The sequence below is a fragment of the Lactuca saligna genome, chromosome 5 (assembly GCF_052625555.1).
Source record: "Lactuca saligna cultivar CGN05327 chromosome 5, ASM5262555v1, whole genome shotgun sequence".
Lineage (NCBI taxonomy): Eukaryota > Viridiplantae > Streptophyta > Magnoliopsida > Asterales > Asteraceae > Lactuca > Lactuca saligna.
In genome coordinates, this window is record NC_136421.1 from 86,754,286 (window position 1) to 86,826,374 (window position 72,089).

At 35.6% G+C, this 72,089-nt stretch overlaps 2 non-coding genes across 2 annotated transcripts; both read left to right on the top strand.

Annotated features, from left to right (window-relative positions):
• The first annotated feature begins 31,694 nt into the window (after positions 1–31,694).
• Positions 31,695–31,801, top strand: LOC144999193 (small nucleolar RNA R71). The gene has a single exon (XR_013660713.1). It is a non-coding gene; the product is annotated as a small nucleolar RNA R71 (small nucleolar RNA).
• An 18,478-nt stretch (positions 31,802–50,279) lies between these two features.
• On the top strand, positions 50,280–50,386 carry LOC144999194 (small nucleolar RNA R71). Its single transcript, XR_013660714.1, has one exon. It is a non-coding gene; the product is annotated as a small nucleolar RNA R71 (small nucleolar RNA).
• The last annotated feature ends 21,703 nt before the right edge of the window (positions 50,387–72,089 follow it).

The window sequence follows — 72,089 nt, forward strand, 5'->3', positions numbered from 1 at the left end:
GCATCTTTGAAAATCATGGGCCAAAAGTATCCCACATCAAATACCTTTTTCATTAAGTATTGGTCCCCATGATGTTCTCCAGTAGGCCTACTATGACAATTTTTGAGAATATCTCTTGCTTGACTTCCGAATACATCACACTTTATCATCTCATCCGCATAACTTCTAAATAACTAAGGCTCATCCCAATAATATTATTTTCGTTATAAGAAGACTTTCTTCTTTTGTTTGTGAGATAAGCCTTTTGGTACATACTTGCTTGCAATGTAGTTGACAATGTCTGCATACCATGGATATTCACCCTTTATTCTCATCAAATACTCTTTGGGAAAGTTGTCATCAATTTCAACCTCATTCAATTCTTTGAGTCTTGGAATCTCCAATCGTGAAAGATAAGCGGCTGCCATACTTTCCTTTTCCTTTTTGTCATTTATCTCGATGTCAAATTCTTGAAATAAACGTACCCATCGAATCAATATTGGCTTCACATCCTGCTTGTTAAATAATACTTAAGAGCAGAATGGTCACTAAAAACAATAGTTTTGGACAAAATCAGATAGGATCAAAATTTGTCAAAGGAGTAAACTACGGCCAACAACTACTTTTCTATAGTTTTGTAATTTTCTTGTGCTAGATTTAGGGTCTTATTTGCGTAATAAATGGGTTGAAAGTGCTTGTCAACTCGTTTTCCAAAAACCGCTCCTAAAGAGAAATCACTAGCATCACACACAAGTTCGAAAGGTAAACTCCAATTGGATGCTACCATGATTGGGGCATGAGTCAATTTATCATTTAAACTTTCAAAGGCATCCAAACATTCTTTAGAAAAATTGAAATCCACGTCTTTTAAAATAAATTGGGTTGAGGGTCTTGCAATTTTTGAAAAATCCTTTATAAAACGGCGGTAAAATCCCGTATTACCCAAAAAATTCACACCCCTTTCACCCTATTTGGAGGTGGCAATGTAGAGTTAGTGTTGATCATTGCACGATCCACTTTGATCCCTGTTTTGGAAACCTTGTGACCTAGAACTATTCCTTCCTTCAACATAAAATGTCACTTTTCCAAATTCAAAACTAAGTTTCTCTTCTCACACCTAGAAAACATTAAGTCAAGGTTATTCAAGAAATCATTAAAAGATAACCCAAAAATGGAAAAATCGTCCATGAAAACTTCCATGAAAATTTCAGCCATGTCATGAAAAATTGTGGTCATGCATATTTGAATTGTGGCCAGCGTATTGCGTAGTCCAAATGGCATCCGATGATAGGCAAAGGTCCTGCTTGGACAAGTAAATATCGTTTTCTCTTCATCTCGTGGGTCGATGGCCAGATAAATGTACAAGCATTTGATTGATAAAAGGTAAGGGAAAGTGGTATTTTCAAGTGGCATCGTTTAACCTATGATAATCGGTACACACTCATACACCACTTACCGTTCGTGTCAAAATGACCTCGTCTTTTTTTTTTTTGGCCACAACCATTATGCCACCCTTCTTTGGTACCACGTTGATTGGGCTAACCCATGGGCCATTAGAAATGGAATAAATAATACTATCCTTTAACAATTTCACCACTTCTTTCTTTACCACTTCTTGCATCTTTAGGTTTAATCTTTTTGGTGCTTGCACTACTCGTTTGGCCCCTTCTTCCAGGTTGATCTTGTGTGATCAATATGAAGGTCTAATCCCCATTATGTCACAAATCTTCCAAGTTACAACATTATTTCATTTTCTCAATATCTCCACCAATATTTTCTTCTATTTGGGTTCAAGATTGGCTGAAATAATAACAAGGTTTTTCTCTAAAAAGGTGTATTCAAGATGTTCAAGCAAAGTTTTTATCTCATCTTTTAGGTTCTGAGAGGACATCACGTCATGGTCTTTCACCTTCCATGTCATGGTGTTTTCGAAATGCCCGACTGTTCGTAAATTTTCAGATGACCATGATATGGTTATGTTACCACGTCGTGGTTGTCCTTCAGATAGTAATTTGAGTTCCTTAATTTCACTTTCTTTCAATAGCTTCTCTAACTCTTCTATATCTTATTTAACAATGAAATTAATCTTTTCAAAAACCATATACCCCTCAAAATTATTATTCTTCCACCCATTTGATTATTTCTTTAACACCTCATCAAAAATATCTACCACGAAAGCCATATCATTGGTCGCTTTTGAACGGTTCTTAGCTCAATCCACTCCAAAAGTGATAGCATCTTCTCCAACTCTAAGGGTGAGTTTTGATTCACGAATGTCTACCAAGGCTTGTACAATGCATAGGAACGATCTTCTAAGAATGATTGGAACTTGGGTGTCTTCTTCCATATCAAGAACAACAAAATCTATGGAAAAAAAATAAATTTGACAAATTTAACCAATAAATCAACACATATAGCTCTCGAAAAGCTCACCGTCTTGTTAGTGAGGATGATTTCTATTCGAATTGGTCGTGGCTCGTGATTATCTATTTTCTTGAAAAACGAGTAAGGCATGAGATTGACACTGGCTTCCGAGTCAGCAAGAGTATAGTTGTGTTGGATTAATGTCTAAGTCCATAACTATAATTGGTAAGACTTGACCCGACCCAGTAAGGTCCATTTGGGTTTCATGGCAACGGAACACTTGGATAGACCATTTATGATTAGAAGATATATGTGACATATTAATATATTATAAGTTTTAATATATTAATATGATATCATGATATTTAATTAGTATTGATCAAGAATGAATTTGGACTTAATTTAGTGATCAAAAGAGAGTAATTAAATATATGGGGATTGATTGTTTAAATCATTCATTCTTATATAAGTAGTGTAACACCCCGAACCAGACGGTGGAAATGTCCGAGGGCTCTTGTGACTTAATTCGAATACCATCACAATGAATATACATGAATCATAACATAATTCATTACCATCCATTGAAATATTACAACTGATATTATTTACATCACGTACATTGTTTTAGGCATTACAATTTCATAACATAAACTGTCTGATACATAATCTAAACAAAACACCATGACATTACTTGGTACTTATTCTTCGACTTACCTGTTACCTAAGAATACAAGTTATTTTGAAAACCGTCAACATATGAAATGTTGGTGAGTTCATAAGTAATGTTGTGGTAAAATGATTTGGTGTAGTTTGTAAAACCCAGAAAATCCGATATTTTCTGAAAAGATAATTGTTTATAAAAAGTGTGAAGATCCGTGAATATATGCTTGTTGATTTTCAAAACATGTATAATTGTTGAATTTTTGTATACATCACGCAAGTGAAAATGTTGAACTTCCCAGGAAAACTTGATGTTTTCCCAATACATAAAATACAATGACTTGCCTATTGTTATACCGATACGTCGAATGATTTTGATTACCTGGGGTGGCGTTGGATTAATTAGAGTTTGTGAGTTGTTATAATCACACATTAAAGAAAATGACTAGTTTATATCTACAGATTACGAACGATCCTTAAAGGCGTCGGCCATTACTACTCACTTAATCCACCCACAATGATTACTCTTGTTTATCGTTCTGAATCTGTTTACTTTCATTTCTCATAAGCCCAACAACCAAGGAGATAGGAGAGTACGAAGTCCCTTTATTCCCATGTGTTATTCAAGGCTATCGGGAATGCGAATGACACTTGGCCCCACTCGCATTTGACTTCTCGGCCTCACTAGCAGTACTAATGCGCCACTAGGGCCCAATAGCACATTAGAGCTATTGAAAGTCCTTTTACATGGAATTGGGTCATAGAAGGCCCAATAACACGTAAGCATATTCCCTTTAGGCCCAAAGATCATGTTAATGGGCTAGCAAGGCGCAACAAGCATGATTTGAAACTTCCAAGCCCAAAGTTTGTATGTTAGCTCATCATAGTTATCACGTGTTTATTGAAATGCTTTGGTTTTACGATTTTGTTTTGTTATTGATTCGAGACCGAATCAATTCGTTTTGTAACGATATTTGTTGTTGAGAGTGTATTTGTTTTTTGTTTTGTCGGTAGTAGTGGATCTTGTATTTTGTATTAATGAATTAATTTGTTTGAAAGTGGAATTCGACCCTTTTCGCCACCCTTCTTTTATAAAAATAACACTTTTAGTCCTTTTTATATAAAAGAATTTCATTTTTAGTCCTTAAAACCCTTTTCTTGACACTTTTGTATTATTTATTTGATGCAAACACGATTTTGACCCAAAATTTACTTTTTTGATAGCTTTAGCCCCTCTAGAATTGTGATTCTCGGTTAGGAACCCATTTTTCACAACTTTTACAGTTTTGGCCCAAAATCTAAAAAAGTTTACATTTTTGGTCCTTTTTGTTAGTGAAAAGCATTTTTGACCCTTATAAACATTTTGTTATGGTGACTACCCCCTGTTTTACAGGAAGTTACATTTCCAGCCCCTCAACTTATCATTTTCGCATTTTTGAGGCTTATTGGGCCGAGAAGCCCATAAATAGCCCAATAGGCCAAAAATTTACATTTTAAGTCCCTTGAAATTCCTAATGTTCAGAAAAATAATTATAGGAGCTGTTTTGACCCTTTTAAACTTCAAGAAACCGTGACTTGTTGATTTGTACCCCTAGTTTTGTATTTTTTTTTTTTGACAATTTAAGCCCAAAAATGGGTTTTATGTTAGAACATGTTCATCATGACCTTGTAAACTATTTTTATTGGCATGTTTAGTGTAAGATAGCTTATATTATGCTTGTTTCCTTTCTCATGTCATAGATCTCGGGTTTACACCCCTTTTTGGCAACTTATTCATCACAAAACACATGATATCACACACACATGCATCAAATCACACATAGCATACATATACACATAGATCTACACATTTTCTTGTATTCTCCCCCATAAAACTCATAAAAACCGAAAAGAAAGGGGTATGAAACTCACCTTGTGATTTGGATTTGGTTTTGATGAAGATTGGAGAGAAGATTTCGACCCTAGAAACTTCTTGAGGAAGTTTTTGAACTTAGATGGTTCTAGGGAGTTAGATCATGAATTTGCATGAGTTAACATGAGATGTTTGATGAAATGTAGAAGTTAAGCCATGGATTCAAGTAATTACTTACCAATATGTTAGATGGTTTTAGGTTTGATCAAAATGAAAATGGTGGTGGTGTGGGGTGCTCTCGGCCATAGATAAGGAGAGAGGGGGGGGGGGGGGGGAAGAGATGAGCTTTCCTTGATACATGAAACTATGCATGGATACATGGAAGATATTACTTAGAGATATGTTGGATAATCATGACGTGTCAACCTAAAAGTCAACTCTCTTAATCTCCTTCTCTCTTTTTTTCGTTGTTTTCCCACTTGGGCCAAGAATTAGAGAAAAGAGAAGAAAGTTTTGGGCCTTTTTGCTTAAATCCATATCGTGGGCCCAATTTGATGATTTTTTTACCCATTGGGCTCCCATGATGGTTTACGGCCCTATTTGTAAAAAATAATGGGCTTTATAGTCCATTAAGGTTAATTAGGTTAGTTATGGCCCAATAAGGCCCATTAAAGTATTTTACTTCTTTATAGGTCCAATATGGCCCAAAATAGTAAAATAAATGAAATTCGGTCCAATTAGAGCTCATTTAAGAGTTTTAAGCCCAAAATAGTCAAATTGGAAGCTTATTGGCCTATTAGGCCCAATAAGGAAATCCTAGTCTATAATGGACTTAAACTGGGATTTCTAGGGTTTCTAATTATTTGTTGACTATTCGCAGTGTTTGCATAGAGCGTTTGATGGACAATTTGTTGTTATTGAATAAGCATCATATATGCTTTCACGTTGTTGGTTCACATTTGTTATCACTGTTAAATGTTTACAAGGAATCGAATTTCCTGGTTGTGACAAGTAGGCTTATGATCCATGATTCCTTATGTTGGGTTTAACCCATGTGGTAACCCATGGATACTCCATGAAGGTTAAAACCCATGGAGTATAAGGAATGGGTAAAGTCATGGGTTACATGGTTTAACCCTAATGTGCATACTATATAAAGACCCCATTGGTTGGAGAAATTGGCACTAGTGCATAATATTGAGGGCAAGCCGATTTCCAAGTCTCATGTCTTTTTCTCATGGTTATTCCAAGTGTTGATGATGTTGTGTGAACCATTTGAGGTATCACACTTGGGGCACTAGGCTCTCGAGCTTCATGGAATCAAACTACATCAACAAGGTATGTATTCTATCTATTTTATTACCCAAGTATCAAAGATTGTATGCTAGTTAGGGTAATACCTTGGAATATTCATAGGAGTGTTAGAGTGCTGAAAACCCAATAGTGGTATCAGAGCCTAGGCTGGTTTTCTTGATATACTAGCTTAATTTACTGAAAAATCGAAGTTTGTTGTTATCTGAACAACAGACTCACCAAGTCCATGAGTAAAATCATCCAACTTGTCGAGTTGGTTCATGCACTCGATGAGTTGGACCCCCAGATATCATATCTTTGAGCTTTTTTTGGTTGGAAATGAACTAGGAATATTACCATAAGTTGTTTTTGAACCTATAAACCTGTTTTGATGTGGTAATGTTCATGCTAATCCAATTTCAAAGATAATTGTCAGTAGATTCATGTTTTGTATTAGTTTAATGGTTAGGATAATTTCATGAGAATTTTTTATTTGAATTATCTTGTTCTTATGAGTAGCTTAGATTAATAGAAAAGTTATGTGAAATTGTTGTTTTCAATCCAAATAAATTTAAGATTTGATTCTAAAATGTGTTTTTGTAACTTGTCCTCAAGTTATATGAAAATTCACATTTAAGATTCAGAAAACTCATAAATCTTTCTAAAGGTTATGAATAAAGAAAAGTCATATTCTTTTAATAGTTTAAAGTTTTCCATAACTTATCGTCAAGTTATGGAACCTGAAGAGTTTTTTGAATTAAAACTACTTTAAACACATAATTTATGGAATTGAAAAGCTTTTGAATTGTTGAAAACTTGCCCTCAAGTTTTGGAATTTGAAAAGTTTTCTTTTATGAATACTTTAATTCAAAGTTAATCCCTTAGAATTTTAAAAGTTAAAATTCAACCCTTATACTTTATAATATTATAAGTTAATTATATATATATATATATATATATATATATATATATATATATATATATATATATATATATATATAAGAGAAAGTCATTCTTACCGTTAGTAGGCCTCACTCACGAAGTCGGTATATAAGGGGGATATAAGGTTACTGCCTATAAAATGACAGTTTAATGGGTGTCCACTCTCACCCACCGCTTCCTTGACTGGTGGAGGGTCGTTGGCCGAACAAGTAGGATAAGGACTATAATTCTCCCTTCATTAAAAGTATTAATGATAAATACTAAGTAACTAAACTCTTATTAATACCCAATCTTAGTTACTTAGCAAAATGTGAATTTGGTGCTAACCCATGAAATTACACTTTGAACTTTGCTTAAGTCAGTTAGTGGAGCGTGTGTGGTTAACCGGCACACTAGCTTGATTTAACAAGGTAGGCAAAGGGTAACTTAATGTTTATCATAGTATCGGTGGAGCGCGTGTGGTTAACCGACACATCAATTGAGGGGTAAATGTTAAGGGTACCTAGTATATTTGCATGGTTATTCACACCTTTTTTTGTGATCCTCGGCATCCCAGTCACAAAACTTGAGAGGGCACAGTCGAGATTGAAACATGCCATTGAAAAGTTCAATGAATTTCAAAAGATCTAGGAGTTTCAAATCCAATTAGAACCTAATAAATTATTTCGTTTTTCATGGTGTAAATTGGTGAATCGTCATTCGCCTACTTTCATATATTTTATAGCTTGGATTACGGCATCCCTTTTCCAAGTTATAAAAGTATTGCGTTGGGTGTTATATTAACGACTTTAGATCAACTATCTTGAATATCTTCCAAAAGATATCTACTTCAGACATCTATGGTCTGCCTAAATATCTTAGAACTTCACTTCCTCCACCTCCTCCAACTAGTAATTATTGTCCAAACCCACAAGTTCAAGGTCACTCAAGCCTTTTTGGCAAGCAAGGTCTATGTGTGATCGCATCATGGAGATGAAGTCACATATTGACAAGCTGGGAGATTTGGGTGTCAAAGTCTTAAGAAAGTTGGATGTACAATCACTTTCTAAGTCACATAGTGAGTTCCTTTGGGACTACTATGAAATATGACATGACCCTTAATGATCTTACCTATTTGCTTGGTGCTACTGAATCAACAATGATTTGAGGACTAGTAAAGAAAATTTTATTAGGAGATCAACATCCCAATGGACATTGATAAATGGTAACATTGGATATCTAGAAAAAGGCTTCCTCTTCCCAATGGAAAGGGATCACCACAGTCAACTCGGTTGACCAAATGGTAAAGATAAAGACTAAGTATGCGATAGTCCAATATACCATTCCCAAAGAGTCCATATGTTTCTTTTGCCAAAGGATGTGGCATTGATTGGGAAGCTTCCTATTTACCTCAAAGATCATAAGGTTGATCAAGTCAAGAAGTTTGACTCTATTTCAGGTAAAGTCCACTATCTAACTCCGTTAAGTTTCTATTTTGAGAATCCTATTACATGATGTGACTGGGTCACATGTTGATGTTTTAAGAATCAAAGAAAAGTGAAGAAACTTAAAGGAAGTATATGTTGATTCTGATCGCGAAGATGTATCTCTATCACATGGTTCGGTGATCAGAATTTTGAGTTGTTGCTTAGGAGTTATGATATATTGCTTAGGAATAGATAACAACAAGTTTTCAGATGCTTTTACATTGTAAGGATAAGTTTTTCCTCCAAGTTTTCAAATAAAAAAGAAAGTTTGAATTTTATTTATTCTAAGTTTCCTTACAATGGCATTTGTGAAAAATTGTTGCTTATATGATTCCATTGATAACAATATTAGGAAATAGATTTGTTTCTTTCATTTGTGGTAATGTCTAATTTACCAAATAAGGAAAGATTCTCATCACCCAAGTTTCTATTGGACCAAAACATGGAATCATGCAAGTGTATAGTATGATGAATGATATTTTTCATCTTTGGAGAATTAAGACTAATTCCTTGTTCACATGTATATGTGAGTCAAGTGAAGGACTAAGGGATCGAATACACATTCTTGTGCACTGATCAAGTCCACCAGAAAAGATCGCTAAGACTATTCGACATGATTTACTAATGTTAGTAAATATGGTTATACTTACAAGTTGAAGTATAATTCTGAAACATTGGAAAAGTTTTAATATATGGTAGAGCGGATGAGAAGAATCAAATTAGGCAGAATGATAAAAGTTTCTCAAATATGAAAAGATGAGAGAGTACTTTAGTATCATGTTTTGTGATCATCTTAATGATTAAAGAACCATATCACAATTGGTCTTCTAAAGACATCTTAGTGCATTCTTATGGCTAAGAAGAGGAGTCATGAATTGTCGATATGGTTAAATCAAGAAGATGAGTCATACTTCGTTCCAAAACAAGTCTTAGAGTAATACTCCAAGATTGTAACTTGAGTGATACATCTGAAAGAAGGTTAATAACACTTGTTAAATGTAAGAGTAAAATGTTTTCTACGCTTGTACATTTGAAATTCGTAAGTTGTGTTGTTTTTGATAAAACAAATACCAACTAAGGCCAATTGTGTGAAGTGTTTATCTTGATTAGAATCCACACTATCTCTTGAATATATTTTACAAGAGAGTGATATAGGTCAAGAGGACAGTGGGAGTCTGAAAAATCCTAAAATAGTTTCAACAACTAATCAAGAATAAAACCTGTATTTAATCACTAGCACACGACTAGAGGTTTATAACCTATCATGTTAACATTTATGTGCCCCATTCTAGTTAAAGATGGCTATACATTTCACTTCTACATGTTTTCATAACAACTTGGAAGCAATGATAGGCCCTTGTACTGCCCGATGGTAAGAAGATGGCACAACTTCAGTCCATACAAGTTTGGATTTGTCACTAACCTAGTCTTGTGATTATGGTTTTGACAACTTGACGTGGATAAGAACACATACAACATAAAATCTAAGGGTCATAATGTTTCTCTCAGATTCATGAAAATGATGGTGAGGAAACACTTTCACTAAGTAGATTTGAAGTAGATAGCAATCTTTAGATTCTCAAAGTCGTTAGTGGAGCGTGCGTGGTTAACCGGCACACTAACATGGACTTATGAGAAATAGAAAAGATCTAAACAATTGAGACTATGATTACGACATCCCTTTTATATTTTTAAAATCTTTTAGACACATCTGTGAGCCATATAAGATAAGGTGTATGAATTTTATAAAGTCTTATCAAGGCAATCTCGTCTCAGAAATCCAAACATTGGTAAGAAACTCAATAAAGTATTGACTTCTAGAAGTCCAGCTGATTTCTGAGTACGTGTCAAAGCTAGTGGGAGAGCAAGTGTTATGCTAATAATCATCATGTGTGTGGGAGCATGATAATTATTATTAGTATTGCAAGATAGCAATGTTAATTATAGAAAACAAAAGTTTCAATTCGTGAAGTTGTAGGGGTTGAAAAAGTTGTTTTGCTATAATTAAGGGAGAGGAAATTATACTTCATTTCAATTCTAAAAGGCTTAGATTGATATTTTAATCATCTTTAGTCAAGAATATATATATATATATATATATATATATATATATATATATATATATATATATATATGAATTTTATGTTGGTTTGGTTAAACTTAAGAAAATTCTATATATCACGTTCTCAAAATTCGATTATGATTATGACATCCCTCTTCATAGTCAAATTTTGAAAACATGGCAAATAAAAAATATTGTAACAAAATACTGGTCTAGAATCATGTCTTTATGTGAGACATCATGAATCATGTCCCATTTCCTTTGGGAACAGGAACGATTACATATTCTATAATATTTATCCTTTGTAAATTTTCCAAATGCCTAAGGCATTAAAAACGGGAAAAGTTCTAGAGTTGGATATGACTAAAATGATTAAGAAATTTTCGAGGACAATCTAAGGTTTACCAAAGATTGGTTGCTCAGGGACAGTTGGAAGTATAGTGTTAACTTTGGAAGGACCATATTGACATATTCTGAAAAGAGGCAACTCTTATTCAGAAATGATAGTCAAAATGGGAATATGGAGTTGTCTCCATAGATGGAAGCAATATGTGTAAGATTAGAAGAACTTAATGCAATAAGCATGTTCAAAGCAATGTACTTTGAATATGAGACTTTGTTTCCATGGAGTAGATCTTCATTGGAATACCCTGTAATGATTGTTGACAAGTCTTTGTGACTTTGTGCATATTCATTACAAGAGGCTAGTGCATACAAGTTTAAAATATAACAGATTTCGATAAATGATAAGAATTTGGAGTTGATAAAACCGAAACAATGAATCATGAGTAATCAGTATGGTGATAAATAAAAAGTGTTATACTTATATTAATAGGTTTTGATACCATATTGGATGCAAATTTTCTTGTGTTTCATTTTGCATGTTTTGACTTCAAAAATAAACTAGACCACTCTTCCCGAATGACTAAGTTATTCAAACTATTCATAGCCAGTCATATGTTGGAAGTAGATATAAATCAAGACCTTCATGAGTTGTCTTGTGGATGTCTATGATGTTGGACATAGCAAAGAGGTGCTACAACACTCATGAGTGCTCATAAGTTCTGAGTATTGGATTCAACCTGCACTCATTTGAATCACTTCATGGATTTTATCACAAGTGATCATGAGATGCTAATATAGTATATTCTTCAAACCTTAAGATATTAGTTTTGACTATGAGTTGGTTATACATTGATTGACGAAAACACATTGGTAAATCGATGTCATAAAACGTGCTTTTGTGTATGATTCAACAAGTAGTAGAAACAAGATATATAAGTCAAAGTTTATCCATTCCTTTTACCTTGGGGATAAAAGCGATATATGTGGGCCCCTCGATGATTTAATGATGACACAAGTGAGTGCTTGGCCAAGCCAAGAGGGATTTGATCTGTTCAATCACTCAGTCATCATTAATCAGAAATCCGGAAACAACAAATGGACAGAGAGAATATTTTGTAATCCATGTCTCAGTCTATATGATATCTACAATGGAGGAATATATGATCCCTTATCTAATGGACAAGTCATTGACGAGATCAGAGTTCAGTTACAACATCAGAGTTCGACATAAGCTTTTGAGAGCTACAATTTCTAGTCGAGTTATGAAGTCACTCTTGCAATAATAGTTTTAGACTTATCCAAGTGGGAGATTGTTGAATTAATGTCTAAGTCCATGACTATAATTGGTAAGACTTGACCCGACCCAACATGGTCCATTTGGGCTGCATGGCATCGAAAAGCTCTGATAGACCTTTTATGAGATAAAGATCTTTGTGACATATTATTATATTATAAGTTTTAATATATTAATATGAGATCATATTATTTAATTAGTACTAATCAAGAATTAATTTGGACTTAATTTAGTAATCAAAAGATACTAGATAAATATATGGGTATTGATTTTGTAAATCAGTAATTCTTATCAATGGGTTCCCTGATCACTTATCAATGCTTTAGGCATGCCAAAATGAGAAAATAATTTTTTAACAAATTTGACGACCACGCGTGTATCATTCATGGGTCAAGCTTGCGCTTCCGCCCACCTCGACCGTAATCAACTGCTACTAGTATGTACTTCATACCTCTCGATGCTAGAAAAGGTCCCTTGAAGTCAATTCCCCAAACGTCAAACACCTCACAGACTTGAATGATGTTTTTTGGCAACTCATTGCATGAAGATATATTACCTGAACGTTGGCAAGTGTCGCATTCCTATACAAAATTGTTAGCATCTTTGAAAATCATGGGCCAAAAGTATCCCACATCAAATACATCTTTCGTCGTGTATTGGGTCCCATGATATTCTCTAGTAGGCCTACTATGACAATGTTTGAGAATATCTCTTGCTTGACTTCCGAATACAACACACCTTCTCATCCCATCCGCATAACATCTAATTAAGTAAGGCTCATCCCAATACTAATATTTTAGTTATGAGAAGAGTTTCTTCTTTTGTGGGTGAGATAAGCCTTTTGGTAGATACTTGCTTGCAATGTAGTTAACAATGTCTGCATACCATGGATATTCACCCTTTATCGTTATAAAATACTCTTCGGGGAAGTTGTCATCAATTTCAACCTTGTTAATTCTTCGAGTCTTGGAATCTCCAATCGTGAAAGATGATCGGCTGCCATACTTTCCTTTTCCTTTTTGTCCTTGATCTCGATGTCAAATTCTTGAAGTAAACGTACCCATCGAATAAATATTGGCTTCACATCCTGGTAGTTAAACAATACTTAAAAGCATAATGGTCACTAAAAACAATAGTTTTGGACAAAATCAGATAGGATCGGAATTTATCAAAGGCATAAACTATGGCCAACAACTATTTTTCTGTAGTTTTGTAATTTTCGTGTGCCCGATTTAGGGTCTTATTTGCGTAATAAATGGGTTGAAAGTGCTTGTCAACTCGTTTTCCCAAAACTGCTCCTAAAGAGAAATCGCTAGCATCATACATAAGTTCGAAAACCATATACCCCTCAAAATTATTATTCTTCTACCCATTTAGTTATTTCTTTAACACCTCATCAAAATTATCTACCATGAAATACATATCATTGGTTGTCTTTGAACGCTTCTTAGCTCAATCCACTCCAAAACTGATAGCATCTTCTCCAACTCTAAGGGTGATTTTTGATTCACGAATGTCTACCAAGGCCTGTGTGATGCATAAGAAAGGTCTTCTAAGAATGATTGGAACTTGGTTGTCTTCTTCCATATCAAGAACAACAAAATCTGTGGAAAAAAATAAATTTGAAAAATTTAACCAATAAATCATCACATATACCTCTCGGAAAGCTCATCGTCTTTTTAGTGAGGTGGATTTCCATTCGAATTGGCCTAGTCAGCAAGAGCATAGCTGTGTTGGATTAATGTCTATCTCCATAACTATAATTGGTAAGACTTGACCCGACCCGACATGGTCCATTTGGGTTGCATGGCATCGAAACACTTGGATAGACCTTTTATGAGAAGAAGATTTTTGTGGCATATTAATATATTATAAGTTCTAATATATTAATATGAGATCATGTTATTTAATTAGTATTGATCAAGAATTAATTTGAACTTAATTTAGTGATCAAAAGAGACTAATTTAATATATGGGGATTGATTGTGTAAATCATTCATTCATATATAAGTGGGCTTATGATCCATGATTCCTTATGTTGGGTTTAACCCATGTGGTGACCCATGGATACTCCACGGAGGTTAAAACCCATGGAGCATAAGGAATGGGTGAAGTCATGGGTTTCATGGTGTAACCCTAATGTGCACACTATATAAAGACCCCATTGTTTGGATAAATTGGCATTAGTGCATAATATGGAGGGCAAGCCTATTTTTAAGTCTCATTTCTTCTTCTCATGGTTATTCCAAGTGTTGATGATGTTGTGTGAACCATTTGAGGTGTCACACTTGGGGCACTAGGATCTCGAGCTTCCTAGAGTCAAGCTAAATCAACAGCTATGTATTCTATCTATTTTGTTACCCAAGTATCAAGATTGTATGCTAGTAAGGGTAATACGTAGGAATATTCATATTTGCATGTATAATAGAGAAAACATAGATCCAAGGTATTTAGGTTGCATGTACACCATAGGAGTGTTAGAATGATCAAAACCCAACAAGTTGTTGCCGAATTTACGAATTGGCATAGGAGTGTCAAGCTTCCTAGGTCCTCCATCTTAGGTAACTTATTCAATATAGCGGCTGAGCAATTCTGGTTTAAGATCACCTTTACAATCTCTTCCATCTTCTTTCTATTGTGAGAAGAACCTTCAGAAATTTTTGCGTAGTTTGGTATTTGAGCTACTGCTTCGATGAAGGGAACATTTATTTGAAGGGCCTTTATGTGCTCCAGGAATTTCTTATAGTCTTCAGCTTGCTTATATTGCCTTTCACGGCTTGGAAATGGTAGTGGTGGCTGATATGGCTTGACTGGAGGATGTTTATTTGGTTTACTTGGAAACCACATCGTGATTAGATCTTCACCTTGTAGTGGTTTTGATTAAGTGGCCTTCTCTTGAATTGGAACTTTTGGTTCCTTAACAACTTCTGAATTAGCATTAGAATTGGGATGTAACAACCCGAAAATTCGTATCATTGCTTGTAACCCTTTCCGTAACTTATATCGATGATCCAAACGCCGTTTCCAATTTCGTTTCCGATTTTGTCATTTAATTAGGTCACAATTGTGGGACTTCTATTATGACTTAATGAGTGTCTAAGCATGTTTAGAACTCACATTAGCACTTCATATTAATAATTGGAAACATTTTAGAATTTACCATATTGGGTTACGGTAACTCAATCGGGTGCGACAAAAAGCACCGTATAACGCCGGTATCGGGTAGAATTCCACCATGTCCAAAACTTAAACACTATTTAAAAGTGTTTAAGCTTCCATTTGAAGCTTTTTCTCTCTCTTACTACTCTCTCTCTAACCTCTCTCCTCAACCAAAGATTCAAGGTCCAAAACACTGATTTAAGGCTCCAAATCATTGAGGTAACATCCCTAGCTTGTTGTATAACCTCTTAGACCTTCAAAATCGTGTTTAATCTATCATTTTGGACTTGGAACATGTGTTTACGACCAAGTAGTAAGATTGGGCCGTAAACACATAATATTGGGGTTTTTGAGCAATTTAACCCTTCCAAACCAACATTGGGACTTAGATAAGACCTTGAGGCTTACAAACCTGGACTTGAAGCACCTTAAACTTGGATTTTTAGGGATTTACATGAGTTTATAGCCAAGGCATATGCTTGGGCCGTAAACTCCTCAAACATGGGGAGTAAACTCTTTTAAACATGTTAGAATGCCTTGTAACTTCACCAATAGCCTTGGAATAAATCCTAGAACCATCTAAAAATAGTTTGGAGACCTTAAACACATCAAACACTCTCCATTTGAGAGTTTATGGCCATAGCACATGCTCTAGGGCCGTAAACTCCAAATTACATGTCATTTGATGCCCTAAAGTCATACCAAGCCTTGGAAAATTAACTAGAATCACATGTGATTGTTCTAAGTACCCCAAATTAATTATGGTATGATTTTGGGGGAGTTTACGGCCGTAAACTCCATGTTTATAGCCGTGAACTCCCATAAATGGTGTAAATGTTCTTACAATTTAATTGAAGGCATTTGATAAATCCATTCTAGCAACTCCCATGTCCATTCAAGCCATTAAACACTCAAAACCACCCAAACATGAGTTCACGGCCGTGAACTCATGTATGTAAGGGTATATGGCTGAAAACTCATTTAGGAGTTTACTCTTGAGGAGTAAACTCAAATTCCAAGTCCCTCGCATCATTACACGTCCGAAGATGTCACCCGGGTCACTCCAAACACTCGTTTTGAGGTGTTTTAGTTCATTGGAGTGTAATGTTCCATCTAATTAGTACTTGTAAATCTAATTAGATATATTTGGACATTATTACATTATACATAGGAACATCGAGAGTAATCAAGCCCCAAACCAACGTTTAGCCTCCGAAATCGTCACATTTCCTCGTCTGGTGAGTTCATACCCCTACCCTTTTTCACTGTTTTCACTGTTTTCAGGGGGGAATACAAGCAAAGTAAAAGGGATACTTGTACTCAAAAACTTGTTTTACATGTGTGTGTTTCATATTTCATATGCTTTTGACACTGATAAACACAACTGATAACCATTTGAACATGCAGATCACGTAATCATATATTTGTGAAATGGATTCTAAACTGTTATGTTTTATATATATATTTCACAAATGGTCTTCCATATTTTATCAGTTAAAAGCATAACATTAGAAACTTTGAACATAAAATTTTGTACACTGTTTTGTCCTCGGTAACACTCCACAGAGATGCGCGACTGGAGGATCATCGTATTATTAATAGTAAATTTGTTAGTCCTATATTATTGGAGACACGTCCTCGGTGAACACTCGATAGAGATACGCGAGTGGAGGACCGCAACCGTAACCAGAATATCTTAATTAATAGAGCGTGACTTGAGTGTATAGATCTATACATGGCTGACTACCCCACACCTTGCTGCTAGCTACATCCGAACCAAAATGGTTCAAGGGTAACGAAAGTCATAAGGTGATGTGGAGTACTTATTGCCATATTTAGTCTTATTGTATGGTTATAGGACTCGCAATTAGGATAAAAAAGATTTACTTAATAGTAATAATGAGTAAAGTAATTAATTTACTTTGTAAACATTAGTTTTATATACGTGTTAAAACTAATACATTTCACAAGATAACCTGGTTTTCAGTATACAGCTTTCACATTGGTAACCAACATTCAAGAAAGTATGGGACTTTCCTAGGGAAACATTGTACACAACCATGTTTTACAAGTATACATATTTTACATTTGATAGCCAACATTCAGGAAAGTATAGGACTTTCCTGGGAAAAACAGTACATAACTAGAAAAGTGATACAAACCGGATAACTTTACATGTTGAGAAACAATAACCAACCTTTTAAGAAAATATAGGATTTTTTTTCGTGTGTGAAACATTTTTAGAAAACAGAAAGGAAACTTCATACATTTTCACAAACAAACCGCTTATGAACTCACCAGCATTATGATGATTTTCAAACCTCTTGTATTCTCAGGTCAGCGTTAGACAGGTACCCGAAGATCCTTTTGATCGAAGACGGAGTGCTATGAAGACCCATTCCATTTTGTTTATATATACTATGTATCACAACTGTACAAATTTACTTTTGAAACAATTGTAAAAACTTTCTATATGTAATGTAATGGTTGTTTTACTTTACTTACTATGTGCATTGGATTTGATACTCAACGTGCAGTCAACCCCGGAAATGTTTCCTCCTTCGATTTTCGTGGTGTGACAGATTGGTATCAGAGCCCTTGTTTATAGTGAATAAAGTATACCAAACCTTCATGGTATAAAACTATAAACACTAAAGGCCCTAAGTGCTCTGAATTAAAAGTATCTTCAAACTATAAGTATTTTCAAAAGTATACAAGTATACCAAACCGTCGAGATCCATAACTACAAGTAGAACAAAACATAAGTAAATGGGTGTTGTGTACTGCGGTTAAACCTGGGCAGTTATGTAATCATGTCTAGGATCAATATAGCCTGGCCAACTATATTCATTCGAGACACGGCCAACATGTGCTTGGGAGTGACTATGGTGTGCAGCATGCCTAAAACTTACCCTAATACAGCAAACATCGAACCATTGTCGTAGCGAACCATGAAATACTATGGGAGTATTTCTGGAGCCAATCCTTTATAGAAATCCTTATTCAAGCAATGATGCCTAATCATTTCTTAGCGATAAATTATCTGTTTTGATAACTCTTTCATGCTTTATCGCTTATTCGGGATATATAATTGTCATATCTATCGATTCCATTTGGAGGACTTACCATCCTCTCTCTTTCTTGATCTTATTTGATCAAGATGCCTCCCAGAAAGAGACCCAGCTCAAAGAACAACAACAATCCTCCTCCGCCACCACCTCCTCCTTAGTTTGATCTTGCATCACTTCAGATAGTTCTGACCGGTGCAATGGTAGCAACTATGTCACAAATGAACCCCGATAGCTTAGGAGGTGGTCCTCAGCCCCAAAACCAAGAAAATTATCAAGGACATCAAAAGGAGGGTTCCTATAAGGACTTCATGAATGCGAAACCAACATCCTTCGATGGCACTGGAGGTGTCATTTCCTTATCCCGATGGTTCGAGAAAATCGAATCCATCTTTGAAATTTGTGCCTGTGCGGAATCTGATAAGGTCAAGTTCACAGCCTGTACCTTCATTGATAAAGCCTTGACTTGGTGGAATGGCCGAGTCAAATCTCTGACTCTACCCATAGCCAATGACATGGGATGGGAAGCCATGAAAGAAGTCCTGATAGCCGAATACTGCCCCGTGGCGAAATGCAGAAACTAGAACACGAGCTCTGGAACATGAAGATGAAGGGTTCTGATATTGCTGCATACACTTCCCGACTCGATGATCTCGCACTTCTCTGCCCGGGATTTGGTCACTCCTGAAAGTAAAAAGATAGAAAGGGTCATCTGGGGGCTGACCCAGCCGACAAAGGGAAATGTCTTAGTTGCACATCCGGATACCTATGAGAGTGCCAAGAGTTTAGCCCATACTTTGATTGATCATAGCGATGATGTTGAGGAAACCACTACCACTCCTGAGCCGACTAAAAGGAGTGGTGAGAAGAGAAAGTTCTGGAAGAAGAAGAAGTGTCAATCTTCCCAAGGATCTTCCAAGAAACAGCAGACTGTAGCAGTTCATGCTGCTACTACCCCAGTTGCTGATGCTTCTGTTGTGGGATCCACAACTCCAACTCCCACCAGCAGGTATGCTGGTAATCTCCCTCTATGTGACAAGTGCAAATATCACCACAACCCTGGCCCTTGCCAAGAACTATCTTGTACTAATTGTGGTAAGAAGGGGCACACGGTCTGATTCTGCAAGGTTCCTGCCCAATCGGCCAATCAATCATATGGAGTAAGCGTTGGTCAAACCTGTTATAACTGTGGAGAGGTTGGGCACTTTAAAAGGAACTTCCCCAAGAAGTCAACTGTTGACAACACTGGAAGAGTCCTAGCCATGGGACGAGAGGAAGCAGTTGTCGATCCTACTGTTGTCTTGGGTACGTTCCTTCTTGACAACTCATATGCTAGTATTCTTTTCGATTCGGGTGCTGAAAGGAGTTTTGTTAGTCATGCATTCAAATATAACCTAAAATATAATCCCCAACCTTTAACTGTAATGTTTACCGTCGAGATGGCTAACGGTGAGAAAGAAAGCGCCAGCGAGTTGTTCGTAGGTTGTACCCTTACCCTGAATGATGAATCATTTCCCATCGATCTAATGCCATTTTCCATTAATAGCTTTGATGTTATCATTGGCATGGATTGGTTGAGTCCTAATCATGCTGACATCCTTTGCTACGAAAAAGCCATCCATCTCAACCTTCCTTCGGGTCAGACTCTCGTAATCTATGGCGATAAACTTAGTTCAAGTCTTCGTATCATTTCCTGCATCAAAGCTCAAAAGCTCCTACGAAAGGAGTGCATTGGATTCTTAGCCCATGTAATTGTTGCTTATATGATTCCATTAATAGCAAGAGTGGAAGTATGAAATTGATTCTTTCATTTGTGGTAATGTCTAAATTTATCAAATAAAGGAAACATTCTCATCACCCAAGTCTCAATTGGACCGGGACTCGGAATCATGCAAGTTGTATAGCATGATGAATGAGAACTTTCAAGTATTGGAAAAATTAAGACTAATTACTTGTTCACATGGATGTGTGAGTCAAGTAATGGACTAAGGGATCGAGTACATAGTCATGTGCACTGATTTAGTCCACCACAAAAGATATAAGGCTATTCGTCATAGTTTACTAAAGCTTAGTAAATATGATTATACTTACAAGCGTAAGTGTAACTCCGAGACATTGGAAAAGGTTCCAATGCATAGCAGAGCGAATAAGAAGAATCAACCTAGGCAGAAGGATAAAAGTTTCTCAAATCTGAAAAGATGGGAGAGTACTTTAGTATCAGTTTTGTGATCATCTTAATGATTAAGAAACCATATCAAAATTAGTTCTCTAAGGAAGTCTTAGTTCATTCTTATGACTAAGAAGAAGGGATCTTGAATTGTTGAAATGGTTAAATCAAGAAGATGAGTCATACTTCGTTCCAATACAAGTCTTAGAGTCATACTCCAAGATTGTAACTTGAGTGACATGTCTTTAAGAAGGTTTAAAACACTTGACAAATGTAAGAGTAAAAGTTTTCTACTCTTGTACATTTGAAATTGGTAAGTTGTGATGTTTTGGATAAAACAAAGACCAACTTAGGCCAATTGTGTGAAGTGTTTGTCTTGATTAGAATCCACACTATCTCTTGGATGTTTGACAAGGAAGTCTTATAGGTCAAGAGGACAGTGGGAGTCTTAAAGGTCTTGAAATTCTCAAGAACTAATCAAGAATGAAACCTGAAGTTCTTCACTAGCACACGACTTGAGGTTTATAACCTATCGTGTTGACATATTCTGTGCCTATTCTAGTTAAAGGTGGCTTTGCATATGAGTTCTTAGAGTTCTCAATGTGTTGCACAACAACTTGGAAGCAATGGTAGGCCCTTGAGCTGCCAGGTGGCAAGAAATTAAGATTGAGTTCAATCCATATGGTTTTGGATTTGTCATTATCCTTGTCTTGTGATTATGGTTTTGACAAATTCATATGGGTAGGAACTCATACACCAATAAATATAAGTGTCATAAGGTTTCTCTCTGATTCATGAAAATGATGGTGAGGAAACACTTCCACTAAGTAGATTTTAGCTAGATAGCAATTGGGATATTTGCATTCTCAAAGTCGTTAGTGGAGCGTGTGTGGTTTACCGGCACACTAACTTGGACTTGTGAGAAATGGAAAAGGTCAAAACGATCAAGACTATGATTACGGCATCCCTTTTCATAGTTCTTAAAATTGTTTTGACACACCCATGAGCTATCTAAGGGAAGGTGTATGTTTTTGATAAAGTCTTATCAAAACAATCTAGTATCAGAAATCTGAACTTTGGTAAGAAAGTCAATAAAGTATTGATTTCTAGAAGTCCAGCTGTTTTTTGAGTACATGTCAAAGCTAGTGGGAGCATAAGTGTTATGCTAATAATCATCATGTTAGTGGGAGCATGATAATTATGATAAGTATTGCAAGCTAGCAATGTTAATTATAGAAAACAAAAGGTTTCAATTGGGAAAAAGTTGTTTTGCTATAATTAAGAGAGAGGAAATTATACTTCATCTCAAATCTATAAGCTTAGATCGTGAGGTTTTAATCATTTAGTCAAGAATCAAATCTATAAGCTTAGATCGTGAGGTTTTAATCATTTAGTCTAGAATATATATGAATTTCATGTTGGAATGGCTCAACATAAGGAAATTCTGTATATGGGTCCATTATTTGCGTTCTAAAATTCGTTTATGATTACGGCATCCCTTTTCATAATCTAAATTATGAGAACTTGGCAAATAGAAATGGAAATGTTATAGCAAAAGACTGGTTTAGTCTTTATGTGAGACATCATGAATCGTGTCCCATATGCTTCGGATATAGGACCGATTACATGTGCTATATTCATCCTTTCTAAAATTTTCCAAATGCCTAGGGCATTAAGAAGGGAAAAGGTTTAGAATTGGATATGACTAAAAGGATTAAACAATTGTCGAGGACAATCTAAGGTTTACCAAAGATTGGTTGATCAAGGACAGTTGGAAGTATAGTGATAATTCTGGAAGGACCATATTGACATAATCTGTAAGGAGGCAACTCTTGTTCAGAAGTGATAGTCAAAATGGAATCTGGAAATGTTTCAAAGTTAGAATTTTTCCAATCTGTTTAAGATTAGGAAACTTAATGCAAGAAGGATGTTTCTAAGGAGCTGATCTCCTTTGGAATACTCTGTAATGATTGTTGCCAAGTCTTTCTGACTTTGTGCATAATCATTACAAGAGGATCAATGCATATAAGTTTAGAATCTAATACATTTTAGTAAATGACATGAATTTGGAATTCTTGTATTTACAGTAAAGATTTGAAAGTGTGAAAAGAGAATCATTGGAGTTATATTCAATTGATCTAGTTCACAAAGTAAAGATCATAGACAAACATAGTATGCATACTTGGTGTATGGCATGACTAGTGTTTAGAAAAACATAGTGTCCATGCTTGGAGCATGGGACAACTATTGTTTTAAATTCAAGAATAATGTTGATAGCTGAAACAGTATACAATGAATAATGTGTAATCATATGGTGATAAATAAAAGGTGTTTTATTTATATTCATAAGTTCTGAGACCATATTGGATTCAATTATTATTGTGTTGCACTTTGCATGTTTTGACTTCCCGAATAAACTAGGTTATTCTTCCGGAATGACTACGTTATTCAAACCATCCACAATCAGTCATATGTTGGAAGTAGATATGAATTAAGACTGTCATGGGTTGGCTTGTAGAGGTCTAAGTTGTTGGACAAAGGGCTACAACACTCATGAGTGCTCATAAGTTCTGAGTATTGGATTCAACCCGCGCTCATTGGAATCACTTCATGGATTTTATCACGAGTGATCATGAGACGATAATATCTTATATTCTTCAAACCTAGAGATATGAGTTGTTACTATGAGTTGGTTGTACATTGATTGCACGAAATGCATTGGTAACTCGATGTTATAAAACGTGTCTTTGTGTATGATTCAACAAGTAGTAGAACAAGCCATATGAGTCGAAGTTTATCCATTCCTTTTACCTTCAGGATGAAAGCGATATCTGTGGGCCCCTCGATGATTTGATGATGACAAATGGAAGTGCTCGGCTGGGCCAGGACTGATTTGATTTGTTCAATTAGTCAGTCGTCATAAATCGGAAATCGGGAAACAACAAATGGACAGAGAGAATGATTATAATCCACGTCTCAGTCCATATGATATCTAGAATGGAGGAATATATGATCCCTTATCTAATGGACAAGTCATTGACAAGATCAGAGTTCATCTACAAGGTCAAAGTTCGACAAAAGCTTTTGAGAGCTACGATTGCCAGTTGGTTCCTGAAGTCATACGCAATAATAGTTTTAGACTTATCCAAGTGGGAGACTGTTGGATTAATGTCTAAGTCCATAACTATAATTGGTAAGACTTGACCCAACCCGGCATGGTCCATTTGGGTTGCATGGCATCATGCACTTGGATAGACTATAATGAGAGAAATAAGACACTTATGGTTATTAATATATTATAAGTTCTAGTATATTAATAATAAGAATAATAAGATTATTTAATTAGTATTGATCAAGAATTAATCTAGGATTAATTAAGTGATCAAAAGAAGACTAATTAAATATATGGGTTGATTGTGTAAATCATCCATACTTATATAGTGGGCTAATGCTCCATGGATTATCTAGTTAGGCCAAAACCCATATGATGCTCCATGGATGCTCCATGGTGTATTTGAACCCATGGATCCAAGGAAATGGAAAGTCATGACAATTAGGGTTTGCCCTAATTGTAACACTATATAAAGATATTATTCTTGACAAAATCGGCCACTAGATTATTCTAGAGAGGGCTAGCCGATTTCATGAAGTGTAGAATTCTCTCTAAGTTACTCCAAGTGTTTATGGTGTTGTGTGAACCATTTGAGGTGTCACACTTGGGGCACTAGGCACTCAAGCTTCATGAAGATATTCTACATCAAAGAGGTATGTATTCTATCTTGCTTTATTGATTGTTTTGTATGCTAGATTAGGATAATACCTTGGACGTTCACAATGCATGTATAATAGAGAAAACATAGATCCAAGGTATTTAGGGTTGCATGTACACTTAGGAGTGCTAGAATGCTCATAACCCAACATATATAAGTGTATTTGGCTTAGTAAGATATGAGTCTTAGGAAGGGGTTACAATGTGTGTAGCATCGCAAAATCGAGCCAAACACACCAAGCAAGGTGTGTGCGGTCGTACACCCGAGTGTGTGGCCAGCCAGCCGCACACAGCCGACCGCACACCCCCTAGCCTCAAACTCCAGCCTATATAAAGGACCCTAAGTCAACCTTACACCCTTTCCCCACTCCTTCAAAGCTGGAACAGTCTCTCTCAAGTGTCCTTCAAGTTTTCCTCTCGGATCGGCAATACAAGTAACTAAACATCCTTCGATCATTACTACAATGCATTAGAAATCCTTTTCCTCGAGTTTGATCCATGAAATCATCCTTCTAGATGATCTTCATGTGTGTACGGCCGCACACACATCATGTGTGACCGCACATACATCTTTTAGTCCTAAAATGGACTTAAAAGTTCATCTAAGCATAACATTGACCAAAACACCTTCTTAGGGTCATAACAAAGCCTTGGATAATCGATTTGGATATGTTTGTATGCAAGTGTATGGCTGCACACAGGCTTGGCCGCACACACACCCTGGTCGCACACCCTGGCCGCACACACACCAATATGGTGTATTTTGACCATATACTCCCTTGTATAGCCATACACCCCTTATAAACTATCATATATGATTGTAATCAACGAGAAACAGGAAGTTAAAGACCTCGCGAGCATCCCCGAAGTCTGTAACTTTCCTGATGTATTTCCCGAAGAGCTTCCAGGAATTCCTCCCGAGCGTCAGGTCGAGTTCCGTATTAACCTAATTCCTGGAGCTACTCTAGTAGCGAAGTCTCCGTATCGCTTAGCTCTAGCAGAAATGCAGGGGTTCTCCAGCCAACTCAATGAGTTTCTCAGTAAAGGATTCATTAGACCAATTTGCTCAGCCTGGGGAGCTCCGGTATTGTTTGTCAAGAAGAAAGATGGATCCTTCCGGATGTGTATCGACTACCGTGAGTTGAACAAGTTGACCATTAAGAACCGATATCCCCTTCCGCGAATAGATGACTTCTTCGATCAACTCCGGGGAGCCAGCTACTTCTCGAAGATAGACCTTCGGTCAGGGTACCATCAGTTACGAGTTCAGGAGAGTGATGTTTCCAAAACAGCTTTCAGGACTCGGTATGGACACTACAAGTTCGTGATGATGCCCTTCCATCTAACCAATGCACCGGCTGTGTTCATGGACATGATGAACTGGGTGTGTCGTCCTTTCCTAGACAAGTTCGTCATCGTATTCATTGACGACATCCTCGTCTACTCTAGGAGCGAAGAAGACCACCAGCAACACTTGAGGCTAGTGTTGGAAACCCTTAGATTCAAGAATTTGTACGCAAAATTTTCCAAGTGTGAGTTCTGGATACAGAAGGTAACTTTCCTCGGTCACGTGGTAAGCGAGGAGGGCATTCATGTGGATCCTTCCAAGATTAAAGCGATAGAGAATTGGTCGGCACCAAAAACACCCACAGAAATCCATCAATTTTTGGGTCTCGCTGGCTATTATCGAAGATTCATCCAGAATTTTTCCAAAATTTCCAAACCCCTAACCACTCTAACACAGAAAGTTGTACCCTTTTGTTGGAGTGAAAAGCAAGAATCAGCGTTCCAGACGTTAAAGCAAGCCTTGTGTAGCGCACCTGTTCTGTCCTTACCCGAAGGGACAGAAGACTTCATTGTCTACTGTGATGCGTCTAATCAGGGCTTAGGCTATGTGCTTATGCAAAGAGGAAAAGTGATTGCTTATGCCTCAAGACAATTGAAAGCACATGAGGTCAACTATACCCCGCATGACTTGGAATTAGGAGCCGTAGTCTTCGCATTGAAGATTTGGAGACATTATCTCTACGGAACTAAGTGTACGATCTTCACTGATCACAAGAGCCTGCAGCACATCTTTGATCAGAAAGACTTGAACATGAGGCAACGGCGATGGGTAGAACTACTCAGTGATTATGAGTGTGAAATCCGTTACCATCCTGCAAAGGCCAATGTGGTGGCCGATGCCCTTAGCCGAAAGGAAAGTTCAAGCCGAAAAGTGAAGACCTTGACAATGACTATCCATTCCCATTTATCCATGCAAATCCGAGATGCCCAGATAGAAGCTCTCAAGCCTAAGAACATTTCGATCGAAGCCTTGAAGGGAATGGATAAGAAACTTGAGATCAGATGTGACGGAGTCTACTGTTTCATGGACTGAATCTGGATTCCAAAGTCCGGAGGATTCAAGGAAATTGTCATGGAGAAAGCACACAAGACTAAATACCCCGTTCACCTAGGTCGTACAAGATGTACTTAGATCTCAAGAAACAATATCGGTGGCCGAACATGAAATCCGAGGTCGCTATGTTTGTGGGCAAGTTTCTGACTTCCGCCAAGGTGAAAGTCGAGTACTAGAAACCCTCGGGTCTGCTCCAGCAACCCGAGATACCCGAATGGAAATGGGAGATGATTACCATGGACTTCATCACCAAACTACACAAGTGTCCGAGTGGGTACGATACCATTTGGGTAATTGTTGATCGTTTGGCAAAATCCGCTCACTTCATCCCGATCAAAGAATCATTCAAAATGGAACGACTCGCGCGAATCTACATCCAGGAGGTAGTTCGATCGCACGGTGTACCTGCGTCCATTATCTCTGATCGAGATAACAGGTTTACCTCCAGATTCTGGTAGTCTTTCCAGAAAGCTCTTGGAACCAAACTAGACATGAGCACGGTGTATCATCCTCGGACCGACAGATAGAGTGAGAGGACTATCCAAACCCTGGAAGACATGCTTAGGGCGTGTGTCATCAATTACGGAAAATCGTGGGACACACATTTTCCATTGATCGTGTTCTCGTACAACAACAGCTACCACACCAGTATCAAGGCTGGCCCGTTCGAAGCCCTCTACGGTCGTAAGTGCAGATCCCCTCTGTGTTGGGCCGAGGTAGGGGACACGCAGCTAGCCAGGAGTTGATTTCCCGATAGTGCTCTCACTGGTCCTGAAATCTTCCGTGAAACCACCGAAAAGATCATCCGAATCCGAGAACGAATGAAAGCTTCACGCGATAGAGAGAAAAGTTATGCTGATAACTGACGGAAACCTCTGGAGTTCCAGGTTGGAGACCGTGTCTTGTTGAAGGTCTCGCCCTAGAAAGGCATCGTACGCTTTGGAAAGCGTGGTAAACTTAATCCAAGGTACATTGGACCTTTCGAGATCCTCGCCAGGATCGGTCCTGTAGCCTATAAACTTCGATTACCTCACAAACTCAGTAACATCCATCCTATCTTCCATGTCTCAAATCTCAAGAAGTGCTTATCCGATGAAACCCTAGTGATCCCCATAGACGAGATCGAGATCAATGAAAACATCAACTTTGTGGAGGAGCCGATCGAAATCATGGATCGAGAAGTCAAACGCACGAAACAAAGTTGCATCCCGATAGTGAAGGTTTGCTGGAATGCCAAGCGGGGACCGGAGTTCACTTGGGAGCGTGAAGATTCAATGAAACTGAAGTATCCACACCTCTTTCCTGATCCATGATTTGTACCTTAATTCTGAATTTCAGAACGAAATTCTCTCTAACGGGGGGATAATGTAACAACCCGAAAATTCGTATCATTGCTTGTAACCCTTTCCGTAACTTATATCGATGATCCAAACGCCGTTTCCAATTTCGTTTCCGATTTCGTCATTTAATTAGGACATAATTGTGGGACTTCTATTATGACTTAATGAGTATCTAAGCATGTTTAGAACTCACATTAGCACTTCATATTAATAATTGGAAACATTTTTGAATTTACCATATCAGGTTACGGTAACTCAATCGGGTGCGGCCAAAAGCACCGTATAACGCCGGTATCGGGTAGAATTCCACCATGTCCAAAACTTAGACACTATTTAAAAGTGTTTAAGCTTCCATTTGAAGCTTTTTCTCTGTCTCACTACTCTCTCTCTCTAACCTCTCTCCTCAACAAAAGATTCAAGGTCCAAAACATTGATTTAAGGCTCCAAATCTTTGAGGTAACATCCCTAGCTTGTTGTATAACCTCTTAGACCTTCAAATTCGTGTTTAATCTATCATTTTGGACCTAGAACATGTGTTTACGTCCAAGGAGTAAGCTTGGGCCGTAAACACATAATATTGAGGTTTTTGAGCAATTTAACCCTTCCAAACCAACATTGGGACTTAGATACGACCTTGAGGCTTACAAACCTGGACTTAGAACACCTGAAACTTGGATTTTGAGGGATTTAGATGAGTTTATGACCAACGCATATGCTTGGGCCGTAAACTCCTCAAACATGGGGAGTAAACTCTTTTAAACATCTTAGAATGCCTTGTAGCTTCACCAATAGCCTTGGAATAAATCCTAGAACCATATAAAAATATTTTGGAGACCTTAAACACATCAAACACTCTCCATTTGAGAGTTTACGGCCATAGCACATGCTCCAGGGCGGTAAACTTCAAATTACATGTCCTTTGATGCCCTAAAGTCACACCAAGCCTTGGAAAATTAACTAGAATCACATGTGATTGTTCTAAGTACCCCAAATTAATTATGGTATGATCTTGGGGGAGTTTACGGCCGTAAACTCCATGTTTACAGCCATGAACTCCCATAAATGGTGTAAATGTTCTTACAATTTAATTCAAGGCATTTGATAAATCCATTCTAGCAACTCCCATGTCCATACAAGCCATTAAACACTCAAAACTACCCAAACATGAGTTCACGGCCGTGAACTCATGTATGTAACGGTAAATGGCCGAAACTTATTTAGGAGTTTACTCTTGAGGAGTAAACTCAAATTCCAAGTCCCTTGCATCATTACACGTCCGAAGATGTCACCCAGGTCACTCCAAACACTCGTTTTGAGGTGTTTTAGTTCATTGGAGTGTAATGTTCCATCTAATTAGTACATGTAAATCTAATTGGATATATTCGGACATTATTGAATTATACATTGGAACATTGAGAGTAATCAAGCCCCAAACCAACGTTTAGCCTCCGAAATCGTCACATTTCCTCGCCTGGTGAGTTCATACCCCTACCCTTTTTCACTGTTTTCACTGTTTTCAGGGGGAATACAAGCAAAGTACAAGGGATACTTGTACTCAAAAACTTGTTTTACATGTGAGTGTTTCATATTTTATATGCTTTTGATACTGATAAACATAACTGATAACCGTTTGAACATGCAAATCACATAATCATATATTTGTGAAATGGATTCTAAAATGTTATGTTTTATATATATTTCACAAATAATCTTCCATATTTTATCAGTTAAAAGCATAACATTAGAACATTTGAACATAAAACTGTGTACACTATTTTGTCCTCGGTAACTCTCCACCTAGATACGCGAGTGGAGGATCATCGTATTATTAATAGTAAATTTGTTAGTCCTATATAATTGGAGACACGTCCTCGGTGAACACTCGATAGAGATATGCGAGTGGAGGACCGCAACCGTAACCAGAATATCTTAATTAAGGGAGCGTGACTTGAGTGTTAGATCTATACGGGGCTGACTATCCCACACCTTGCTGCTAGCTAGAGCCGAACCGAAATGGTTCAAGGGTGACGAAAGTCATAAGGTGATGTGGACTACTTTTTTCCATATTTAGTCTTATTGTATGGTTATGGGACTCGCAATTAGGATAACAGAGATTTACTTAATAGTAATTATGAGTAAAGTAATTAATTTACTTTGTAAACATTAGTTTTATATACGTGTTAAAACTAATACATTTCACAAGATAACCTGGTTTTCAGTATACATCTTTCACATTGGTAACCAACATTCAGGAAAGTATGGGACTTTCCTAGGGAAACATTATACACAACCATGTTTTACAAGTATACATCTTTTACATTTGATAACCAACATTCAGGAATGTATGGGACTTTCCTGGGAAAAACAGTACATAACTAGCAAAGTGAAACAAACCGAATAACTTTGCATGTTGAGAAACAATAACCAACCTTTTAAGAAAATATAGGATTTTTTTTCGTGTGTGAAAAATTTTCAGAAAATGGAAAGGAAACTTTGTACATTTTCACAAACAAACCGCTTATGAACTCACCAGCGTTATGCTGATTTTCAAATCGCTTGTATTCTCAGGTCAGCGTTAGACAGGTACCCGAAGATCCTTTTGATCGAAGACGGAGTGCTCTGAAGACCCATTCCATTTTTGTTATATATACTATGTATCACAACTGTACAACTTTACTTTTGAAACAAATGTAAAAACTTTCTATATGTAATGTAATGGTTGTTTTACTTTACTTACTATGTGCATTGGATTTGATACTCAATGTGCAGTCAACCCCGGAAATGTTTTCGCCTTCGATTTTCGGGGTGTGACATGGGAGCCATGGAATGAATAATTTTACGACTCCTTGTGGTGATGGCCTTGACATATGCCTTTAGATTTTGCTCTATACTGCTTGGAAGACGTTCAGGTAACCACTCGTTAAACTACCTCGAGATTTCATTGATCTGTGACTCAATATTACAAATTGAGATTTGCTAACTTTGAATTACAACATCTGTTGCACTGTGCCTCATATCTGATGCGGCTGTAAATCGGGCTAGCATGTCCTCAAAATTATTTTTATTTTCAGGAACGGTTGCTCCTTCAGGTAAGATCAGTGGTTTTGTTACCTATACTTTTCATCATTAGGAAGACATTCCTTCTTTAGGTAAGACATTCCATTAGAGTAGCAAGCTTGAAGTTTATGATTTCGTCCTTGTTACATTTTTTGTTAAATGAGGACCACTATAATTATCACGTCCAACGTAAGTTGCATGGATGGATTGATCCATCTTTTTCATCCTTTGGTCTATTGATTCTAATTTTTCTAAAACCGCCACCATATTGTCATTTCCTCTATCAAAGTCTCCTTTTCCTCTTGTAAAATATTCTTGTGGAGTATGATATTAACGCGAATGTTTTGAGACTTCTTCAATCAATTTTTTAATAGTATTTGTTTCTTTTTTTCGTCATTGGTCCTTGAGAATCAAGGAGTTATCTTGTGGTAACACTCACCCCATCGTAGAAAATAGCTATTTTTTATAGTACATTTAGATCGTGTTGGGGGAAATTTCTTAGCATGCTTTTATACCTTTCTCACGCTTCAAGTAAGGACTCACCATCATATTGCTGGAAATTTGCTATATTTTTCCTAAGCTTGGATACTTTCGATGGTGGACTATATTGCTCAATGAAAGCTTCCCGTAGATTCGTCGAAGTAGTGATTGTTCTGGGTGCAAGGGAATTTAGCCAAAGTTTTGCATCTCCCGATAAGGTTACTAGAAGAATTCTTAGTAATACTAATTCTCATGAAACATTAGGGACATTAAAATAATTTGCAATTTTCTTGACCTCGTCGAGGTGATTAAATGCATCTTCATAATCTTTTCCGAAAAACGGAATGTCTTTGAGCATCCCTATTGTATAACGTTTGAGCTCATATTTGTTTCTAGCTGGAAATTCTGGCGGAGTCGGTCCTGATCCTTGATTGTTGCGCCCTAGCTTCTTGTATGCATCCATCGTCATGCATGCGATATCAGTCATCTTGAAATATAACTGCAATAAACAGAAAACCAACGCATAAAACGGAACAAAAAAATAATAAAAGAAAATTCAAAAAACTGTCAAGTCGTCAACCACATTGTGGTTACGTAATAAAAACAAAAAAAAAACTAAATTTTTTTTAACTTTATGTGAAATAAATATCAAACAAAGGATCGAAAACAAATATCATATAATAATTAACTAAAATTTGAATTATTCCATGATAATGGCGCCACAAAACTTGATATGTATTTTATGTACTAAGTAATAAACTAGCTAATCTAGACTAACTAATACGTGATAGGCATTGTACCTAATCGAATAATAGGATACTTCTTGTAAGTAGGGTATCGAATAAAGAAAACAAAAATACCAACTAAACACTACTATATGTTAACTAATTCAAACAAATTATAAAAAGGGGTTTTTCTAGTTTTGCAAGTCTAGAGGCTCAAAACTATTATTATTAAGAGCACTTAAACTAACAAGCAATTCAAATTAAAAATTAAAACTAGATATTAAATAGACCTCTGTGTTGATTTGATTCACAATACTCTTGTGGTTGGCTTCTTGGATTAGTACAATATATTATGTTGATTATTGCTTACCGATTTCTAAGTTAACTAAATCTTATGATCAAAAGAATAATCCTTTAGTAAAACTAATTTATTAATGCATTGATCAGGTCAACAAACAAATAAAATTACTAGTGTTTAATTCGAGTTATGCTAGACATAAACGACGACTGACATTAATGGCTAATAACATTAGTGTAATATATGAATGGTCATCATGTATTTGCTTCCACATTAACTTACTTATTCTTCTATTTAACCCAAGTTTTATGGTCAAAATACTAGACTTACAACTTTGATGGTCATAAATTATAAGATTTAAGTTTACTAAACACGAATGTACATCCAAGTCAGAAAAACTGAGCAATAAACAGAAGAGATAGTTATCATTTACACAAAAGGATTCTTAACAAGGTATCACAACAAATAAGCAACTAGCAACAATACAAAATCAAACAAATACACACATAGTCATAATGATCGTCTACTTTAAACAAAAGTTAGGGTTTTTAGCCCAGGATTTCTGGAAACAAACTCTTAAAAATGAAGTTCACAATGTAAATCATAATCAATACCAAAGTAAATAAGTTTTGAGAAGTAAATTTGCCTAAAATCTTTTCATAAGATAAACGTTAATCGAAATCTGATCTTCCTCTGTATTCCAACAGCTTTATGATCTTCAATAGTCGACTAAAACTCCTGATCTTCCATAGGTTTGAGAGACTAAGCGTAGTATTTATCATTCCTCAAATCTGGCCCATGGCGTCGAAGTTGACCGCCACCACGTTGTGGTCTTCATTAAAAATATGTAATCGACAATTGACTATTCCATTGGGATTTCCCACATCACCACATCATGCTGAGGCAACAATTACATGATCTCCCAATTTTAAGACGTCTTTGAATCTTATTCATTTTTCCTGCTTCAAGCACCGCAATACCTTCCTTTTGATCCCAAGCTTGTCTTTGTTATTATAAAACATATTTATAAACAAGTTAAATACCTTTTTATTATATAATAGGCATAAATGTAGTAAAAAGTATTGAAATAATGCATGAACTATATAACTAAATACGCATATATGAGCATACATATGCATATGGATATGTATGTATATGTATATGTATGAATATGCATACTTATGTAAATACATATGAGTGTATAAATATTTGTGCATATACGTACCTATAGATATCAATATGTATTTATATGCATATATATATATACATATATATATATATATATATATATATATGCATAGACATATTTATGTATATTCACATGTATGCATATGTATATGTACACATATTCATATATATATATATATATATATATATATATATATATATATATGTATATATATATATATATATGCATATGCGTACATATGGCTATGCATACGTATGTATGTATATGCATATTTATGTATGTATGTGCATATGTGTGTATATATATCCACATATGTATGTATATGGATGTGTATGTATGTATATGCATATTTATTTGTTTACATGCAATGTAGATGTATACATATTCCTTTGTTTACTGTGTAATCATGTCTGTTTATTTTTATTAAAAAGAAAATTCAAACATATTATACTAAAAAAATAACAAAGATTAAAATTCATTTAATACCATAAAATCAGAGAACAATAGAAAAATATAAGAAATTGTTATTTCACTGTTTATTAAATAGTCATTCGTTATATATATATATATATATATATATATATATATATATATATATATATATATATATATATATATATATATATATATATATATAAGTATATTTCCCTACTTCTAATACAAAAGTTCTAGAATTATGTGTAGCCGTCTTTTGAAAAGTTTTACACATTATTGAAGATTTTGTAGTAGCCGCTATAGCTTTTTCTCTACTCAATATTCTTATGATACTGAATATAAACTTCATCATGTATGATTACACCATATCACTTTTCTGCAATTGATTTTTTTGTTCTTCCTTATTTGATTAGGTATGAAGATTGAAGATCTTTTTGTTCTTCCTTCTCTGATTGGGTATAAAGATTGAGCATCTTCCTTTTTTTGTTTTCATCTATCCAAACCTGCTAAAAAATAAAATAAATAAAGCTAAGTACATCTAAATATATAATAATACACATACATATTAATAAGTATAAGAATATAGATGTACCTTATATTCATTCTTGTTGTTTATAGTTTCAGTAACAAAACCAAGTTATTTTGCTTTTCTTTATATCAACCATGTTAAAGACTTCTAACCCATTATCAACATATACAGATTCATCAATCTCTTTTTGCAACAACAAAACAATTGCTTTAATATTAACCTTTGATGAATGTTCTTCAATTGGTAAAGAGTCTTCAACTTGTTAGTTGTTTCTACTAATTCCAAATCATTTTCCATTTGAATAAATCTTTGTTTTTCTATTGCATTATCTAATTTTGAGATGAAAACAATCATAGAGTTCTTTGGAGCTAGGAAATTAGAGAAAAACTATGGCAACCCGAAATTTCTAACTTATACATCCTTCATCTTATCAAAATTAGCCTCATTTTGCTATTTTACAATGTAGTTTTGGGTCTATATTGTTGGATTAATGTCTAAGTCCATAACTATAATTGGTAAGACTTGACCCGACCCGGCATGGTCCATTTGGGTTGCATGGCATCATGCACTTGGATAGACTATAATGAGAGAAATAAGACACTTATGGTTATTAATATATTATAAGTTCTAGTATATTAATAATTAGAATAATAAGATTATTTAATTAGTATTGATCAAGAATTAATCTAGGATTAATTAAGTGATCAAAAGAAGACTAATTAAATATATGGGTTGATTGTGTAAATCATCCATACTTATATAGTGGGCTAATGCTCCATGGATTATCTAGTTGGGCCAAAACCCATATGATGCTCCATGGTGTATTTGAACCCATGGATCCAAGGAAATGGAAAGTCATGACAATTAGGGTTTGCCCTAATTGTAACACTATATAAAGATATTATTCTTGACAAAATCGGCCACTAGATTATTCTAGAGAGGGCTAGCCGATTTCATGAAGTGTAGAATTCTCTCTAAGTTACTCCAAGTGTTTATGGTGTTGTGTGAACCATTTGAGGTGTCACACTTGGGGCACTAGGCACTCAAGCTTCATGAAGACATTCTACATCAAAGAGGTATGTATTCTATCTTGCTTTATTGATTGTTTTGTATGCTAGATTAGGATAATACCTTGGACGTTCACAATGCATATATAATAGAGAAAACATAGATCCAAGGTATTTAGGGTTGCATGTACACTTAGGAGTGTTAGAATGCTCACAACCCAACAGTGGTATCAGAGCCTAGGCTTGTTTTCTTGTTATACCTGCAATAGAAGCTGAAAAATCGAGTTTTGATGTTGTCAGCCCAGCTGACTCGCCGAGTCCATTAAGGGACTCGACGAGTCCAAGGCAAAATGCATCCAACTCGCCGAGTTGTGTTCATGCACTCGACGAGTTGGACCCCAGACAGCATATCTTCGAGGTTTTTGGCTAGAAATGGACTAGGAACATTACCCTAAGTTGTTTTGAACTTATAAACTTGTTTTTTAATGTGGTAATGTTCATGCTAATCCATTTTCAAAGATAATTGTCAATAGATTCATGTTTTGTATTAGTTTAAAGGTTAGACTAATTACATGAAAAAGTTTGATTTGAATTATCTTGTTCTTATGAGTTGCTTAGATTAATAGAAAAGTTGAGTGAAAAAAGTTGTTTTCAATCCAAATTAATCTAAGAGTTGAGTATAAAATGTGTTTGTGTAACTTATCCTTAAGTTACATGAAGAGTCACATTAAAGACTCATAAAACTCATAAAGTTGGCAAAGGTTACAAAAAAGATGAAGAGTCTTGTCCTTAAGTTATGGAGGTTCAAGAGTCACTTCATTAATAAATAAATAAATAAAATATGTAACCTTAATTAATTCCATAAGTTATAAAATAAAGAAAAGATTAATTCTTTATTAGTTTAAAGTCTTCCATAATTTGTCCACAAGTTATGGAACTTGAAGAGTTTTTGGATTAAAACTACTTTAAATACATAAGTTATGGAATTAATTAGTTTTGAATAGTTTCAAAACTTGCTCTCAAGTTTTGGAATTTGTAAAGTTTTCTCATATGAATACTTTAATTCCAAGTTAGCCCTTAGAATTTTAAAAGTTAAAATTCAACCCTTATACTTTATAATATTATAAGTTAATAATATATATATATATATATATATATATATATATATATATATATATATATATATATATATATATATATGTATAAGAGTAAAGTCGGTCTTACCGCTAGTACGCCTCATTCACGAAGTCGGTCTATAAGGTGGGTATAAGGTTGTTGCCTATAAAATGGCAACTTAATGGGTGTCCACTCTCACCCACCGCTTGCTTGACTGGTGGAGGGTCGTTAGCCGAACGGGTTTGACAGGACTATAATTCTCCTTTCATTAAAAGTATTAATGATAAATACTAAGTAACTAAACTCTTAAAAATACCCAATCTTAGTTACTTAGGAAAAATGTGAAGAAGGTGCTAATCCATGAAATTACACTTTGCACTTTGTTTAAGTCGGTTAGTGGAGTGTGTGTGGTTAACCGGCACACTAACTCGTATTTAACAAGGTAGGCAAAGGGTAACTTAATGTTTATCATAGTATCGATGGAGCGTGTGTGGTTAACCGGCACATCGATTGAGGGGTAAACACTTAAGGGTACCAAGTAATTTGCATGGTTACTTCACACCTTGTTTTGTGATCCTCGGCATCCCAGTCACAAAACCTGAAGGGCACACTCGAGATTGAAACATGCCATTGAACAGTTCAATGAATCTCAAAAGATCTAGGAGTTTCAAAACCAATTAAAACCTAATAATACATTTCGTTTATCTTGGTGGAAATTGGTGAATCGTCATTCACCTACCTTTAAATTGTTTTATAGCTTGGATTACGGCATACCTCTTCTAAGTTATAAAATAGTTTGTTGGGTCCTAGCCTTAATATTTCATATTGGGTGTCATATTAAGGACTTTAAGATCAACTATCTTGAATATCTCCCATAACATGTCTGGTTTAGACATTTATGATCTTCCTAAATCTCTTGAAACAAGCATTCCTAATGAAGATGATGTCCCATGGATATCATACTTCTTTCTCCTCCTCCAATTATTCTCCCTACCCCACAAGTTCTTAAAAAGTTTAAGGTCACTCAAGCCCTATTGGCAAGGCAAGGTCTAGGTGTGATTACATCTTGGAGATGTAGTCACATATTGACAAGCCGGGAGAGAAGGGTGTCAAAGTCTTGAGAAAGTTGGTGCTTCAATCACTTTCTAAGTCACATAGTGAGTTCCTTTGGGACACCTATGAAATAGACTATGACAAGACCCTTAATGATCTTATCTATTGTTAAGATCAACTTCCTGAAACTTTATGGACACTGACAATGGTGACACTGGAAATACAGAAAAAACATTCTCTTCCTAATGGAAAGGGATCGGCCATAGTCAACTCGGTTGACCAAATGGTAAAGAGAAAAGTCTAAGTCTGTGATAGTCTCGTGTACCATTATCAAAGGGTCCATATGTTTATATTGCCAAAGAAAGGGTCATTATTTGCGAAGCTTCCAAATTTACCTAAGGGTGTTAAAGTCAATAAGGTTGACTCTACTTCAGGTAAAGTCCACTACTCTAACTCTGTTAAGTTTCTATTCTGAGATTCTTGATGCATGGTGTGACTGGGTCACATGGTAATGTTTTAAGAATCAAAGAAAAGTAAAGGAACTTAAAGAAAGAATATGTTGAATCTGATCGCATAGATGGATTTCTATCGCGTAGTTTGAAAATCGGATTCTTGAGCTACTTCTTAAGAGTTATGAGGTATTGCTTAGGAATAGATAGCAACAAGTTTTCATATGGATTGTAAGGATAAGTTTTCCGCATAGTTTTAAAATAAAAGAAAATTTTTGATTTTATTTATTTTAAAATATCCTTACAATGGCATTTGAGGAAAAATTGTTGCTTATATGATTCCATTAATAGCAAGAGTGGAAGTATGAAATTGATTCTTTCATTTGTGGTAATGTCTAAATTTATCAAATAAAGGAAACATTCTCATCACCCAAGTCTCAATTGGACCGGGACTCGGAATCATGCAAGTTGTATAGCATGATGAATGAGAACTTTCAAGTATTGGAAAAATTAAGACTAATTACTTGTTCACATGGATGTGTGAGTCAAGTAATGGACTAAGGGATCGAGTACATAGTCATGTGCACTGATTTAGTCCACCACAAAAGATATAAGGCTATTCGTCATAGTTTACTAAAGCTTAGTAAATATGATTATACTTACAAGCGTAAGTGTAACTCTGAGACATTGGAAAAGGTTCCAATGCATAGCAGAGCGAATAAGAAGAATCAACTTAGGCAGAAGGATAAAAGTTTCTCAAATCTGAAAAGATGGGAGAGTACTTTAGTATCAGTTTTGTGATCATCTTAATGATTAAGAAACCATATCAAAATTAGTTCTCTAAGGAAGTCTTAGTTCATTCTTATGACTAAGAAGAAGGGATCTTGAATTGTTGAAATGGTTAAATCAAGAAGATGAGTCATACTTCGTTCCAATACAAGTCTTAGAGTCATACTCCAAGATTGTAACTTGAGTGACATGTCTTTAAGAAGGTTTAAAACACTTGACAAATGTAAGAGTAAAAGTTTTCTACTCTTGTACATTTGAAATTGGTAAGTTGTGATGTTTTGGATAAAACAAAGACCAACTTAGGCCAATTGTGTGAAGTGTTTGTCTTGATTAGAATCCACACTATCTCTTGGATGTTTGACAAGGAAGTCTTATAGGTCAAGAGGACAGTGGGAGTCTTAAAGGTCTTGAAATTCTCAAGAACTAATCAAGAATGAAACCTGAAGTTCTTCACTAGCACACGACTTGAGGTTTATAACCTATCGTGTTGACATATTCTGTGCCTATTCTAGTTAAAGGTGGCTTTGCATATGAGTTCTTAGAGTTCTCAATGTGTTGCACAACAACTTGGAAGCAATGGTAGGCCCTTGAGCTGCCAGGTGGCAAGAAATTAAGATTGAGTTCAATCCATATGGTTTTGGATTTGTCATTATCCTTGTCTTGTGATTATGGTTTTGACAAATTCATATGGGTAGGAACTCATACACCAATAAATATAAGTGTCATAAGGTTTCTCTCTGATTCATGAAAATGATGGTGAGGAAACACTTCCACTAAGTAGATTTTAGCTAGATAGCAATTGGGATATTTGCATTCTCAAAGTCGTTAGTGGAGCGTGTGTGGTTTACCGGCACACTAACTTGGACTTGTGAGAAATGGCAAAGGTCAAAACGATCAAGACTATGATTACGGCATCCCTTTTCATAGTTCTTAAAATTGTTTTGACACACCCATGAGCTATCTAAGGGAAGGTGTATGTTTTTGATAAAGTCTTATCAAAACAATCTAGTATCAGAAATCTGAACTTTGGTAAGAAAGTCAATAAAGTATTGATTTCTAGAAGTCCAGCTGTTTTTTGAGTACATGTCAAAGCTAGTGGGAGCATAAGTGTTATGCTAATAATCATCATGTTAGTGGGAGCATGATAATTATGATAAGTATTGCAAGCTAGCAATGTTAATTATAGAAAACAAAAGGTTTCAATTGGGAAAAAGTTGTTTTGCTATAATTAAGGGAGAGGAAATTATACTTCATCTCAAATCTATAAGCTTAGATCGTGAGGTTTTAATCATTTAGTCAAGAATCAAATCTATAAGCTTAGATCGTGAGGTTTTAATCATTTAGTCTAGAATATATATGAATTTCATGTTGGAATGGCTCAACATAAGGAAATTCTGTATATGGGTCCATTATTTGCGTTCTAAAATTCGTTTATGATTACGGCATCCCTTTTCATAATCTAAATTATGAGAACTTGGCAAATAGAAATGGAAATGTTATAGCAAAAGACTGGTTTAGTCTTTATGTGAGACATCATGAATCGTGTCCCATATGCTTCGGATATAGGACCGATTACATGTGCTATATTCATCCTTTCTAAAATTTTCCAAATGCCTAGGGCATTAAGAAGGGAAAAGGTTTAGAATTGGATATGACTAAAAGGATTAAACAATTGTCGAGGACAATCTAAGGTTTACCAAAGATTGGTTGCTCAAGGACAGTTGGAAGTATAGTGATAATTCTGGAAGGACCATATTGACATAATCTGTAAGGAGGCAACTCTTGTTCAGAAGTGATAGTCAAAATGGAATCTGGAAATGTTTCAAAGTTAGAATTTTTCCAATCTGTTTAAGATTAGGAAACTTAATGCAAGAAGGATGTTTCTAAGGAGCTGATCTCCTTTGGAATACTCTGTAATGATTGTTGCCAAGTCTTTCTGACTTTGTGCATAATCATTACAAGAGGATCAATGCTATAAGTTTAGAATCTAATAGATTTTAGTAAATGACATGAATTTGGAATTCTTGTATTTACAGTAAGGATTTGAAAGTGTGAAAAGAGAATCATTGGAGTTATATTCAATTGATCTAGTTCACAAAGTAAAGATCATAGACAAACATAGTATGCATACTTGGTGTATGGCATGACTAGTGTTTAGAAAAACATAGTGTCCATGCTTGGAGCATGGGACAACTATTGTTTTAAATTCAAGAATAATGTTGATAGCTGAAATAGTATACAATGAATAATGTGTAATCATATGGTGATAAATAAAAGGTGTTTTATTTATATTCATAAGTTCTGAGACCATATTGGATTCAATTATTATTGTGTTGCACTTTGCATGTTTTGACTTCCCGAATAAACTAGGTTATTCTTCCGGAATGACTACGTTATTCAAACCATCCACAATCAGTCATATGTTGGAAGTAGATATGAATTAAGACTGTCATGGGTTGGCTTGTAGAGGTCTAAGTTGTTGGACAAAGGGCTACAACACTCATGAGTGCTCATAAGTTCTGAGTATTGGATTCAACCCGCGCTCATTGGAATCACTTCATGGATTTTATCACGAGTGATCATGAGACGATAATATCTTATATTCTTCAAACCTAGAGATATGAGTTGTTACTATGAGTTGGTTGTACATTGATTGCACGAAATGCATTGGTAACTCGATGTTATAAAACGTGTCTTTGTGTATGATTCAACAAGTAGTAGAACAAGCCATATGAGTCGAAGTTTATCCATTCCTTTTACCTTCAGGATGAAAGCGATATCTGTGGGCCCCTCGATGATTTGATGATGACAAATGGAAGTGCTCGGCTGGGCCAGGACTGATTTGATTTGTTCAATTAGTCAGTCGTCATAAATCGGAAATCGGGAAACAACAAATGGACAGAGAGAATGATTATAATCCATGTCTCAGTCCATATGATATCTAGAATGGAGGAATATATGATCCCTTATCTAATGGACAAGTCATTGACAAGATCAGAGTTCATCTACAAGGTCAAAGTTCGACAAAAGCTTTTGAGAGCTACGATTGCCAGTTGGTTCCTGAAGTCATACGCAATAATAGTTTTAGACTTATCCAAGTGGGAGACTGTTGGATTAATGTCTAAGTCCATAACTATAATTGGTAAGACTTGACCCGACCCGGCATGGTCCATTTGGGTTGCATGGCATCATGCACTTGGATAGACTATAATGAGAGAAATAAGACACTTATGGTTATTAATATATTATAAGTTCTAGTATATTAATAATAAGAATAATAAGATTATTTAATTAGTATTGATCAAGAATTAATCTAGGATTAATTAAGTGATCAAAAGAAGACTAATTAAATATATGGGTTGATTGTGTAAATCATCCATACTTATATAGTGGGCTAATGCTCCATGGATTATCTAGTTAGGCCAAAACCCATATGATGCTCCATGGATGCTCCATGGTGTATTTGAACCCATGGATCCAAGGAAATGGAAAGTCATGACAATTAGGGTTTGCCCTAATTGTAACACTATATAAAGATATTATTCTTGACAAAATCGGCCACTAGATTATTCTAGAGAGGGCTAGCCGATTTCATGAAGTGTAGAATTCTCTCTAAGTTACTCCAAGTGTTTATGGTGTTGTGTGAACCATTTGAGGTGTCACACTTGGGGCACTAGGCACTCAAGCTTCATGAAGATATTCTACATCAAAGAGGTATGTATTCTATCTTGCTTTATTGATTGTTTTGTATGCTAGATTAGGATAATACCTTGGACGTTCACAATGCATGTATAATAGAGAAAACATAGATCCAAGGTATTTAGGGTTGCATGTACACTTAGGAGTGCTAGAATGCTCATAACCCAACATATATAAGTGTATTTGGCTTAGTAAGATATGAGTCTTAGGAAGGGGTTACAATGTGTGTAGCATCGCAAAATCGAGCCAAACACACCAAGCAAGGTGTGTGCGGTCGTACACCCGAGTGTGTGGCCAGCCAGCCGCACACAGCCGACCGCACACCCCCTAGCCTCAGACTCCAGCCTATATAAAGGACCCTAAGTCAACCTTACACCCTTTCCCCACTCCTTCAAAGCTGGAACAGTCTCTCTCAAGTGTCCTTCAAGTTTTCCTCTCGGATCGGCAATACAAGTAACTAAACATCCTTCGATCATTACTACAATGCATTAGAAATCCTTTTCCTCGAGTTTGATCCATGAAATCATCCTTCTAGATGATCTTCATGTGTGTACGGCCGCACACACATCATGTGTGACCGCACATACATCTTTTAGTCCTAAAATGGACTTAAAAGTTCATCTAAGCATAACATTGACCAAAACACCTTCTTAGGGTCATAACAAAGCCTTGGATAATCGATTTGGATATGTTTGTATGCAAGTGTATGGCTGCACACAGGCCTGGCCGCACACACACCCTGGTCGCACACCCTGGCCGCACACACACCAATATGGTGTATTTTGACCATATACTCCCTTGTATAGCCATACACCCCTTATAAACTATCATATATGATTGTAATCAACGAGAAACAGGAAGTTAAAGACCTCGCGAGCATCCCCGAAGTCTGTAACTTTCCTGATGTATTTCCCGAAGAGCTTCCAGGAATTCCTCCCGAGCGTCAGGTCGAGTTCCGTATTAACCTAATTCCTGGAGCTACTCTAGTAGCGAAGTCTCCGTATCGCTTAGCTCTAGCAGAAATGCAGGGGTTCTCCAGCCAACTCAATGAGTTTCTCAGTAAAGGATTCATTAGACCAATTTGCTCAGCCTGGGGAGCTCCGGTATTGTTTGTCAAGAAGAAAGATGGATCCTTCCGGATGTGTATCGACTACCGTGAGTTGAACAAGTTGACCATTAAGAACCGATATCCCCTTCCGCGAATAGATGACTTCTTCGATCAACTCCGGGGAGCCAGCTACTTCTCGAAGATAGACCTTCGGTCAGGGTACCATCAGTTACGAGTTCAGGAGAGTGATGTTTCCAAAACAGCTTTCAGGACTCGGTATGGACACTACAAGTTCGTGATGATGCCCTTCCATCTAACCAATGCACCGGCTGTGTTCATGGACATGATGAACTGGGTGTGTCGTCCTTTCCTAGACAAGTTCGTCATCGTATTCATTGACGACATCCTCGTCTACTCTAGGAGCGAAGAAGACCACCAGCAACACTTGAGGCTAGTGTTGGAAACCCTTAGATTCAAGAATTTGTACGCAAAATTTTCCAAGTGTGAGTTCTGGATACAGAAGGTAACTTTCCTCGGTCACGTGGTAAGCGAGGAGGGCATTCATGTGGATCCTTCCAAGATTAAAGCGATAGAGAATTGGTCGGCACCAAAAACACCCACAGAAATCCATCAATTTTTGGGTCTCGCTGGCTATTATCGAAGATTCATCCAGAATTTTTCCAAAATTTCCAAACCCCTAACCACTCTAACACAGAAAGTTGTACCCTTTTGTTGGAGTGAAAAGCAAGAATCAGCGTTCCAGACGTTAAAGCAAGCCTTGTGTAGCGCACCTGTTCTGTCCTTACCCGAAGGGACAGAAGACTTCATTGTCTACTGTGATGCGTCTAATCAGGGCTTAGGCTATGTGCTTATGCAAAGAGGAAAAGTGATTGCTTATGCCTCAAGACAATTGAAAGCACATGAGGTCAACTATACCCCGCATGACTTGGAATTAGGAGCCGTAGTCTTCGCATTGAAGATTTGGAGACATTATCTCTACGGAACTAAGTGTACGATCTTCACTGATCACAAGAGCCTGCAGCACATCTTTGATCAGAAAGACTTGAACATGAGGCAACGGCGATGGGTAGAACTACTCAGTGATTATGAGTGTGAAATCCGTTACCATCCTGCAAAGGCCAATGTGGTGGCCGATGCCCTTAGCCGAAAGGAAAGTTCAAGCCGAAAAGTGAAGACCTTGACAATGACTATCCATTCCCATTTATCCATGCAAATCCGAGATGCCCAGATAGAAGCTCTCAAGCCTAAGAACATTTCGATCGAAGCCTTGAAGGGAATGGATAAGAAACTTGAGATCAGATGTGACGGAGTCTACTGTTTCATGGACTGAATCTGGATTCCAAAGTCCGGAGGATTCAAGGAAATTGTCATGGAGAAAGCACACAAGACTAAATACCCCGTTCACCTAGGTCGTACAAGATGTACTTAGATCTCAAGAAACAATATCGGTGGCCGAACATGAAATCCGAGGTCGCTATGTTTGTGGGCAAGTTTCTGACTTCCGCCAAGGTGAAAGTCGAGTACTAGAAACCCTCGGGTCTGCTCCAGCAACCCGAGATACCCGAATGGAAATGGGAGATGATTACCATGGACTTCATCACCAAACTACACAAGTGTCCGAGTGGGTACGATACCATTTGGGTAATTGTTGATCGTTTGGCAAAATCCGCTCACTTCATCCCGATCAAAGAATCATTCAAAATGGAACGACTCGCGCGAATCTACATCCAGGAGGTAGTTCGATCGCACGGTGTACCTGCGTCCATTATCTCTGATCGAGATAACAGGTTTACCTCCAGATTCTGGTAGTCTTTCCAGAAAGCTCTTGGAACCAAACTAGACATGAGCACGGTGTATCATCCTCGGACCGACAGATAGAGTGAGAGGACTATCCAAACCCTGGAAGACATGCTTAGGGCGTGTGTCATCAATTACGGAAAATCGTGGGACACACATTTTCCATTGATCGTGTTCTCGTACAACAACAGCTACCACACCAGTATCAAGGCTGGCCCGTTCGAAGCCCTCTACGGTCGTAAGTGCAGATCCCCTCTGTGTTGGGCCGAGGTAGGGGACACGCAGCTAGCCAGGAGTTGATTTCCCGATAGTGCTCTCACTGGTCCTGAAATCTTCAGTGAAACCACCGAAAAGATCATCCGAATCCGAGAACGAATGAAAGCTTCACGCGATAGAGAGAAAAGTTATGCTGATAACTGACGGAAACCTCTGGAGTTCCAGGTTGGAGACCGTGTCTTGTTGAAGGTCTCGCCCTAGAAAGGCATGGTACGCTTTGGAAAGCGTGGTAAACTTAATCCAAGGTACATTGGACCTTTCGAGATCCTCGCCAGGATCGGTCCTGTAGCCTATAAACTTCGATTACCTCACAAACTCAGTAACATCCATCCTATCTTCCATGTCTCAAATCTCAAGAAGTGCTTATCCGATGAAACCCTAGTGATCCCCATAGACGAGATCGAGATCAATGAAAACATCAACTTTGTGGAGGAGCCGATCGAAATCATGGATCGAGAAGTCAAACGCACGAAACAAAGTTGCATCCCGATAGTGAAGGTTTGCTGGAATGCCAAGCGGGGACCGGAGTTCACTTGGGAGCGTGAAGATTCAATGAAACTGAAGTATCCACACCTCTTTCCTGATCCATGATTTGTACCTTAATTCTGAATTTCAGAACGAAATTCTCTCTAACGGGGGGATAATGTAACAACCCGAAAATTCGTATCATTGCTTGTAACCCTTTCCGTAACTTATATCGATGATCCAAACGCCGTTTCCAATTTCGTTTCCGATTTCGTCATTTAATTAGGACATAATTGTGGGACTTCTATTATGACTTAATGAGTATCTAAGCATGTTTAGAACTCACATTAGCACTTCATATTAATAATTGGAAACATTTTTGAATTTACCATATCAGGTTACGGTAACTCAATCGGGTGCGGCCAAAAGCACCGTATAACGCCGGTATCGGGTAGAATTCCACCATGTCCAAAACTTAGACACTATTTAAAAGTGTTTAAGCTTCCATTTGAAGCTTTTTCTCTGTCTCACTACTCTCTCTCTAACCTCTCTCCTCAACAAAAGATTCAAGGTCCAAAACATTGATTTAAGGCTCCAAATCTTTGAGGTAACATCCCTAGCTTGTTGTATAACCTCTTAGACCTTCAAATTCGTGTTTAATCTATCATTTTGGACCTAGAACATGTGTTTACGTCCAAGGAGTAAGCTTGGGCCGTAAACACATAATATTGGGGTTTTTGAGCAATTTAACCCTTCCAAACCAACATTGGGACTTAGATACGACCTTGAGGCTTACAAACCTGGACTTAGAACACCTGAAACTTGAATTTTTGAGGGATTTAGATGAGTTTATGACCAACGCATATGCTTGGGCCGTAAACTCCTCAAACATGGGGAGTAAACTCTTTTAAACATCTTAGAATGCCTTGTAGCTTCACCAATAGCCTTGGAATAAATCCTAGAACCATATAAAAATATTTTGGAGACCTTAAACACATCAAACACTCTCCATTTGAGAGTTTACGGCCATAGCACATGCTCCAGGGCGGTAAACTCCAAATTACATGTCCTTTGATGCCCTAAAGTCACACCAAGCCTTGGAAAATTAACTAGAATCACATGTGATTGTTCTAAGTACCCCAAATTAATTATGGTATGATCTTGGGGGAGTTTACGGCCGTAAACTCCATGTTTACAGCCATGAACTCCCATAAATGGTGTAAATGTTCTTACAATTTAATTCAAGGCATTTGATAAATCCATTCTAGCAACTCCCATGTCCATACAAGCCATTAAACACTCAAAACTACCCAAACATGAGTTCACGGCCGTGAACTCATGTATGTAACGGTAAATGGCCGAAACTTATTTAGGAGTTTACTCTTGAGGAGTAAACTCAAATTCCAAGTCCCTTGCATCATTACACGTCCGAAGATGTCACCCAGGTCACTCCAAACACTCGTTTTGAGGTGTTTTAGTTCATTGGAGTGTAATGTTCCATCTAATTAGTACATGTAAATCTAATTGGATATATTCGGACATTATTGAATTATACATTGGAACATTGAGAGTAATCAAGCCCCAAACCAACGTTTAGCCTCCGAAATCGTCACATTTCCTCGCCTGGTGAGTTCATACCCCTACCCTTTTTCACTGTTTTCACTGTTTTCAGGGGGAATACAAGCAAAGTACAAGGGATACTTGTACTCAAAAACTTGTTTTACATGTGAGTGTTTCATATTTTATATGCTTTTGATACTGATAAACATAACTGATAACCGTTTGAACATGCAAATCACATAATCATATATTTGTGAAATGGATTCTAAAATGTTATGTTTTATATATATTTCACAAATAATCTTCCATATTTTATCAGTTAAAAGCATAACATTAGAACATTTGAACATAAAACTGTGTACACTATTTTGTCCTCGGTAACTCTCCACCTAGATACGCGAGTGGAGGATCATCGTATTATTAATAGTAAATTTGTTAGTCCTATATAATTGGAGACACGTCCTCGGTGAACACTCGATAGAGATATGCGAGTGGAGGACCGCAACCGTAACCAGAATATCTTAATTAAGGGAGCGTGACTTGAGTGTTAGATCTATACGGGGCTGACTATCCCACACCTTGCTGCTAGCTAGAGCCGAACCGAAATGGTTCAAGGGTGACGAAAGTCATAAGGTGATGTGGACTACTTTTTTCCATATTTAGTCTTATTGTATGGTTATGGGACTCGCAATTAGGATAACAGAGATTTACTTAATAGTAATTATGAGTAAAGTAATTAATTTACTTTGTAAACATTAGTTTTATATACGTGTTAAAACTAATACATTTCACAAGATAACCTGGTTTTCAGTATACATCTTTCACATTGGTAACCAACATTCAGGAAAGTATGGGACTTTCCTAGGGAAACATTATACACAACCATGTTTTACAAGTATACATCTTTTACATTTGATAACCAACATTCAGGAATGTATGGGACTTTCCTGGGAAAAACAGTACATAACTAGCAAAGTGAAACAAACCGAATAACTTTGCATGTTGAGAAACAATAACCAACCTTTTAAGAAAATATAGGATTTTTTTTCGTGTGTGAAACATTTTCAGAAAATGGAAAGGAAACTTTGTACATTTTCACAAACAAACCGCTTATGAACTCACCAGCGTTATGCTGATTTTCAAATCGCTTGTATTCTCAGGTCAGCGTTAGACAGGTACCCGAAGATCCTTTTGATCGAAGACGGAGTGCTCTGAAGACCCATTCCATTTTTGTTATATATACTATGTATCACAACTGTACAACTTTACTTTTGAAACAAATGTAAAAACTTTCTATATGTAATGTAATGGTTGTTTTACTTTACTTACTATGTGCATTGGATTTGATACTCAATGTGCAGTCAACCCCGGAAATGTTTTCGCCTTCGATTTTCGGGGTGTGACATGGGAGCCATGGAATGAATAATTTTACGACTCCTTGTGGTGATGGCCTTGACATATGCCTTTAGATTTTGCTCTATACTGCTTGGAAGACGTTCAGGTAACCACTCGTTAAACTACCTCGAGATTTCATTGATCTGTGACTCAATATTACAAATTGAGATTTGCTAACTTTGAATTACAACATCTGTTGCACTGTGCCTCATATCTGATGCGGCTGTAAATCGGGCTAGCATGTCCTCAAAATTATTTTTATTTTCAGGAACGGTTGCTCCTTCAGGTAAGATCAGTGGTTTTGTTACCTATACTTTTCATCATTAGGAAGACATTCCTTCTTTAGGTAAGACATTCCATTAGAGTAGCAAGCTTGAAGTTTATGATTTCGTCCTTGTTACATTTTTTGTTAAATGAGGACCACTATAATTATCACGTCCAACGTAAGTTTCATGGATGGATTGATCCATCTTTTTCATCCTTTGGTCTATTGATTCTAATTTTTCTAAAACCGCCACCATATTGTCATTTCCTCTATCAAAGTCTCCTTTTCCTCTTGTAAAATATTCTTGTGGAGTATGATATTAACGCGAATGTTTTGAGACTTCTTCAATCAATTTTTTAATAGTATTTGTTTCTTTTTTTCGTCATTGGTCCTTGAGAATCAAGGAGTTATCTTGTGGTAACACTCACCCCATCGTAGAAAATAGCTATTTTTTATAGTACATTTAGATCGTGTTGGGGGAAATTTCTTAGCATGCTTTTATACCTTTCTCACGCTTCAAGTAAGGACTCACCATCATATTGCTGGAAATTTGCTATATTTTTCCTAAGCTTGGATACTTTCGATGGTGGACTATATTGCTCAATGAAAGCTTCCCGTAGATTCGTCGAAGTAGTGATTGTTCTGGGTGCAAGGGAATTTAGCCAAAGTTTTGCATCTCCCGATAAGGTTACTAGAAGAATTCTTAGTAATACTAATTCTCATGAAACATTAGGGACATTAAAATAATTTGCAATTTTCTTGACCTCGTCGAGGTGATTAAATGCATCTTCATAATCTTTTCCGAAAAATGGAAAAGGTCAAAACGATCAAGACTATGATTACGGCATCCCTTTTCATAGTTCTTAAAATTGTTTTGACACACCCATGAGCTATCTAAGGGAAGGTGTATGTTTTTGATAAAGTCTTATCAAAACAATCTAGTATCAGAAATCTGAACTTTGGTAAGAAAGTCAATAAAGTATTGATTTCTAGAAGTCCAGCTGTTTTTTGAGTACATGTCAAAGCTAGTGGGAGCATAAGTGTTATGCTAATAATCATCATGTTAGTGGGAGCATGATAATTATGATAAGTATTGCAAGCTAGCAATGTTAATTATAGAAAACAAAAGGTTTCAATTGGGAAAAAGTTGTTTTGCTATAATTAAGAGAGAGGAAATTATACTTCATCTCAAATCTATAAGCTTAGATCGTGAGGTTTTAATCATTTAGTCAAGAATCAAATCTATAAGCTTAGATCGTGAGGTTTTAATCATTTAGTCTAGAATATATATGAATTTCATGTTGGAATGGCTCAACATAAGGAAATTCTGTATATGGGTCCATTATTTGCGTTCTAAAATTCGTTTATGATTACGGCATCCCTTTTCATAATCTAAATTATGAGAACTTGGCAAATAGAAATGGAAATGTTATAGCAAAAGACTGGTTTAGTCTTTATGTGAGACATCATGAATCGTGTCCCATATGCTTCGGATATAGGACCGATTACATGTGCTATATTCATCCTTTCTAAAATTTTCCAAATGCCTAGGGCATTAAGAAGGGAAAAGGTTTAGAATTGGATATGACTAAAAGGATTAAACAATTGTCGAGGACAATCTAAGGTTTACCAAAGATTGGTTGATCAAGGACAGTTGGAAGTATAGTGATAATTCTGGAAGGACCATATTGACATAATCTGTAAGGAGGCAACTCTTGTTCAGAAGTGATAGTCAAAATGGAATCTGGAAATGTTTCAAAGTTAGAATTTTTCCAATCTGTTTAAGATTAGGAAACTTAATGCAAGAAGGATGTTTCTAAGGAGCTGATCTCCTTTGGAATACTCTGTAATGATTGTTGCCAAGTCTTTCTGACTTTGTGCATAATCATTACAAGAGGATCAATGCATATAAGTTTAGAATCTAATACATTTTAGTAAATGACATGAATTTGGAATTCTTGTATTTACAGTAAAGATTTGAAAGTGTGAAAAGAGAATCATTGGAGTTATATTCAATTGATCTAGTTCACAAAGTAAAGATCATAGACAAACATAGTATGCATACTTGGTGTATGGCATGACTAGTGTTTAGAAAAACATAGTGTCCATGCTTGGAGCATGGGACAACTATTGTTTTAAATTCAAGAATAATGTTGATAGCTGAAACAGTATACAATGAATAATGTGTAATCATATGGTGATAAATAAAAGGTGTTTTATTTATATTCATAAGTTCTGAGACCATATTGGATTCAATTATTATTGTGTTGCACTTTGCATGTTTTGACTTCCCGAATAAACTAGGTTATTCTTCCGGAATGACTACGTTATTCAAACCATCCACAATCAGTCATATGTTGGAAGTAGATATGAATTAAGACTGTCATGGGTTGGCTTGTAGAGGTCTAAGTTGTTGGACAAAGGGCTACAACACTCATGAGTGCTCATAAGTTCTGAGTATTGGAGTCAACCCGCGCTCATTGGAATCACTTCATGGATTTTATCACGAGTGATCATGAGACGATAATATCTTATATTCTTCAAACCTAGAGATATGAGTTGTTACTATGAGTTGGTTGTACATTGATTGCACGAAATGCATTGGTAACTCGATGTTATAAAACGTGTCTTTGTGTATGATTCAACAAGTAGTAGAACAAGCCATATGAGTCGAAGTTTATCCATTCCTTTTACCTTCAGGATGAAAGCGATATCTGTGGGCCCCTCGATGATTTGATGATGACAAATGGAAGTGCTCGGCTGGGCCAGGACTGATTTGATTTGTTCAATTAGTCAGTCGTCATAAATCGGAAATCGGGAAACAACAAATGGACAGAGAGAATGATTATAATCCACGTCTCAGTCCATATGATATCTAGAATGGAGGAATATATGATCCCTTATCTAATGGACAAGTCATTGACAAGATCAGAGTTCATCTACAAGGTCAAAGTTCGACAAAAGCTTTTGAGAGCTACGATTGCCAGTTGGTTCCTGAAGTCATACGCAATAATAGTTTTAGACTTATCCAAGTGGGAGACTGTTGGATTAATGTCTAAGTCCATAACTATAATTGGTAAGACTTGACCCGACCCGGCATGGTCCATTTGGGTTGCATGGCATCATGCACTTGGATAGACTATAATGAGAGAAATAAGACACTTATGGTTATTAATATATTATAAGTTCTAGTATATTAATAATAAGAATAATAAGATTATTTAATTAGTATTGATCAAGAATTAATCTAGGATTAATTAAGTGATCAAAAGAAGACTAATTAAATATATGGGTTGATTGTGTAAATCATCCATACTTATATAGTGGGCTAATGCTCCATGGATTATCTAGTTAGGCCAAAACCCATATGATGCTCCATGGATGCTCCATGGTGTATTTGAACCCATGGATCCAAGGAAATGGAAAGTCATGACAATTAGGGTTTGCCCTAATTGTAACACTATATAAAGATATTATTCTTGACAAAATCGGCCACTAGATTATTCTAGAGAGGGCTAGCCGATTTCATGAAGTGTAGAATTCTCTCTAAGTTACTCCAAGTGTTTATGGTGTTGTGTGAACCATTTGAGGTGTCACACTTGGGGCACTAGGCACTCAAGCTTCATGAAGATATTCTACATCAAAGAGGTATGTATTCTATCTTGCTTTATTGATTGTTTTGTATGCTAGATTAGGATAATACCTTGGACGTTCACAATGCATGTATAATAGAGAAAACATAGATCCAAGGTATTTAGGGTTGCATGTACACTTAAGAGTGCTAGAATGCTCATAACCCAACATATATAAGTGTATTTGGCTTAGTAAGATATGAGTCTTAGGAAGGGGTTACAATGTGTGTAGCATCGCAAAATCGAGCCAAACACACCAAGCAAGGTGTGTGCGGTCGTACACCCGAGTGTGTGGCCAGCCAGCCGCACACAGCCCACCGCACACCCCCCTAGCCTCAAACTCCAGCCTATATAAAGGACCCTAAGTCAACCTTACACCCTTTCCCCACTCCTTCAAAGCTGGAACAGTCTCTCTCAAGTGTCCTTCAAGTTTTCCTCTTGGATCGGCAATACAAGTAACTAAACATCCTTCGATCATTACTACAATGCATTAGAAATCCTTTTCCTCGAGTTTGATCCATGAAATCATCCTTCTAGATGATCTTCATGTGTGTACGGCCGCACACACATCATGTGTGACCGCACATACATCTTTTAGTCCTAAAATGGACTTAAAAGTTCATCTAAGCATAACATTGACCAAAACACCTTCTTAGGGTCATAACAAAGCCTTGGAAAATCGATTTGGACATGTTTGTATGCAAGTGTATGGCTGCACACAGGCCTGGCCGCACACACACCCTGGTCGCACACCCTGGCCGCACACACACCAATATGGTGTATTTTGACCATATACTCCCTTGTATAGCCATACACCCCTTATAAACTATCATATATGATTGTAACACTTCAATATAAGTGTATATTAGTCCCTAAGGTGGTCCCAATTCAATAATTAGTTGTTACAAACACTAATTGTATAGATACATATGCCATTATCTGGTTAATAGGATTCGTTTGTGCTCAAGTCCACAATTGTCACTCAACCTCCTAAACCAATCCTATCGTCGCATCACTCACTACAGGTGAGTTCATACGCCCTTAATTAACCTTTTAAATGTTTTTAAATGCTTTTATAGGGGGTGGGGATACAAGTTGAATCATACTAGTTACTATATCAATCACATGTGATTAATAACTAGCATACAAATGGATTTACTGCACTTCAAACTATTTTTCTAAACAAATGACTTCAAACTGTTTTATCAACAGAACTACATGGAACTGATTACCAAACACTTTTTCATGCTAAACTCTTTATCAAACTTAGCTTTAGTTTACATATATTTACTGACAATTCTTTAAACCCTCTTATTGTCAAAACATGTCTGATACATATATAGTTATATATATAATGTTTGAAGGAATTAGGACTGATAATACACTCTATTTCCTGTTCCTTGTTTGGTTGTGGACTTAGAGTACCCTAGTATTTGTACGAGTGTTGTTTGATCCTTAGTTATATATCCTGTGTATATGTATCGACATAAAAGCTTGTTATCCTATTTCAATACACCTGGTTATACACTCAATATTACTATTAAACTATAATAGGTATAGTTTAGGATTATACTAATTACTATCCCTAGTACAAGGAATCACACTAAGAGTCATTTCATACATGAGTCAATGCATACACTCCACTAATACATACTATACAAAGAGACACTAGTACATACTATACGAAGAGACACTAATACATACTATACAAAGAGATACTAGTACATACTATACGAAGACGCACTAATACATACTATACAAAGAGACACTAGTACATACTATACGAAGCACTAATACATACTATACAAAGAGACACTAGTACATACTATATGAAGATACATTAATACATACTATACAAAGAAACACTAGTACATACTATACGAAGAGACACTAGTAGATACTATACAAAGAGACACTATTGCATACTATATGAGGAGACACTACTACATACTACTTGAAGTTATACTTCTACACACTCATGGAATGACCATCCTACACTTGGCTGCTCGCAACAGAAGGTGTGTTCAACTTTGGATGTTCTCGGTTGTACTATTCAGCGAGTTACGACGTTGTGTTTATCCTATACAAATGGATACATTCTTAAGGATTATACCATTTTCCTTATTACCTCTACTTTATGACACTTTCACATAAACGATGAGGTAGGATATATTTTGATATAGATATACTATTTTCCTTATTACCTTTATGTTGTGATGCATTCACATAAACGATAAGGTAGACTATATTTTTATAATAATAGTATACAATGGAAAAACCGTCATTTTTACAATGATACATACTTTCAAAACAGTCGGGTCTTGGTAGAAGACTACTTTTTATACTAGTAGAAAATATAGGATTTTCTAGAGTTTTCATACTTATACAAACTTTTCCTCAAAGCAATTATAAGTCTTTCATTACAAGTTTTTACAAATCAATGACACTAAATACTTATGAATTCACCAGCTTTAATGTTGATAAACTCTTTCAAAATAACTTGTATTCTTAGGTCATTAGTAGACAGGTACCGATGTCAGCTTTTGAGAAAATGGAGTACATACAAGACTCATCTTTTATTTTGATTCATATTTTGGTGTCTTATAAACCACAAAACATACTTGTATTAAAATTATATATTTAATGCAATGGATGATGTTGTTTACTTGTTTACTGTTATACTGTGTTGTGATATTATACACGATGTCCTCTGCCCAGAACGTTTATGCCGTTCTTGGTTATGGGGTGTGACAAAAACAAATTTTGACTGTGTGATATTGATGTTGTTATCATCAGTCCTGAAAATGGCACATCATTGAAATATGCTACAATCCACATTTTTTCTCACATATTTTTTTTCAACCACTTCTTTTCTTCTAAATGAAAAATATATAATAATATATTCAATCTTTGCTCAATCAGGTTTGCAACTATCTCTTTGTTCCAAATTATATCCATAACACCTCTTTAAAAATTGGTAGATTTCAAAATCTTCTGAGAATTATATGCTTATACGGTACATCTGTGTATATATATATATTTACAATATGCATACATATGAACATGCATACATATACTTATTCTTATTTTATATGAAATTGCATTCTTAACAAACTTACCTTATTCATATATGTATATGTAACTAGAAGATCTTTATATAAAATCTATATTTTCAATTTGAAAAAACTGAATATTATTTTAAATTAGTAAAATATTATCTTATTTGACAATTTATTTCTTATGTGCTACGTACAAAGTCTGTGTTACAACAATTTAAGGTTGATTTTAAAATGTTGGAATACATGAGTTTAAATGCCATGTGTATGATTTAGCAGACTTATTTGATAATATATTGTGACAACTGTCAATTCAGGTCATTCTCAGACTCATGCATCTTTGTAAAAACCATTCATGCACAACATGCCATGGCCTAGTAGTATAAATTAGGTCAAAATCTTGTATAAACTAGGATCCAACTAAGATCTAGGACTAATATACTTGACTCTTACGATTCTAGTAAGTTGTTTAACTACAATAGGAAATGCCAATACCATAATTAGAATGAAACTTCAAACTTTGTTACAATTGAAAAAGGGTATAAAACCCTAAAAATAAATTAAAATATTCTAATTTCATTCCAATATGACGGTGAATATCAAACAATGTTCCAAAAACTCTAAAGAGTCAAAAATCCAAATTTATAAACTTTAAAGCTTAAAAACTTTATAAAATTGGCTATAAGCTTCCTAATATCAAATTTTTATTAATCAAATTATGGATTATAATCAATGAAATAAAAATTTAAATTATCAAACATTAAGCATAATTTATTAGTTAAAAACAAGATTTTAAATAAATCAAGAATTGCTTAATAAACACTTTTATAAAAATAAGGGTTTTATAAAAATTAAGGAGGGAATTGTATAAAATTTAAATTTAGGAGAGAGAAGGCCTTAAGGGACTCAAATATCCGGCCATCCCCTCTCCCCATGCCCTCTCTCTTCCCAAAACATCAATCATTAAAAACAATCTCCACTCTTCCACTTCCCTTTTCACTCTCTCTCACACTCCAACCTTTCAACTCTCAAACTCTCTCTTCCTCTCTCCAAATTCACGAAAATCATCAGCCAAGAACACCTTTCCACACTCAAATCTTCATCTTCTAAGATTGTTCTTGAAGGTAATCACGAAAATCCTTCATCTTCCCTTACTTTTCCTTCTTGTTTTAAAGGGTTTTCTTGTATTTCTCTTCTTTCTACACCATTCTTTATGAACATTCATGAACATGTTCATGAATTTTGAGTTTGATGATGATGGTGGTAGGGTTTCACCCAAGAACAACATGCATGTTGTTTAATGGTGAAATCCGAGGACCAAAACCTATGTCAAACACTAAAGTTCAAATACCTTATTCTTTCAAGTATTTCTTTTAAAAACATCACTATGACAAACATATGTCCATGCATGGTCCTCAAACCGTGATGCATGTAATGAACACCAAGCTAAAGAGCTTGATGATCAAAGTACATTGTTAATAGTGCATGTAAACGATTTTGTCTATAAAAATATCTAAAAGTTCTTTTCTGTTCATATCAAAAAATTTCCAGATTCCCATTAAGGTAATATGAACATCTGGAAAATTTCAAGAGTTTTTATCATTCCCTTGATTTATTAAAATTGTTACAAGAAAATAAGGGCATAAATCACATAAAATATTTCCAGAGGTATATAAATCCGGAATAAATTCTTGGATGACCCCTATTGTGAATAATGACCTCTCATTAAACTTCATCGATTTATGTTGCTATTTAGTATGGTTTTCAATTTTCTCTTTGTTTGGGTACAACAAAATCACAAAACCACTTTAGAGAGAGTGAAAATTGTATCTAACAATTTTCACAGCCCTTACCTGTGTTGGGAGACTCATAAGAATAATTTTAGAAGTTTGCATCATGCCTTTCTATTTTTCCCAATTTTTGGTAATTATAATGGCCTAAAAATAGGAAAAATAGTTCTGATTATCCAAAATTCATAAATTTTTACCAGAACATCATAATGTACAGTAGGAGGTTACATAAAAATTTTGGATGATTTTTCTTTACTGCAAACTATTTTTCTCTTATTTTCTAAGGTTAAATACACTTAAATACACATAAATACCAAAAACCGGATTATACAATATGAAAACCACTTTTGGTATTTTTCCCATATTACTTACACTGTAAATGATGTTACAAAATTTTTTTGGTAATTTATTTTAACTGTTTATTATTTATTCTTCAATTAATGATTATTTAAGGGGATAAAACAAGGAAAAATAGAAATACCCACTGGAAAATATTTTTTATATTTTTCCCAGTCTAGTTATGTATAATAACAATACACTAAAAAGTTTGGGTAATTTTGGAAACTGTTTTCTATTTATTCCAATTTTTGTTGGAATAAATGCTCAAAAATCATAATATATAATTAAACAGCTTGAAAATCCATTTTTATATTTTTTTCCAGCTTAGTAATATGTAATAACAGTAAAATAAAAAGTATTTTTATCCTTTGAATGCTATTTTTCGTGAATTTATGTTGTTATGAAGGCTTAAAAATTTGGAAAATAGTTAACCATATCAAAAATTCAAGAAAAATTTTCAGGAAAACCTCTATTGTATTTAGAATGAAAAATACAAGGTTTGACAATTTTTGGAAACTATTTGATAATGTTTTACATTTTGAGGAATTTAAAACACATTTAAATGTGTTGAAACACCCTTAAATTGATATTACTAAATCTGGAAATTAATATCCCAAAGTTGTATTAATCGCATAACTTGTAGAATTTCATCATTTCAGAAAAACTGTAACCAGTTAATATAAAATCCAATATTAGAACATAAATTGGCATTTCACTATATTTAGAGTTTAGTATATTAGCATTAGATTTCGATATGGAAACTCACTAGTGTGTGTTTGATGTCGTAGGATCCCGGTATTAAGACGTTGGTGTATTCCGAGGCACCACTTGTATCTACTCGAAACATTGTGAGTATTCACACACTCCCCTATTTTCAGTTTTTATGTTTTGGGGTGGAACAGCATGTCCAGAAAAACTATTATTTGCATGTTGTATTTAAATTGATTTGTATCAACCATGATTGCTATTGTATTGCTATGTCTCTCTATGTATGTCTATGCAACACGGAACATGAGAACTTATCGTACTAAGGCCCTTACCTTATCTCTAACCATTAACTCTTTGAGCCAATAGTCATTATGGATAACACTATTAGGAATTGACAACTCCTCACTCGCCCTATTGCTGGAGTGCATGATACCATATTCATATATGGAACGATAAGCATAGATCTTGATAGGGCTTCAGTCATAGGTTTGGTTGAGACTCATTGTTTGCTCATACACATACAAACTCGTTTCTCGTTATAGCAATAAACTTGTATCAATTATAGCAATCAACTTTGTTTCTCATTAAAGCAATGTACTTGTATTTACGAAAATCCTTATTTCAAGCTCGATTTTATAAACTTGTGAACTCACCAACTATTTTCATAGTTGATGCTTGTTTTACATGCTTTTTCAGGAAATAATTAGTAAGTGGATATAAAGATTCATCATCATAGAGCATGCTGCATCGTGTTGAAGTTATTTATGAATTTATATTTTGAACAATGTTATTTTGGAAAAACTTGTACTTGTTTCTTTTAAGCTATGGGTTGTAAACTTTTGAATAGTGCTATGGTGATGTATCTTTATCTTTTGCAATGAAACCGTTATCGCTGTCATATCTTACGTTTCCGCTTTAGTGAGGTGTGACATTGATCAACACCAACTATAACACCCTTCCTAAGGTTGTTGGTTGCTGTAAATGAAAGAAAGATCATCTTGTATCTATGTATATATAAAAAAATATATTATAAATGTATATGAATATAAATATATTGCAATATTCATATTTACTTCTACAAAATTAATAAGTTTAAAATCTTACTTGTTGGTATTGAAAGTTGCATCAAAAGATATAACATCACTAAATTCTATATAATTAACTTTTGTTGTATTGTCTGCCCAAAACAACCTTGTTAGTTGACATTTTTTTTCACATGTAATCAAATGAGAAATTCTCAAGATTTTCCTTCTTCATTTTCAATTTATTCACTACAAGAAAAGCTTCGCCTTCACGAAGAATAATATTCATATCTCTTTCAAAATTTTTGACATCTTTTACTGGTGGATAGAATTTCTCATATCCTCCTGCTAACCTGGTATACAATGCATGAGCCTTTGTCGCACCTTTATTGCGACGGTTGATATTGTGTATGAAACTTTGTTGAAAGTAATATAACTTTCGCTTATTTTTAAGATTTGCATGCTTTGTCATGTAGATAATCGATGATTATAAACTTCTTCAAATTTAGATATATCATACTCTTCTGAATCATTTGTACGTTTGAAGCAAATAAAAACTTTGAAATTAGTTTTTTTTGAAGTTGAACATCTTTTCTTTTTTCCATCATAAGTGTTAACTTGATGCAATTCATGTACTTGAATGTAATAATTCCATCTTTTTTCTCCATCAAGAATTTCATCAAATCCTGATTTTTCAGCATACTTGCAGTACATATGAATTGCATCTTTCAACATTGCAATTTTTTTCCCCAAAATATAGTTTTATATCTTCAGGAACACAAGGTTTGAATAACTCATTATTACCTCCTGGACTCGTGAACATTTCAACATCAAAATAATCGATTTCTTGAATATCTTGTCTTCTAAAACAAATAACAATTAGTAAAAGATTAAAATCTATAAATATACTTATGTATATCTAAAACATATGCTTATACATATTGATGTTTATTGTTTTAAACATGCTTACACATATTAATACATCTAATCACATTCATATTGATATAGATGTTAATTATTTTTAACAAAAGAAGAATTTTTGTTGAAACAATCAATTACATGATACCTTTGGGATTTCAGTTGAAACTAAAGAAGGATTCTTAGAAATATAATCTTTAATATCTGCAAAAATAAATGAAATAAGATGAAATTAAAATAACTATGAACAGTTAAAAAAGATAAATTTATTACAACCTCCTCAAGTCATGACGAAAATGATATCAAATTCATTTGTTTCAAAGACATCAGATCCAGCAAACATATTATCAAAAAAGTTATTCTCAACAAGTTAGTAAATAAAATATAATTATATGATACCATTACTTGTTAATTATATGATACCATCACTTGTGATTTCAGATGAATGAAAAGTACTATTCTAGAGATATCTTCTACAATTTTTATAGAAGAAAGATAAAAGCAAAAGATATGCATGAAACAAATGCATATAAAAGTGTAAGTGTATTCATATGCATATAGATAAAAATCAAATTATATAATACCTTCAGTTGTGAGTTCAGTTGAATGAGAAGTAGTATTCTCACATAAATCCTTTACAACTTCTATAAAAAAATAATAATAACAGAAAGATATAAGTAAAACAAATACATCTAACAAGTGCATATAAAAAGCTTTAAATAAAATATTCATTTTTTTGCAATCAATTTAATAAATAAGTTAAATACAATCGCACATTCAGAACAATTAAAATAAAAATATATTTCTACTGATGATATATAATTACATGGATTAACAAATTCATAAGAAGCTCCGGTCTTCGAGTTGGACAATTAAGAATAATCAACATTTGATCTAACATTTTTTAAAGCTTGAAGAACTGTAATTAAAATTAAATGTACACAATAATGAAAGAAAAAATCATTTAATACAAATTACACATAAACTAATGCAATGAAATTTATAACATATGCATGACTATTTTTTTTTAATTTGGTTAATAATTTTTTTTTAAATCATTAAATCAATCAATTAAATGCAATTAAAATCTTTAGAATGAACTAAAATCAATTGTTGATCGAACTAGCAATACTATTCTATTGCATTTTATATTGTTGTTTTCTTAGCAACATCAGACTATTTCATTCACGATACAAACTTTGATTTTGATAATGAACTAGAATCAATTGTTGATAGAATTGTTGAAGATATTATATAGAATCGGAGCAAAACTATTTTAAGAAGATAAACAAAGAATTATGATTTGTCGATTTAAAGAAAAGATTGAACGAAATTAAAATCCCAAGAATTTAGGGATGCGATAAGAGTTTAATTTGATCAGCCAGAAATTACAAAACTGTCCTCGACCAAATTTAGCTATACGATTAACAATATATATATATATATATATATATATATATATATATATATATATATATATATATATATATATATATAGTAATTAAGATTTAATAAATTATACTTAGACAAATGGATAACACCCTGTTTCATTGTAAAGTTTTAGTAGGAATAAAATAAAGAAACCAATAAATCTAGCTATTATGGTTTAAGGTTTGCCAATAATAGTCCATATACTGTTTTAAATCATAATAATAATTGTATCCTTTTGTATGGACCATTGTAAATGTATAAATGTATGGATTCTACTCTATCTCATTCAACATTGTTTAAAACGAGGGTTTTAACTTTTAAGCCTATGCATTTTGGTAGAAGTTTCAGACGACAAAATCATACAAAACACAACAACTACAACCACAAATATATTTTTAAGGTTATACTTTAAAGACCCCATGTTTTGCGATCTTTCCTTATCATGTTAGTGCATATAGGGGTGTAAGTGAGCCGAGCTATTCGTGAACTACTCGGGATCGACTCGTTAAAAACTTGACTCGAGATCGAATTAAACGAGCCCGAGCCGAGCTCGAGCCTAAATATGAGGCTCGTTTATTAAATGAGCTCGAGCCGAGCTTCAATTAATGGGCTCACGAGTCTAAACGAGCTTAAACGAGCCTCTATATATATATATATATATATATATATATATATATATATATATATATATATATATATATACACACACACACACACACATACATACATACACACACACACACATATATATATATACACACACACACACATAGAGGCTCGTTTAGGCTCATTTAGGCTCGCGAGCCCACTAAATTATTCATGAGCCGAGCTCGAGCTTCATATTAAGGCTCGAATCGAGCTCGAGCTTCCTCAAATTAAACGAGCCGAGCTCGAGCTTTGTCAGGCTCGGGCTCGGCTCGGCTCGTTTACACATGTGCCACGTTTTTGTTTCATATAATGTAGCTTTAGCCGTTCATATTTCAATAACTCTGTGTTTAGGGTCTCTGCTTTTAGACAAAATTACAAGAATGGTTCCTATAGTATGTCAAAACTCATACGTTTGGTCAAAAGAGTTTAGACTCACATCAATGGTCCAATAGTTTTATTTTGTTGCGAGTTTAATCCGTTACATAATTGGAAGTGTATGAAATGACCATTTTGCCTTCTCTATTTGGTTTCCCTTTTTTTTATTAAATTTGTATTTTTTTTTAATAATTAAACAAAAAAGAAAAGAAATATAACACTACTCCACCAAACTCCTTTTCCATGTTTCTCTCCCGCACTCAGTAAACCATCGTTGGAAAAATTGTAACGTCTTCGAAGCTGTCACCACAACTAAAGTCACCAACGCTGAAAATTGAGAACACCGTAGGCTTCATTTGTTCCTTCTCTGAAGATGTCGACGATCCAACAAATGACTCTATGGCGGTGTATTGATGACAAAGACAACTACCTCTCCCTCCTTCTTCGATGACGACGTCGAGCTATGAGTCAATATTGGAAGACGAAATAAATTTGTACACCATAATCGTCAACTTCAGATATGTTCATATATGTGGCTCGATTTTCGGATCTATGTAGATTTGCAGCTCGAGGATCCGTCATCTTTCTTTCTTCAGCGGTTTTCCTTTCTTCTCTGGCATCGCTGCCTACACCCTTACATATCGATTTTGTATGTTCATAATATTTTATGTATTTGTGTGCACACAATCAAATATCGTATATATGTGTTCATCATATTTCATGTGTGTGTGTGTGCACTCATCTGATTTTGTGTGTGTGTTCATCAGATTTTGTGTGTGTATGTGTATATTCATCAGATTTCATTTGTGTATGAGTGTGTTTATCTGATATTGTGGGTGTGTGTATTCATCTGATTTTGAGTGTGTATGTGTGTGCTTATCTGATTTGATTTTTTTTGTTTGTGTGTGTTCATCAGATTTGATTTTGTGTATGGGATGCTTTTTTAGTGAAGATGAAGTGGTAGAAAAATCTTAGGTGGAAATAGAGGTAGGAGCCGATAGTGGTGGTGGTGGTGGCGTACTGTTGTGGTGGTGGAAGATATTCTTGAGTGTTCTTGAATTTATGAATATGTTCATCAAACACAAACTCGGAAAGAAAGAGAAAGGGAGAGAGAGATACAGAGAGAGAGAGAGGTGGGCGTATTATTTTTTTCTTGTTCCTTTTTTTTATTTTTGTAATAAAATAATTGAAAAAGGGAAAATACCAAGGGCATGTCATTATAAAAAAGTATTGGACTACTGGTGCGAGCCTAATTTTTTTTTTTTGCACAAACATTTGAATTTTGACATACCATAGGGTGGTTGCAATTTTGTCCCACATTTAACAATTAGGTTTACCTATTTAATAGTTAAAATGTTTCAAAATAAAAACAAAATATTTGTTCTAATAAAGGAACTCATTTTACTATTGTGTGGTAGAATTGGTAAAATTAGAAACAATTGTAAAATGCTATATGTTAATTATAAGCAATAAAAGATTTAATATCTAAAATTTCCTAAATAATTAATCATGTCTTATTTGAAAAGTCGAAATTCATTTGAAAATAAGACTTATGTTTAATGTTTAATCAAAATTTTATAACTTGTTCATCATATCTATCAAATAAAGTCATTTGAACATGAAACTATTATTATCATACCAACATGGCTTCGTTTAACGGAAAATTTTGATTTCCATCCATGAACATGTATTAAATATTTTCTTATGAATAAAATTTGGATAAATTACGAACTAATATGATGGAAAGTGGTTAACGTTAAACGTTTATAAGCCATATAATCACATCTAGATAGAATTCACTAAGAAATCCACTTCTCCTCTCAATCTTGTCATATCTCTCCCTCCTTTTAACTAACTAAAAATGCTAGAAACTAATCCCTAACTAGAACTTTTGAATGATTTTGAATGAGAGATTCATTATCCTTTCCAGTAAGGCAGACCATCAAATTTTAACAACAATTAAGTAGGATCGACAGAATCACCAAGTGTGCCCACTTTTGTCACACAAAGAAACGAATAAGATAGAAAAGCTGACTATGATCTATCTGAAGGAATTCATTAAAACTACACTAGATGCCAATTGTTGTCATCTCTAATAGAGGTAATCGACTCACTTCATGATTTTGACAAATATAGTAGAAAACCTAGGGAACACATCTGGGTATGAGCATAACTAACCATTATCAACTGGTCAAGAACATATAAACTTTTGGGAATATGCTTCACACTTGAATAATAGACTATAGAGATGCTTGGAATACACATTACCCTTGAGAGAATTTTCCTACAACAATAATGATCAAACCGGCACAATAGCCATACAATTTAAGGACTTTTACATAAAAAGATGCCAATTCTCAATATGTTGAACAATGGTTGAAGATACGAAACAAACCAAATAACATGTCACACCACGAACCGGGAAATGTTTGGGGGCGGGTGACTTCATTTTGTAATATCATAACAATTGAATATGAATGAAACATAGCAACCATCATCATCATACATTAACGATATCAACATGCATAGTTTACATCTTTGTGTTTGTTTATAAAAATTACACGCAAAACAACATAATGTATGATAATTCAAAAAAACATCAAAAATCCAATGTCCATGGTTGAGAAAACCTACTCAATGCGTTCATGAAAATAAAAATCGTTTAGAAAGCGTCAAGATATAAAATGTTGGTGACTTCATAAATATGTTTGTAAGAAAACTTTTGTAATGGTTTGTAAACTCCAGAAAATCCAATATTTTATGTAAAAATAGTTTGAGAGTCTTGTTTAAAATCGTGTGTATTTGCATGGGTATACTTGGTTTACTTTGTTTGAAAATTTCATAGAGAGTGTTTTCATAAAATCCTATATTTTATGTTATACGAACTATGGTGGTCTTAAAATCTAAGACTAGAGTGATGATATTAATGTAAAATAGGTGGCACGTAGTTTTGTACTTTGTAAAACGTGTAGAGTGTATGTCTTGCGTAAATTTTTAAAATGATAATATTATTCTCTATGTGAGTCGTTACAACCATACTAATTTGACTAGAGCGTCTGTCTTGACGTTCTTCAGGCGCCAGTTTCTAAAGATAATTGTCACCCTATACTGTCATGTCTAGCTGTAACGAACAACTCAGGTGCGGGGGTGTCAACCCCGTATAGATAGATTTGTACATCATATCCCGCTCTTCCTCCATGAGACACTGTTTATAACTACAAGACTTACTATGTATGCTAGATAAGTATGATTGAAGGAGTGTGTCACAAGAGCCTTAACGGAATTTATGTGAATATTGAATTTTGTTATTTAGCGTTACAAATAATGTTACTAGTGTATATTTTCGGCTATAAATTATAAGTGAAAAAAATATAGCCATTTTACACTAAGTGTAAAAATAGCACGTTTTTACCATTGTTGTAAAAAATAGCCAATTTTTACTTAAATTGTCATAAAATGCCAATTTTCACCAAAATTGTCATTAAATGCTTAAATAAAATAAAATTGTTGCATAAGGCCGAATTTTACCCATGTTGCCATAAGAGGCCCATTTTTACAAAAATGTTTATAAATAGCCCATATTTTCTAAAAAGTCCATTTTCGACCCATTTTTACTAAAATGTTCAAAAATGACCCATGTTTACTAAAAACTCCATTTTCGGCCCATTTTACCAAAATGTTTAAAAATCACCCGTGTTTATTAAAAAGTCCATTTTCAGCCCATTTTAACTAAAATGTTTAAAAATGGCTCATGTTTACTAAAAAGTCCGTTTTCGGCTCATTTTAATTAAAATGTTAAAAAATGGCCCATGTTTACTAAAAGTCCATTTTCGGCCCATTCTAACTATAAAATGAAGAATAACCTATGTTTTACTTTTATTGCAAAAACTTGTCCCTCTTTACCAAAAATACCCCATTTTTCATTTTATTGTTAAATATGGACCATTTTTATGTTTTCTTTAGTCTCATGGTGAATTCTAAAATATTTTTAAAATATTAACCAAACATATGAAGTTACACAAGATAACTTGTTTCCAACAACTTAAGACTTGGGTGAATCTTGAGTTTGTGGACCTTTAGAATGACATCACAACATTTCACACACATAACAAGTAAATAAAACACATGCAAGCTATTATACTAAGATTTTCACAAGACTTTGACTTGTATCCCCCTAACCCAAAGAAGGAAAAACTCGAAAACAAGGGATATGAAGCTCACCTTGGGGGCTTTTTCGGTTTGAGGAGGAAAGTGAATGAGGTTTTCAGCCTAGAGTGCTTCCTTGAGGAGTTTTTCGTAGTTGAGGTGGTTCTAGGAAGCAAAACACGAAAATGGTGTTGTATATGATCTTAGTAGATTATCTAAATAAATCTTCACAAGTTTGATAGGGTCTTACCAAGGGTGCAATGCTTGAAGAAAACTTCTTGAGACACCCACACAATACACACGAGAATTGAAGGAGAAAATAGGAGAGTTCCTTGAGTTTTGAGAGAGAATAGGATGATTAAGTAAGTTAGAAGTGAAGTGTGGATAGATGATGATGAGGGGGGGGGGGGGGGCGACGGGTACGGCCGATGAAGGGGAATGGGAGGGATGGTAGGGTTTGACTTTAGCTAAGTTTGAGGTGAGGGTGCCTAGGTATATGAAGGGTAAAGACCTTGTTATTTGTTGTGTGTAAGTTAGGTATCACTTGTATTTTTCATTATATTATCTTTTCTTCTATTTTTTTCTTGTTTTTTATAATACTGATCGGCCCAAGGAGAGGGGAGAAAAAGATTTATAGGCTTGAAGGGAAACCGAGAATACATTGGGCTCCATAAATATTTTCGACCAACAAAGGCCCATATATGGGTTTTCAGCCCAATGAGGTTAAATGGCAAGGTTTTCGACCCAAAAACATTAATGGAGAAGTTTTCGGCCCAATAGGAGGCCTAAATATTGATTTTCAGTTCGATGAGCCCAAAATCATGATTTTCGGCCCAACAATGATCATAATATGGGTTCTCAGCCCATATAAAAGTCAACTAGGGATTTTGGCCCAAAAAGAGCCCAATAACGGTTCTTCGGTCTTGAAAGGCCCATTAGAGAGTTTTCTGGCCCAAAATAATACTTAATAGAAGTATTTGGCCCATTAGTGTCTAAGAATAATTTCTTGCAACCAAATAAGGCCCAATGAGGGTTTTACGTCTCAAAAGGTCAATTAGAAAGGTTGTCGGCCAATTAGGGCCCAATAAGAAGGTCTTGTTCCATTAAGAGGTTTGGGTCGGGAAGGCATGGGTTAACGCCCAAAGTTTAGTGGGCATATGAAACGACCCAAAAATTTTGTTTTTCAATGTAATCAAAACCATAATCTGAGTATCATAACATAAAAACATACGCGATGTATCCCAAATCATAATAAAATACTGTGCGGAAAAACTATATCATACTATATCAAATCAAGACAACTAAAACCATCCCCAGGATAAAGCTAAGCTGTGGTGTGTGCAATGCTATCACCCCGAGCTCTTCCCTTTGCTTGTGGAAGTACCTGAAACCAAAACTGAAACTGTAAGCACGAAGCTTAGTGAGCTCCCCCAAACTACCACATACCATACAATATCATATAAACACATATTGGGCCTGGCCCACTGCATCGGGCCGAAGCCCGGAAACTACATCGGACCGAAGTCCGGAACTGACTGGGACCTTGTCCCCTGCATCGGACCGAAGTCCGGAACTAACTGCATCGGACCGAAGTCCGGAACTAACTGCATCGGACCAAAGTCCGGAACTAACTGCATCGGACCGAAGTCCGGAACTATCTGCGTCGGACGAAGTCCGGAACCGACTGGGACCTTGTCCCCTGCATCGGACCGAAGTCCGGAACTGACTGACTGAACATGGCATAGCATAACACATCATCTAGCATGAACACATATACTGCATACTACATCGGGCCGTAGCCCGGAACACATAACACTTAACACATAAAACATAGCATACAAATCCTGTCTGAGCCACGAAGGCATCAAACATACTAGCTACTGCATCGGACCAAAGTTCGGAAACTACTGCTAACTGAACGGGCCGGCATTGTGGCCTTAGACCCGTCCCTACTGGAAGGAAACTCACCTCGTAAACTGGCTGCTGAGTGTGTGGCTCTGGAAGCTAACGGCTGCTGCTCCTGTATTTCCCCGGCTACAAGTCCATAAACACACTCAATCAAATACTAAACACTGCACTTGGGTAAAATGACTCTTTTACCCTTGGTCAAAGTTACTCTCATTTGGACTGACTCGCCGAGTTGGGCCACCCAACTCGCCGAGTCCTACTCTCACTTTTCAATCCTACTCGCTGCTACTCTTCGAGTATGGCATCGACTCGATGAGTACCCTCTTGATCCAAGAACTCAGACAATCTTCATCCGACTCGCCGAGCCGTATGAACATACTCGACGAGTTGTTCTTAATTCTTAAGAAGATTGCCTTGGACTCGACGAGTTGTTTGAACAACTCGCCGAGTCCCTCCATTACTGAGTCTACCTTCAACTCGCAGAGTCCACTCTCTAACTCACTGGTTCCACTCAACACTGCTAAAAATGAAGGAATCGGGGACTCGCGACTCAACTCGCCGAGTCGTTCTTCCCGACTCGCCGAGTTGCCGCCATGCAACTGTTTTTCACCCGATTTTGCTTGAATCCAACACATACAAATGATAGATCTAAGTCCAATAAGCTGGTTTACCACGTAAAGTTTCCAACTTTACGTGCACAACACATGAATAAGGGAAAATAAGGCTAAAAGATGCATAAAAGGGATAGATCTAGGGTTAATATGCAAAGTATCCTCATAAAGGCAATAGATCTGGACTATAGGACTTCTCAATGAACAGATCCAAGGTTATCTCGGCTTATTAGGGCGTTCATGAAAGCACAAGGCTTGGAACAAGCATCAACTAGTTCTTAGAAGAGTTCTAATGGAGGTTTAAAGCATAAAACAAGAGGGGAATCCGAAAGTACCTCCAAATAACTCAGATTTGCCCTTGGATCTTGCACAACTCTTCTTCTCCTTGCTCCTTTCTTCTTCTCCTTCTTCAAGCCTTCACAAATCACACAAAATCACTTATAAACTCTCAAGGATGAACTAGGGTTTTTCTCACAGTGTTCTCAGGGTGAAGGAGGCAAGAATGGGGCTATAAGGTGACTTAAATAGTGGGCAACCCGGGGATTTAGGGTTTCATCCAGACGAATGGACTCGCCGAGTCCGGGATATGGACTTGCCGAGTCTCCAGCTAACACGTGCTCGAAGTCGCGACCCTACTCGGCGAGTCAGGCTATGAACTCTCCGAGTCCCTCTTGCAAATCTTTAAAACAATTACTAATAAATTAACATACCGGGAACGGGTCGTTACAGCATAGCTTATTGGGTTAGATTTTGGGCTTACACGAGGAAGTTTTGAATTGAGTCATAATTTTTGGTTGCATAACTTGCATAGAATTGAGGTTTAACTTAGGCCAAAAGTAGGGTTATAAGATTACACTAAGAAATTGTCTTGTATAAGCTAGAAATCTTAACCCAAAATTTGCTAGTTGTGACATCATCCCCCCGTTAGAGGGAATTTCGTCTCTAAATTCTTTAAAGAGTAGTCCTTAAGAAATAGAGAAGAGATGAGGGTATTTCTGCATCATTTGATCCTCACATTCCCATGTGAATTCAGGTCCGTGTTTGGTACTCCATCGAACCTTCACAATCAGGATGCGACTTTGTTTTGTTCGTTTCACTTTTCATTCAACTCAATCTCGTAGAGTGGGATAACGAGCATTTCATCTGATAGGCATTTATTTAGGTTTGAAACGTGCAAGATGGGGTGTATTTTGTTAAGCTCCGATTGTAGCTACAACTTGTAGGCCACCAGACCGATCTTGACAAGGATCTCGAATAAGCTGATGTATCATGGATTTACATCTCCCCGTTTTGCGAATCGTACCATCCCTTTCCAAGGAGAGACTTTTAGCATCATGCGATCTCCTACATGGAAATCTAGAGGCTTTCTCCTTTTGACTGCGTAGCTCTTTTGTCGGTCTCGAGACGCCAGAAGTCGTGCCCTAATCTGAACTATTTTATCAGTTGTTTCCCGGATAATTTCAGGTCTAGTAAAAGTGCTGTTTGGCAGTAGCCCTCTTGCCAATTGCATGTCTCCTACCTCCACCCTACAAAGAGGTGATCTGTATCTCCATCTGTATAAGGCCTTTAAGTGTGCGACCTTAATGCTTGTGTGGTAGCTGTTGTTGTACGATAATTCGATAAGTGGCAAATGTGTATCCTATGCCTTGCCGAAATCTATCACGCAAGCTTGGAGCATATCTTCTAATGCT